The 72,089-nt window shown below is 40.9% G+C and overlaps 1 protein-coding gene across 1 annotated transcript; it reads left to right on the top strand.

Moving 5' to 3' along the window:
- Nucleotides 1-24,350: 24,350 nt before the first annotated feature.
- On the top strand, nt 24,351-44,445 carry OPRK1 (opioid receptor kappa 1). The gene is made up of 3 exons (XM_049818715.1): nt 24,351-24,610; nt 38,832-39,184; nt 43,913-44,445. Exons 1-3 carry the CDS (start codon nt 24,351-24,353, stop codon nt 44,443-44,445), a joined length of 1,146 nt encoding a protein of 381 aa, XP_049674672.1.
- The last annotated feature ends 27,644 nt before the right edge of the window (nt 44,446-72,089 follow it).

The following is a 72,089-nucleotide window of genomic DNA, read 5'->3' as shown; positions in this document are numbered from 1 at the left end:
TGGCATATAGACACCATTTAAGAACCAGTTGGGTGTAGGGGAGAAGAACAGATGAAAGCTTAGAAAATAAATCTAATTTCAGCCTGGTTCTGAACTGGGGGATTTCTGATCTAAGCAAGGTCAGAAGTGAGTGGACGTTGAATGGATGATGAATGTATATATGATTCATTCACCTTTGTAGTTGTGATAGTTGGTAAATTAGAGTCTGCAATGAGAGTCACCGGCTTTATACATTTATCTGTACCCCAAGCTCAGAATGGAAAGAGGTGTTGCCACACAGCCCATACGACTTATTTTCACCCAGCATTGAATTAAGACTTTATTTTCTTTTACAGCTTTTCAGTTGTAAGCAAATGCTTGCTTGTAGCAAGATGCTATTTAATTCAACCTGTCACTGTGAGGTTGAAGAATATTGTTGCCTTCCCCTTAACAAATGTGATACCCAGCAGGACTTGTTCAAGATGACAAAGAAATTTGGGTCTGAAATTAGATTGGAACCTGAACTCCCACAGGATCCCACAGCTGCAACGATGGCATTGAGGTGCTCTTGGTGCCAGCTCGCACTAATCACGACGAATAAAGCTGTACTGATCTTTTCACTACATCTCTCTGTTGAACGTGTTCTCTGCATGAAGCAGAAATCCTGAAGGTAACAAAATGGTTCATCTCCTTTAAAATCTCCATGGTAATGCATATGCACAGGAGGGAGAGTTGAGCAGATGAAACCAAGTCAAAATCAAGCATCCTTCCCTCTGCCTTTTCTGCCTTTTACACGCCCAACCTGGGGAGCTTCCCACATTGATAATGTTGCACTTAAGTAAATTTCAACCATAGCAAGTCAAGATATTATTTCCCCAGTAATCTGAAAAGTTCAACTGGACATACACACAGCACAAAATAGCTTTAAAAATTTAAATCAACTGTTATAGTCGTACATCTTCATATTTATGTTTATGTCTATGTTTATATATAAATATACACACAGAGACAAGTATATATATATAAATAGACAATAGTATGTATTTTCAGAAGTTATGTGAGACTGTCTCAGATCAAAAGTACTTTATCAAAAGTTTGTCCGTTAATAAATGTGTTCTAAAAATAGTGTCTGTTTATCAATAGTATTTAAAAGAACATTTTGATACCAGGATCAAGATTAAAAATGGTATTGAAAAAAACTTTTTAAAAGCTTAGATCAGGATTAAGGATCTTTGAGATGAAATGTATTTTTTTTGTGTTCATTACAAATATGTATGGACATTACAAGATACACTACATCCTTCATGTTCTACTACTTTGGTTTTTGGTGTTTGGATTGAATAAATGCTGTGGTAAGGTTCTTTGACAAATGTTTATTCAGGCATTTGTTCAAATTGAAATTATTTTGTATAAGATACAAACTGGAAATTTTTATAGCTTTTAAGGACAAGTTAGTCTTCAGTCTGGACTTGATTTTTGAGTGTCAGTGAGATTTCAGGAATAAACCAGATGGCAGAAAATGGGTTGGCTTGCTTTGAAAGCATTTGTATTATGATAATAGCACTGACATAAATACATATTGTCCTACTGGACTAATGTCTTACCTGTTTTATGCCAAGAAATTGTGGTTGATAGGAATTCTGTTTTTTAATGTAAACCAGAAGATGATAGCTGGCATTATTGGTGGTAAAGTTTAAAAGCATTGAAAAAAACCCACAAAACTCTTGTGTTCACTCTCTGAATTTTTTTTTATTTATTTTTTTTTTTTTAAAAAAATACCTGGCAAGCTTTGCAACATTGGTGGTTTGTGTAACTTGGTCTCTGTGGGATGCAAATGTCACACTTCTGTTCCCTGAAGTAACACAGGGCTGAGGCAGTGCATGGTCCTGGGCTGTGCTGGCGGGGGTCTTGCTGACCACAGCGAGGGAAAACATGCTCCAGACCATGAAAGCTTCAGCACACTAACAGCAGGGGAATGAATGCTCCTGCTGGCATTACAGACATGGTAAAGTGGCCAAGATTTTACAGCGCTTGTGTGGCTAAACCCATCCACCAATTTTTTTTTCAATGTAGGCAAAAAACATTTTCATTTCAAGTCCTGGTCTACAACTAGCTGGATGCTAAAGATCAGCGTGAGGTTTGTTGGTGCTACAGACATCTTGTTTACAAGGTTAAAAGCATATCTGGGCTATATCAAAGGAAAAACATTTATATAGTGTCACCAAAGAACATTCCCTCAAAGCTCTTGTAGCTGCTCGAAAAACTGCAGCCTGGTTTCCACACACCCTCTTGTTCTTAATAGGCTGAGACGTGGCATAAGTGACAGGCTGTGGCTGACAGTTTTGGATACAATCAGACCAGATCTAGCGAGGCCAGGATTTCACCCTCAGACCTTCTTACAAGGAAGAAAATGTCTGTTAATTACAACATTTTATTAAAGCATATTAAAAACTGCCTTGCCTTTGCCCTAGATAATGGCAGTTGTATGGAAACAAATTAGCTGTTTATAATTACCTGATTTGTCATCCTCAGAAATTCACTGTGTTAGAAAACCCAGGGACACCTAGGGTAAACCTCAATCAGATGAAATAACTTTTTGATCATGTTTGAAAGCATGACTGTTCTTATTCAAGCAAAGCCACAGTTAGTGTCATACCCAAGAAATATTAGCTGGAACGATACGCACCCTATGCTGAAGGTCGTGAGCTGATGAATCTCACTGTACAAGGTGTGATAGTATTATAGCTATCTCGAAAAGCAGGTCATAAAGGTACTGGAATTACTGAAATATAAGCAAGGGTAAGATTTGGTCTACAGAATGTTTATTCCTGGTCGTAAAGGGAAAAAAAAATAAAGAAAAGAACACAAAATCCCAATAGTCTTCTAGTTTGTGTTGTCTCTGAGGCGCAGATGGTTAGAAAGCTACCTTTTTACTTCTGAATTGATATATACTGTATTGAGACACAGTAACCATGAAAATCAATGATGCCACTCTTGCAGTACCCTATGAACTGGAGGAGTACTCCAAATACAATGAAAAGAAGTAACTGTGGAGATATTTTATTTTCTTTATCTCCTAGGGACAAAAATAATTTTAATTTAAAACTCTATTTGTTACCCTCAAGTATAGATACGTACTGGCGCAATGGAGAAGTAAAATGTTACAGGGATTGCAAAGTAAATTTTGTATCTAAAGATGAATTTTCAGGGCAAATAAACAGAAACAAGAAAGAAAAGATCCATGCAGTTAAATAAGTATAATAAGAGTGGAATTTAACACAGTAATCATAGTCAATTTTAGAAGGTAGGAGGCCTTCCTTCATTCTCTCCAGACAGAATATAAACCTGCCAGAGACAGGAAAAAAACCAGCTGTCTGTGAAACTCCAATAAATTTTTCATACCCCTGTAGGACTATAATCTTAGAGCAGCGAAGATGTCCTGAATTTTTTGTATGTAACACCGGAGTCTAACATGTACTGAATCAATGTGGATTTCTCAGGGGGGAGGATTTCAGTTCTCAAGAATTTTCCTTCTGTATTTAGGAATAACTTTAATGTCATGCTAGAGAATAACACTAGGAGAGTTTGTAGGCATGAAGTACTTGTCTAATGAAATGGCACAAACCATTTGAACTATGTGGTTGTTAAAACTGACTATTAACATTTTAAAGGAAGCAAGGAATAAAGCCTGCTTACAGTGGCTGTAGACTAATTTATTCATCAAGACCTAATAGCAATCCCCAAACTTATGAAGCATTTTATTGACGTCCTAGCTACAGAAGTGTGGTTAAGTCAAGGATTCTTTGGAGAACACTTTACTAGACATTTGGGTTTAGCAACAATACTTTCTTTTAGAAGAGTTAGTGTCAGTTATTCTGTTTATAGCCACGACTACGATTTGGGCTTTTCTTCAAACTGATTTAATGCTTGGACTGTATTCTCCTCTGAAGAGCACCCTCGAAGTGAACTACATGATATGATATACTCATAGTTGGTTGGTTTAGATTTAAGAGAAATAATCTGTGACGTCCTGATCCAGTGGTCATCCTCAGCACGAGGTCAGCCCAGCCTCGTTGGTGCCCACACCAGGTGTGGTGAGTGTCTCTCCTTGACTGTAGAGGAAACTTGGAGGACTAACTTTGAGCAGACAGCAAATGCTCGGTGCACTGAAGGGGAGCCCCAGCCCTGCAGGTGGGCTGCCTGGTCTTTGTGGTGCGTAAGCAGTTTGCAGCAGACATAGCCTACCCCTCTCTGTGTAGAAAGCTCGTTATAAAGGATCTTAATTTGGGGTTGTGCTAAGCATGCTGCTGACAAGCACCAGTGATACGATGGATATGGAATAGGAGCCTGGCAATGTTCAAAATGCTCCTGTGAATGCAACTGGTCAAGCTCTTTTCAGTGCAGTGGTTGTCTTGGCTGTGGGTACTGAAACCAGGTGTGACCATGAGGCACTACCTGCCCTGAGTCTCCTTTCTTATAGGACAGGCCTCAGCATTTGTATCTCATTTGGAACTAAAATTTGGGAATTATTTAATTCCTCTGTGTTGTGGAGATGGTGATGCAGTGGCTTTGTGCTGTACAGAACTAGCATATGCTAAGAGGAGCTACTGAGTTTCCTTGCTATCTGTGTAATGGCAGCAGTGTGGATTGTTAAATGTTTCTCATTGCATTTCTCTTAATTGAAAATTTACAATATGGAAGACAAGTCAGCACAAAGTAATTTTGGAAGTTCCTGATGCATAAATGTCAGAGGAGAGATCTAAAATATTAGAGAGACCTTGATTAAAAAAAAAAAAAAAAAAAAAAAAAAGGAAAAAAAAAGCAGTGGGATAAATTGATACTAGGTGGAAACAATACAGTGGATAACTGGGTTAGGCAGAAGGAATGATCCCATCATTTATCCTGTTGGCCCTAATGTGTCTCTTACCACTAAGAGCAGCAAAAGTAGTTTGTGGTTAGAGATGGGTATTCCTCATTTTCCCATTAGCTTCCATCCCAGTAATTATGGCCATGACGTAGCAGGTGCCAAACATGAAGGCATCTAAACATAAGGTCACTATAAGGTTTGTTCTACTCACTTTAGGGTGGCATTATTCCCCATGTCAGAACTATCTGCAGGCTGTTGTGCCTGGCTAAACCTTCGTCCTGCCAGGCTTATGGGCATCCCATGCAAATCCTGCTTCAGGGCCCCCTGAGTTATGCTCCTGCCCCACGCGTGGGCAAGCGGGCAGGACTCTGCCCAGTGCTGGTCACAGCAAAGGGATGTCTCCAGGGTCTCCAGTTCTCTGGGAGCCCCAGGTGACCACAACTAGTAGAGCTGTGAAAATGTTCCAGGCTCTTCCATCTGGCTACTGAAGAAGCAAATTGGTTGCTTCAGGATCAGATCTACCCGATTCAAGGATCAGAAGTGTCCTGAGTTAATTTTAGCCGTTTCCTTTTTGAAGGAATTTGCTTTACTTCACAGCTTATGTTAAGGACCAGAATCTCTCATTATAATTTACTTCCCAGAATATTTTATAGGATATATTTTCTCTGTTTTCTTTTGCATACATTACCCTTTACAAAGAAAAAATTCAGTGCAAGTCTGCCATCATTCTTGAGGATTACTCCCTTTCCCCTGTGATTTAAGAATGTCCTGAGATTTCTGTCTGGTTTTGAAATGTATTTTTGTAAAAAACCCTTCAGTCTATGTTCATTTCCATAACTAGAAAAGTTCTCTGACTAATCTATTCTGTTACTGATTACAGTTTTATCAGTGCTGGACAGTGAAAAAACAGTAATTTACTTCTGCCAAAATTATTTCTCTGTTTAAAATCCTTGTTTCTTGTTTGTTACTGATCTTGAAACTTAATTTTCCAGACAAAGTAAGTATTTATTATTTTTGTAAAGTATCTTTTTCAAGTCTCTCAGAGATTTAGTAAAATTAATGTATGAAAAATGTAACTAAAATAAAAAGTAGATTGTAAGCTTAGTCCAAGTACTACCAATCCTATCAACTGTAGAAATATAAAGGATGCAAAATGAATTCAGAAGGAAAGAAAAAACCCATCAATGTTAACTTACATTTTAAAAAAATAACATGATGTTGTTTACTTAGAGTTTAAATAAGGAGGCAAGTATAAAATAATTATTGAACTGAAAGCAATCAACATCATGCTGTTTTGTGAAGATATGACTAAGATAAGACCTTTCCTTAGAACAGGTAACACTTCTGAGTTTTTCGTTCCCCTTTTTCAATTTTAGTTTCAAATCAAAGTAAAGACAATGGTCTGATAATAGCTTAGTTTTTAACACTGTCAAAATTGCATTTTAAATGGCCATTGGCTGACAAACTAATAAAATGGGTGCAAATCCAAATGGTCATTTTATGCAAAGTGGGTGCCAAGGACACATCCAAGGACATGTCATACTTTTCTTTTGACATTTAGTTGCTTCCATGGCAGCGGAATGGCCACAGTTTTGGCACTCCCTTGTCAGCCTTTACTTAGGATGAAGCAGCTTTCCACTCTGTGGGGTTTCAGTGCAGCAGTACAGGCCTCCATAACTCCATACTTAAAATAAATGAAAAATCTGGCCTCAGAAATGTCTCTATGTCATAATCAGGGTCTTGTTCTTCTGATTTTAAAATGGAGGAAAGGCTCCTCATTCTGCTTTCTCATCTATTTCAAATCATTCAGCTATGTGTCATAGACCGTTGCTTATTTCCCAAAAGTATTCTTATGGACCTGTTGGAGTGAGTCCAGAGGAGGGCCATGAAGATGATCAGAGAGCTGGAGCACGTCTCCTGTGAAGACAGACACCTCTAAAGATCACCTAGTCCAACCCTCCGCCACAGGTGGCAGAGACATCTTCCACTAGACCGGGTTGCTCAAAGCCCCATCCAACTTGGCCTGGAACACTTCCAGGGATGGGGCATCCACAACCTCTCTGGGCAACCTGTTCCAGTGCCTCACCACCCTCAGGCTGAAGAACTTCTTCCTTATGCCCAGTCTAAACCCACTCTCAGTTTAAAACTGTTGCCCCTTGTCCTGTCACTACAGGCCCTGGTGAAAAGCCTTTCTCCATCTTTCTTATAAGCCCCTTTTAAGTATGGAAAGGCTGCAGTAAGGTGTCCCCAGAGCCTTCTCTTCTCCAGGCTGAACAACCCCAACTCTCTCAGCCATTCTTCATAGGAGAGATGTTGCATCCCTCTGATCATTTTTGTGGCCCTCCTTTGGACCTGCTCTAACAGGTCCATGTCTATGTTGTAAAAATATTCGTGTTATAGATTTGTTGTCACACATAGGTTTTTTTTGTTGACTTTTTTTCTTGTAACTGAGCTCATCTTTAAACCCTTTATTCATTTCATGTGTTTTTGTTTTCCTCAGTGACTCCTTTTACGTTTTCCTTGCTCAGACATTCTTCATTTTTTGTGGCAGCTAATGTCATCTTCCTCTTCTGGTAGGTGGAAGCAGTGGGTCAGGATTCATGTTGCAGTCTCTGTCACTACTTTATACCTATCAAGAAAATAGATTAGGTGGTCATTGCTGGAAGATAGTTCGTTCCTTCTACTGTTGCTACAATCCAGATCTCCAGTGCATTCCACTACAGGGACTCATTTTTCTGCATCACATTTATCTTGAAAGAGGAGAAATTTCTACGCATCTTTAACTTCTCTGAGACCAGTTCCTACTTATAAAATTTCAGCCCCATTGGAACTGGAGGGTAGGACAACACTGTTTTCAGAATGATATCTTCTTTTAATCTCCAGCCATAGGAAATCGGTTCATTTTGAAGGAATGCCATGCATGGCAGCACCGTAGTCTTATTGTGCTACATACAGAATGCCTACAGTTTAGAAGGTATCAAATTGCATTACTTGTTTTTAGGTAATAAGAACAAACCTAAGTGTCACATGTATCTTTCTGGCTGTCTCTCCTAATAGCTTTTAAAGCAATTGGCCAATTTTAACCCAGCTTGTCAAAAGAATCAAAAGGATTTAATATGTGTGAGATGAGTTTAGTGAAATTGAATGGTTGGATGGAGAAGAGAGCACACATTGGGACCCCATATGAGACAGAGGCTGAAGAAGGAGGTTTTAAACAGGACAGGAGTTGTTCCAGTACTGCTAGGACAACTTATTTTATTTTTAAAGCATTTATGAGTTCTTAAGGGTCTCCATGATGATCACTGACCTGGCTTGGCTTAGATTAGTTGTCTGGGGCACAGTGCCCTATTTTATTATTTGTGTCAGGAAAGTAGAAACAGACAGAAGTGATGTACACCTAATTCATTCCAAAGCAAGTACACTTAAAAATGTACTATATGATGAAGTGTTTAATAAATCTGTGTTTTCCAAATGTCAGTTTGAGCATCATTTATCCACTTGGGACAGTGTATTTTCGCCAATACATTACTGCCTCTAAGTCTGTGATTGAGTGGTTCTCTGGGTGTAGCATGTTGATTAACTTCACTAACAACACTTTTTCTCCGTTTTTCTTTAGACTGGAAGCATGTCATCTCTGTAGAACATATATAAACTAGATGATAGACTATTATGTTGGTTTATAGCTTTGCATTCTAGATTAGCCATGAAGATTACATTGGCCTCATTGCAAAAGAAATGTTTGTTATCTGTACATTGTTTCTAGTATTAAAAAATACCACTTTATATCCATCCTTGGTCCCCCTTTCAAATATTAATTACTTTATTTAATCATTTTCATAATCAAAACAGGCTTGAAAATTAAAAAAATATGCTTTCATACTAAATGATTGTTATTTTCCTTAGACACTTAAGAATGGTTGTAAAGTCATGTAGATTTAATTAGAAGCACTCAAATGCCAGTCTAACTGTCCTTCCAAATTCAGATTTTTTTATTAACAGCAAAGAAGCAATTCACCAAATTCTTCTTGTGGAAACTTACATGCAAGGTTTTTCACGTAAGAGCTAGGTGAAAAACTGTCAAAAGATTTTTAAAAAAGGCAGGATATGCAGTTAGGAAGAGCTCAGTATAGAAAATTTCCATCTTTCATGTACTAAAAATTTCCTTTTCTATGTTTTCTAAAACCCATAAATACTGGAAATTACAGCTACAGTCATGATGGTGAAGCAGTCAATGAGTGTTTTTTCTGTTGGCTGGAAAACGCTGACAATTTTCCCTCTATTTTTACTCTAGCTCTTATTACCTCAGTTTTATCAGTCCTATTGGCTACTGGAAATACCTAACTGGTTTGTGAAGTGTGTCTGTTTTTTTCTCCAAATACATTCCTGGACTAAAGACTACAGGGTTTTGAGGGGAGAAAACTGGAAGGGAAAGACAGAGAAAGGGGAAATAAGCCTTCAACACAGGGTACATTTTCTGCTGTTTTGAGCAAGTCTTTGTTTTGCTAATGTCAAAAAAAGCAGTTAATTTCACAGTGGTGGAACGGAAGGCTTTCAAGCAACAAATGTTTATCAAACTGATGGTCCTGCCTGAGACCGTGTACTCTCATGGCTGTAGAAGGTTCTCCATATTAGACTACAAAAAAGCAGGTAACAAATGGGGTAACAAAATGACCCTACCAGATAACAAGGATAGTGCCAGCTGCGTGGCTGAGTACCTGCAGACATCAGGACAGTGAAATAACTGAGAAGCATAGGACTTCAGAGGATCCTTTTGTTCAAATCTAATTTCAATTTATTTGGGCGATTTACTTCAAAGCATCTTTTTTTATAAACTTAGGATTGAAAAAGAGGTTAATTTTCTCATCCACCTTGCAATGAGGTGGAAAAATAAGTAATTTTATGGTATTTCCTATGGAATCCAGAAGTCAAAAGGCAACATGGAGGAAAGAGTGAACATTTATTGAAAGTTTTTGCTTGGGAGTTGTCCTGCTAGACATGGCTTGTAGAAGAAAAGGATGAGCAGTAAGATAGACTGTAAAATGGTAGTAGTGGTAATTCCCTGTAGTCTGACATGGAGAACCTTGAGACCTGACTGCCCTAGGCCAGGTGAACCAAATCTTCTGAAAGTTACTGCCCTGTGGCTGGATTTTGGAAAATCTTGGGGAGATATCATTCAAATCTTTGCATTTTCAGCTGGATTTATTCTATGTTATTCAATTATTTGTGTGCTGACTGGATATGCTACAAAAGAAATGGAAGTGGAAAGTGGCACAGGCAGAAAAAAGTTTTCAGGTGATCAAAACTATAATGTTTACTGTCTCTGTTCACAAGCTAAAAAATAATCACAGGCTGTTTTCCTAGACTGCACTGTCTCTACAGAGATTATAATTAAAAATCAGTTTTCCCATGTAGTTACTACAGTTATTACGTCTTATTGCAGCAGGCATACAGCCAGCTGCTTTTGTCCGCCTCTGCCTCTTTCTTTGTCCAGTCTCCCCAGGCTTATAATCCTCCTTTCCTTCTGTGTGTCTCTTTCTTTTCTTCTTCACTGCCACGGCACCAGGGCAGGACCTGATGAGCTGAGGTTGCTGTGTTCTGTTGGAGCCAACCTGCTCAGTGTGAGCAGACTCTATGGAGATATCACCTTCCTATGGTCTGAGAAGTAGTAAGTGAGATTTTTCAAAAGCTTGCAACAGTAGCACCATTCGGGGAAATTTCCAAATAAGCAGTGCTCTTGTTGTTCAAGGTGATTCCATCCTGAAAAATGTGAAGTCTTTCCACTAAGATGTGTTAGTACCAGAGGGCCTCAGCAAAAAGGCAAGGTAAGCCCAAACTGCTTAACTTTGTTCTCTGAAGTGGCTGAATGCTTTTCTTCTTTGCCAATTTCCCTCAAAATCATTCAGCTAAGGGCTGAAAGTTAGCATGAGGAAAAAAAAAAAAACCCAAACAGATCCAGTATTAAAAGTTTGTCTGAAAACTGAAAAATAGTGCCTCGGAGAGGACGATGGTTAGGCATCTCTACCTGCTGCAGCAGGAACTTCTTAACGGCTGATCCAAACCACTCTGGGAATAGCCCTCCACTAGGGGCTATGGGAAGGGGCAGGAGGAGACTTTTTGGCTTGTTGCAGCAGGAGTTCACTCATTTTTCTCCAGGGATTGCTGCTGATGCCTTTTTGTTGGCTGCTGTGGGGCAAGGCAGGGCGTGGGGGGAGGGGGCACAAACTTGTGCTTATTTTGCTGAAATTGGTGATTCAGTGAAGTGGCTTAATCTTGCCAACTAATTGTAGCCATCAAAGTCATTTGGAACATTTTTCGATGGAAGCATATTTTTTTCAATGTTTATTCTGTTTTTCCAGTTTTCAGTTGAAGCATATTTAGGCCAGGGTAGGTTAAATATGCTTTTAAATTATTCTGGAAATGTTCTCCTTGCTAGCCAGGCATTTCCTGTCTTTTGCGAGTTTGATGACTGTTAACTACTGACAATTTGTCTTTACAAGAAAAGGGGAATGATAGTGTTGGTAAAACTGTATAAAACTCAGAAGATGTTTAATGTCACCTAGCACTGGTTTTTATTATATATAACTATATTTATGCTGCATAAATGAAATATTTGATGGGTGTAGAACATAATTTATTTTTTTTTTTATTGAGGAAGAGTCGCTAGGCTCATCAGGTTAGGACAAGTTTGGTACTCCAGAAGGTAAAAAACCCAAATTTGAACCAGAGAAGCTATTATCCCGCCTTATCTCATATTGCATCTTCTATGCATGTCTATGTTTGTAACTCAAAAGGCAAATAGGTATACAGTGGATCTCATGGTGAAGAGATTAGTAGTTATATGTTCAAAATTTAGTTACAGCAGAATTGGTTGAAATGGAAGTATTTATTTTCTGCTAAGCGTAAAATGTGCGCATCTTCTATTGTAGAAGAAGGGCTATGGAGCCAACTGATGAATAAATTAGTGAATAAAAACAGTGAATAAATTACTTTGGAGCCATTTTTCAATTCTGTTTTAACATGTGATAGAATTTTACCCCCCCCCCCCCCATTTGAATCCTTCCCAAGAAGGGTAAATTACAATTTGGCAGTTGTATTTCATATCTATGGTGGTTGCACCTTATAGATACACCAGTGTCAGAATTAAATTTGTCATCCTTCCTTATTTTCTGGTTTTCTTATTTCTTGGTTACACTGAAAAGGTCATAAGGCTAAACCACTTGAAAGGTTTGCTCTCTGTCATGTATCAATTCATACTTCTTAAAAGATCTTTTTCATACCTCAAAGATGTACGAAGTCTTACCAAAGTGTAGGTTTGATAAGATCATGTGCAATTCCTTTACCTTCTGGAAGTAAAAGGAAAACTAGAAAGGTGAATGGCATATTTGGTGGGTTTTTTTATAGTTGTAATTAATTGTTGCTTATACCTTTCAAAGGAAAGTAGCAATGCAAGTGCCAATTACCAATTATAGATGTATTGAGTATATATATTCATTTGTGGAAACAGGTTTTTTTGTAAGACTGGTGGCTGAGGCCTTAGCCTCCAGTACTGCTGTTGCTCAGTTTCTGAAATTATTCTCGTGCACACTAATTTATAATTCCTTCTGTCATAAAGTTACAGTACCGATAGGATATGGATTTTATACCAGTAGAGTTCCTGTTGGTCTAGAGTGGAGTGGCTCACATCATAAGCCCTTTCTTTCTCCTGCATGGTAAAGAGCCGTATTCAGACTATGAAAGAGACTAACTTCCTGAACATGCAGGTGGTGTGAAATACTAATGATAGATGTTTCCACAGGGTACGGTGTTAGGCATGCTTTTATTTTCTGTCCTTCTTATTGATCTGGAATCATAGAAAAATAATCCACTATTTTCAAAGGTCTGTCCTGTAGGGCCTTACTAACAGGGCTAATTGGACCAAGTCCTAGCAGCCTTTGGTGGATAGCTTTTGATACAGATGAACCATTTGACTCACAGAGGGTTCACAGGTCTGATGCATAATTAGCCAGAGATACCAACACAGGGAAAAAGCTTAAGGAAGAGGAATGACAGGAAAGCTTGCAGAAAGGCCGGACACGTGATCTGGTAAAGGAGAGAATAAGAAGTAGAGGAAAAAAGAAGAGACTTCTGAGTCTGCTTCTGGCCCTCTTACCGATTCCTTCCGTATGCCTGGAAGCGGAGTACAACCTTTATGTGTTTCCTCTGTCTTACAGACCGTGAGCCTTTTTACTGTATTTGCCTCACGGCAGCATTGCGGTGCTTAAGCAGTTTGTAAAACACTGTGTTAGAATTAATGAGAATGCCCCAAAAGCAGAAAGTACCCATCCACAATGGCATTTCCCTGCTTCCTCCACGCAGGGCTGGTTCAGACAATTTTGCTGGCAGAATTTATTTAATTGTGTCCAGTTATGCACAAAACAAGGCCCACAGGGAAATAAAAGAAAAGTTGGGGCATTTAAAAAGCCTATGCCTACCTGGACACATAATTATGATGGAAATTGTTTTAGTGGAGTGTACCCTCAAAATCCATTTAGTGCATTGCTATATTGTGGGGCAATCACAGGCGGAAAGCAGTAGCTGTGCATTTATACGGTACATAGGTTCAAAAATGTTGAACCTGGATCCCTTCCCAGAAACACGTTCTCTCCAGGAGGAATTATTAATCTGGAAATGGTAAAGTCTTACTTATCCTTTCAAGTCACAAAATCTGCAAAAGAACAATATTCATGAGCACGGTCTGCAAAATGCTAAATAAAACTGGCCTTCAGTTTGTTGAAATAAGTTGCTGCAGAAATGGTGTCTGTAGAAAGCTCACATTATATAGATAGGATTACTTTTTCACCTGATCACGACTATCTTACTACCTTAGGTGTGCAGAAATGGTTGAGTTACAACAGTTTATTGTTAAATATTGATTGTATGTCTTTATGATTTTTTCCTTAATATGCAATTGTTTGGTGTAATGTACTAACCCATGGGGTAAACTAGCAGCTATGGAGTAGGAATTACAGGGAGGATGGGTACCCAGATAAACCAGCAGTTTGGATGGAGGGCTAGCATGTCAAGGAAAACTATGGGTGCATAATACTAGTGTCAGCTGAAACACTCCACGGGTCTTCAGATTAATCACAGTGCTGAGGGACTGCAGGCTTTTTAAGCCAAACCGCCAGCTGGTAATTGCACAGTAAGGGCTTACCAGGGCTGAGTCACTAAGAAGCTTCCATGGCAACATCCCCAAAAGAGGACCTTCACCTAAAAGCCGCCGTGCCTGCGTGAAGCGCTTCCAGGGGCGGTGGGACTGATCTTGCCCGCGGGGCTAGGCTGAACAGCAGGGATGGCCATGAACTCTGAAGATCCCTGGTTATTTTGTTGCCATAGACACACAAAAGAAGAGAAAATCTAATTATAAGAACAGCTTATATCTCCCCCCCCCCCCCCCCCCCCCCCCCGGACACTTGCAGAAACTCAGTAATGTAACTCAATGTAACTGCAGCAGCCTTGGGCTCATTTCATTTTTTTCTTTTTCAGAGGCAACAAAGGTACAAGAGCAGAGGCCTCTGATTCTGTCTACTTTCAAATGGTTCATTCTTGTATTGTCCAGACTATATACAAAATTTAGAGTGTCACCTCTTCTGTGGAAGAATAGCTCTTCTCTCTTCTTACATACTGTTCACTTCCTAAAAAGCTGGTCCTGTATTTTCGGTATTTCTAATAATGGAGGGAAAGTTAATGACAAGAGGTATTCTGCATTGTTCTGAGAAGCATAAAGAACACCTCATGATGATGCTTTGCACTCAGTAGACCTGTCTACAAAACCCAGACCCTCATTTCCTTGGAACCAGGATTCATCCCTGCAATCGTCTAGGATGATCTTTGAAACTCCTGTCCGAGATGACATGTGTATGTTGTGATTTCTGAAACAATACAGTGTGGCGGCTCTTCCCTGCAGCATGAGAAGGATACAGATTTTGCAATGCTGCAATAAATATTTTAATCTTGTTACACTCGCCTAACTATTCCAGAACAGTAGGACATAATTTATCTTGAAGTTTTTCTTTATAACTTTTAGCCTCTTCCATATCAATTTTAATATAAATAATAAACCTAACTTGCTAAAGGACCCATAATTGTGTCTGAATTCATTGCTGACTGCTAACACAATAAATTTAATCTGAATAGTTTTTGAGACTTTCCTAACTCTTCATCAATTGAAGAGGTGGATTAAGCATTCTACAAGCATCATGTGGCTTTAAACTATACAGCATCCCATAAACACTTGGTAAAATTCAAGGTAAATAGCATTCAAATTCTACAGTAAAAACTTGAGATTTGAATGAGTGAAGCAAGACACTGAGGTTCACATCTAAAACCACAGTGAGATGATTTTATAATTTATGTTGAAATATTTTAAGTTTTGTTACTAGAATTTACAGGTTAAATTGCTATTGGCAATTTAAGTCTGAATGTTTGGATGAAACCAAACACACTACTGGTGGAACCCAGTAAGGACAGGTTCACTTGGCCAGCGTGTGGGAGATCAAGACAGTTATTATATCTGGTTTGGAGCAAGGAGGTGGGCCTTGGCTTTCTCCACGTCTAGCAAGAGTTTTGGCTACTAGAATAGAGAGCAATCTGTCTTTCACTAAGTATTTGTTTACCTACAATGGACTGGCTCCAAGAGGAAAGGCTAAAGCCTCAAGGTGGGTTGTTTCCCAAACCCTAACCACCAACCCATTTGCCAGCCTCAGCTGCTAGAGCTCCCTATCGCTGCTGGAGCTCCCTATCTCTCTCAGTCTCCCTGTACGTGTATATATGCATCCGTCTTCCATCTTTGGCAGTAGCAAGGTGCCATTGAAACAGGTAGTTTCTACAAAAACTGTGTTCAGGAATGGGTTATTTGCAGATCTTGAGCTTTTCTGGCTTGAGGAAAACCTGCTATACAAGGCAGTGTCTTTGCCAACTGATCACAGGACAGTCTCGGGGAATTTGTCTGTTTGTTGTGCAAAATTACTTGGAGCCATTGGATGGCACACCTATGAAAAGCATTTACATTCTGGTTACCTGTAAGTAAATTTCAGGAATAACACCGGTTTTAGTTACAACGCAGATTTTCTTAGAAATTGCGTATCTGCATAAGAAGCTGGTTGCTGGGCTCAGTCCCTTGGAGGCGAATATTTTTTAGGAGAGATTCTGTCTGTAGGATGCAAATGAGCCAAAGGGTTACATGTTGTCAGGAACGTTACAGGCTGTATGCAGGTCTCGTGTTTTCTAAAGCTAACCAGTGATATGTTTGTATCGTACGAAATAAGCACTTTTATGCATGTTTAATGCCTTGTCCTTTAATAGCCTGTGTGGCTAAACCCCAGACTGTTCCATCTTTAACAGCCAGCTGTGTAAAATGTCTGACCGGCCAACTCTCCCTGCTGGTAGAAAACAGCAGTTTCTGCCACTTTGCATGACAGAGCAAGTGAGAAGTCACAGGCAGCAAAGACACGCTGGCGTCCTCACTTAAAGCACGCTATTGAAACAATGAACGTAAAACCATTGGGCACTGAAATACTTTCTATTCTTGAGGTTTCAAAGGATCTTGGCACTTACTAAAAAAATCCTTCAGTACATAGAGCAATTAGCAACTTAAAGCAATTAGTAATCTTCTTTCACCACAATGGAAAAGTACTTTGGAAAATTAGCTGGTATGGGATTCTAATTTATTCAGATAAAAAGGAACTGCCTTGGTGCCATTTACTTTATGAATATGCGGGTAACTTGTAATAATAGGCAGTTATACTAACAGTAAAAGAGGTGAAATCAGAAAAAAAGGTGAAGACAACCCAGTCACAGGGTACACTTCACTGTAATGTCTAATCCTGTGATGATTTTCTTTTTTCCCCTGCCAAAGTCTTTAATTTACACTCGATGTTTCTTTTTGGCGCCAGTTGCTCGCTCTAATGATACCTAGTCAACCCTTTCCCCTTCTGGAGGTTGTGTTCAGCTTGGGTTGCTCTTGCAGTTTTCTGCATTATACTTCTAGTGATTTTCTTCTCCTTCCCCTTCTCCTTGCCTTTCAGAAATGAAATTTTTTAGCCTGGTATTTTTGCTCCACGAGCAGTGTTGCTGATTTTAGGGGCACTACAGGCAGTAGGTATTGGGCTTGGGTATTTTATGTGACCCACTTAGTACCCCTCTTACTTGAAGCATGAGTTTTCCAGTTAGATACCCAACTCGGCTGTAAGCTACTGACAAAGTGATCCCAGGCTCGCGTTCTTCTGGCACCGCTTGTTTAAGCAGCTGTCTCGAAAGGCGCAAAACATTGGCACGAGTTTTCAGACTAATTTGCACACTTCGTAATCTACAAGTTAGCAGCAGCGGCAGACAACACCGCCGCAGGTGCCCGTTGGTCCTCTTTGCGACGCTTCATAAGCGAGCTTAAAACTCGTCTTGTCCGTATCTCCTAAGAGGGGTTGCCATTTCGAAACTACGCCGAGGCGCACGGCCGCAAAACGCTTAAAATACCTGCCCGTCCGCTCCTCGCAGCCGCGCAGAAATCACAGGTACAACCGGGGGGGAAATGGACGGGGGGACGTGAGAACGCCGGGCAGAGGGGAGCGGGCAGAAGGGCTGCCAAGGGCCTCACCCCCCCCCCCCCCCCCGGACCCCCTTCCCCCCCCCCCGCTGCCTGCGGGACCTCCCGCCCCCCGCCCCGGCAGCGCGGGGAGCCCGGCGGGGGCCGCCACGCCGCTCCCGGGGCCGCGGGGGGTCGGTTCCCGGCCGGCTGCAGCGGGGCCGGATCCCCGGCGGGCGGCTGCTTTGCCTGCTGGCTCCGTGTCGGGGCACCGACCCCCTCTGCTGTTTCTGCTGGAAACAGCGCTGGGCACGGGTGGGGTTGGGTTGGGTTTGGTTTTTTGTTTGTTTGTTTTTTTGTTTTTTTTTTGTTTTTTTTTTGTGTGTTGTTTTTTTTGTTGTTGTTGTTTTTTGTTTGGGCTTTGTTTGCTTGTTTGTGTTGTTTGGTTTTGTATTGCTTTGGTTTTGTTTTTGCTCTGACCAAATGGGCTCTCTGTGCAATCTGGCAAATTTTGACCCCCTCTCGCCACCCTTGCGTTTGAGTAATTAATTGCTTGCCAGTTCTTAACCCTGTGTTCGGTGGTGGTCAAATAAACCCAAGTAACCTCAAGTAATTCAGGGTTTGTTTTGTGAGTATCGCTGGGACACGTGTATTTAAGCAGTCCCTCTTCAGTCTTGGTCCTGCGCTGCGGGAAGCTTTGTCCTCCACGCCTGATTTTCCTTGGTACTCTTCGCTCTCAGCATCGCTCACTCCTGCGGCTCACGCAGGTTCCCTGTGGCACTGACTGGGCAACTAGTGGGACTCGATTAGTGGGGAAAAGGGAAGGGGGCAACGGCTAAGGGAGCTTTAGCCTTCCCCCCTCTATCCTGGAGTCAGCACAGACTGGCTTAGTCAGCTGGCGCAGGCACAACACCTTACAGAGAGCGCTAAATTCATCCCTCTCTTATCACAACGCTGCTGTGTTTAAGCCTTTAATTACGTATGAATGAAGGTGCCAAAAACAGGCGGCAGAGGAGGTGGGAGGGGCACGGTTTACGGGTTGTGTATGTAAAATTCACTTTTCTCTAGCTTCAGCTACATCATTTTTCAACCTGATTCTTCCTGCCACCAGGCATCAGAAAAAGCCAACAAACAATTCAAAGTCTGAAGCAAAGAAGATTAAGATTTAGGTATCATTGCCATATAATCAACACAGTTCTTACCTCCTGAAAATGAATCATCTTTCTTTTCATGTCAAAAAGGTAAAAAGAAGGCTCTGCAGGAGCCTGAGCTCTTTGGGGAGAAGTCAGTACTTATCCCACACAATCCTCTGGGATCATCCTAAAAAACTACCAGGCTAATCTTAAAGTGGCTTTTATTTATTCCCATAAAACTTATCAATGGCATCAACATCATCTCGTCTCTCAGAGCCGAAGCTGGGGGGAAGTTTGGGTTGTCTTAGCTGATCCCCCTTGCCTCCCTGGAGCAGCGTACCAGCTACCAGCAGAACTGTGCTTCCATGTGCTGGAAAGCCAACTTGCTGTGAAAGATGATTAACTGATAGTGCCCCACAGGAGAAGTAACTGTAAATAATAATTAGAGACACTTAATTGGTTTGGTTTGGTTCTGGTTTTTTTAGTAAAAAAAAAAAAAAAAAAGTCTGTGTCAGATGAGCTGATCTGTAGACGAGATATCTGTATCTGTTCTACAGATATCTGAAGAATACTACAATTTTGTCTTTAAAACAGAGAAGCGCTAGAAGTTGTTCTTCAGCTCACGTTCAGCCTCTCTCGGCATCCTGGTGCTTCCTCCAGGAGTCGCAGCTGTAGCCTGCTCCAGAAAAGCGGGAAGTTATAAAACTTCCAGCTGGGGACCTTGACGAAATGAAGTGCAGGGAAGATGGCAAAGTGGTGACCCGCTTGGACAAATCTGCCCCTGCTCCAAGGCGCTGGCCTGCGTGGCACAGCCGGCTGGGGAGCGGCAGGGTGACAGCAGGGCAGAGCAGATGGCCTCCTGCTATGACCTGCTGAACTCCTTAATCCCAGCCACTGACCTCCTCGCTGCCAGTTAGCTCTTGTCTGTAATAACACCCCTCCTCTTGAAAGTCCTACGGTCAGAAACGTTTCAACACCTGCCCGGTACCTCCCTGCAGCTGGCAGTTTGAGGGTGGCTCGTCTCCCCGTACCCTCCCAAGGCCTTTCCCGTGGAAGGTGGATCTGTCTTGGGACAGGCCACAGAGGCTGTCCCCGTGCTCAGGGTTTCATTGGGTTGGTTTCTGAAGGTGACCATGGAGATCTGTACTAGTAATTTATTTTAAAATGTAACGCGAACTTCTGCCATCTACAAGTAAAAAAACCCCAAAGCACAAGTCTTATGCCGAATATTTAGTCTGCTATGACCCAAATATGTGTACAAAAACCGTTTAGGAAGTATTACATATACTTTCCTGCCTCTCTTTTTCCCCTTCCTCTCCCTTGCCTGTCTTTGAAGAGGGTAAAACACATCATTTCCCGAGCGCTGCGTTCACGCAGAGCGCTAACATTTTTGCATGAAGAGAGACAGGAGAACTTTGTTTCCCTGGCAACTGGAGCCACCAGAAAGTGTTTCCAGCACCTCCTCCCTTTATTCACGTTCGCTGTTATTGTAGCCGTTGGTGGGTCAGGTAGTTAAAACAATTATGCACTAAAAAAAGCATCTTGATAGCGTGCTCCACTTAACTCATCTGGCCTTCCTCCCAAAGTCTAGAATAAAAAGTGACCTCTGCAAATGATCCTGTATCAAACGATCCAGTGTTACAATTCACGGCTGAACTTCAAGGTCTGCCCTATCCTGCACATTTAACTTAAACCTAGAAAGTGTCACAGTCTTCTGGGAAACAGTGTCGGCAACCAAGCAGCTTTCGGTCCACACCTGCGTGTGCTGGAGGGATGGAGCTGGGTCTCTGCTGCGGCGGGGTGAGCGGGTGCTGCACAGAGTCGTGCCGGTGATTCAGTGCAGTTCGTTCTTACCTCTGAGTCAGGGCTGAATTAATGTCCCAGCACATTGTTAAGGTTTTGAAGCAGTGTGCTGATGGGGGCAGCCCTTTGCTTTAGCTTCTGGTAATAGACAAGACAATGCTGAAGCCCTTCCCACCTGCTATTGCTAAATATCACGTATTTCCCTCCCCCCATGTTCCTTATTCATTCAAAGAATTTCACTAGGATTGTGAAAGAAAACACTTTACAGATACAAAATCCCCAGTTTATGGTTATCCTTTCCACTTAAATGTAGCAATGTTGTGTAGCTGATCTGTGAATGAGGCAGAGACCCTGGGGAAAACAAAAAAGGTGGTGTAAATGCACAGGTATTGTAGTGCCTAGGTATGGGAGTACTGAATGTGGTATTTTTTTACCTTTGAGGGCTGGAATTCACAACTTAAACAGTGTTTCTGAAATACAGAATTTGATATATAGTTTTGTATTTTTAATGAAAAAAGACCAGGCGGTTTCTGTTGTGTTTCCCAAAGTCCGGTGAGCTGAACGCTGGCTCTGCAGTGTGATACTGAAAAAATCAGGGAGCGTTTGAGCGACAGGTTTGTAATGACAGTGCTGGAGGCAAGTTGCAGCTGAGTGGTGAGACTGTGCTTTTACGCTGCCTTTCTTCCCTAAATCTTTCGTTGCTTTCCCTTGAAAGAACAGGGCCTTTTGTCTAATGCGAGCCCTGGGAGGGGACAGGGACTTCTGGCATCAGTGTGCGGACAGTCTGGGTTAGGTGCCCTGCAAACCCTTTCTTTCTCTTCCCTCGTGACTGCAGGAGACTCCTGTCCTTTTCCACAGGACTATTGGGAACGGCACAGAGGCACTGAGCAGTTACGTGTTGAAGGAGAGGAAGACAGTGATGGAGCGTGGCTCTCCCTCAGCCCTTGGTTTTTCTTTTGATATTATTGCAGGTGTTTCCAGTACCTGCGGTGAGACCAGCTACTGCTGATCATCTGAATATTAAAGTTTTCATCAAGAAAGCAAACATAAGGAAGAAAAATATTATTTTTAACAGTTTATATAAATTTGATTTGACTTTCAGAAGAAAAGGCGTTTCTGTAGCCCAGGTACTTGCTTTTTAATGAATTGCAAAGGCCTACATGGAGCACACACAGAGAGAAAGCACCAGACAACTGGCTCACCCTATAATTTGCAGTGTTGTGGTCAAACTCCACCTCATTCCAGTCCCATGTAACTGCAATGCACACTCCATTAAGGGTCAGTGACTGTAGCTGTGAGCACATCTTTTTTTGTACTAAGATCACTGGAGAGTTTCAGCACAGAATTTAGCTAGAGAAAGAGCAGTGTATTGTCCAACCACTGGTGCTTGAAAAAGCTTTGACTCCGCTATTAATCTTGCTGAGTTTTTTACATCATTTGTGCTTCAGATTTATGCAGAGCAATAATAGAATTTTCTTCCCCATATAGAAGTTTCTGATCCACCTGTAGCAATTGCAGAGTGACAAAATGTTGCTTCTTTCTCCCGCACTTCAGCCTAAGCCTTAGAATCCACTTTAATGATTATTTTGTGGCTGTATATGCTCATATTTAAGGTACTTATCCAAACAAAATGATTGCTCATAAGAGATAAATTATCAATGAATGCTAAAATATTGCTACTTTAAACTCTCCTGTGTATTTTAATTCCAGAATGTGCAGAAGTATGAGGAAGATATTAACAAGTTGAAAATTGCCGAGAAAAACTATTTGTGAAAAGATACAGCAGTAGTAATTCCCTTCAGTACATCTGCAAGAGCCCATGGATTGCAGAGGATAAAAACAGGATTGGGGTACATTTTATGTCAGAATCTCACTTTATCTTCCCCCAAATTATTACTGTCCCAGGTCTGTGTTCCATTCTTAAAATGTATTTGGCTTGGGGGCATTTTTGTCATGTTTGCTGTTTTGCATTTTTATCCATCTTCATTGAGAGTGAAACTTTTAGACAGCTCTGTACAGGTGATAGTGAGTGGGTGCTGATGTTCTGGAGAAAGCAGTGACCGCAGTCAAAGCCATCACCACATTTGCACAAGCCTCTGCTTCTAAGAGAGGGGATTCTGTACCTTTTAAACCTCCTACGTTTGACTCTACAGCTGACATCATTTCTTATCTTGATTATAGGAAAGAAATTCTTTTACAAACAGAAATGGCAGCCTGATCACAGGCACTCAACAAGAGGACCACAAAGTAAAGTTTCAACATAAGGAAAGAATGAAGGAAACCCACAGCCCCTTTCCAGACATCTGATCTTCCCCAAATGCCCAGAGAGGCACAGCTGTCTGCTATTCCCTGCAGAGACCCGCTTTCCTGCTGCAAACTTTGAGATGCAGCCAGCCTGGCTGTTCCCCACCTCTTCCAAGCGAATGGGAACAACTCAGGGTCTTGCCTTACCTCTCCCAATTTGTCATTTAGAGGGACTCCTCGTGGGGCTTTCAAGGTCTGTGTGCAAATTAAGGGGCATCCTGAGCACAGATTGGTGCGTTCCCGACCCCTGCTTGATGGAGCGTATTAGGGATAAGCTCTGAGCAATGCGATTTCTGCATACATCATCTCTCCTTACCTGGCTGTAGCTGGAGCCTAGGGAGCAGAGTTCCAGCAGCGCTACAGGGAATTCTTGGCTTCTCACATGACATGGGACAGCTTGAATAAACTAAGGGCAGTAATTGGGCTGCTTTGTCAGCCAGCTTCTGACTTTCCTCCAAGTCGCAGGTGTAAAGGAACAGGGGCACAGCCACCCAGCGAGAAGTGTTTTGGATGCATAATTGCGGAGCTGAGGCATTAAAGAGCTGATGGACCAGGCAAGGCATCTAAAATGAAAATCCCTGTTTTATTCAGCATCTGCCAGTCTGTAAAACCTGTGGGATTCAAAAAGGCAGAGAGGATCGTTGCTTGAGGCCTGGGAGTGCAGGGGAATGAGGAAAGGCAACTTGGAAAAGCGTATTAAAAATAAGCATTCATTCATTGCAAAACTTATTTCTTGCTTTTCTTTTAATTTATCTGCCTCTCGGTGTTCAGACAGAAGTCATGTGAGCTTCTGAGCTGCAGGGACCGAGACAGCGGAGAACGTGTGCATCAGTGCAGAGTGCTGCTGGAGCCCTGGCAGAGGCAGAGGGAGGCAGAGGGAGCCTGAGAGGGAAAAGGCGAAGTGGTGGGAGCTGGAACAGCAGCAGCGGCTGCTACCACGTTGCAGCTCATGCCCTGGAATCGGCTCAGCTGCCAGCACACCTCTCCGAAGGCGCAGGTGCCTCAGATTCAAAAGTCCTAGAAGGTCGGTGGTACTTCCAGGAGCCAAGCGGAGCTGCTTTATTTATTTTTTTTTTTTCTCTTTTCCTGGAAGAACATCTGTTTGACGACTCCGCTCCTTTTCCTGTACTGCAAGAGGTATTTTGTGTCATTAATGTGTCTCTTCTTTGAAAGCAGGTATGGGATTGGGAAAAAAATAACTCAGGGCAGGATGTCAAAGGAAATGTGCAGAGAGGTGGTGGGCTTCTCTTTCCCCCCTTTTATAGCAGAGCTTAGGCGGTAAGGAGCCCCTGTCATTAGGATACAGTTTGACTTAAAATATGGAGGATGGGAGAGACAGGGTTAAAACGTGGGGGTGGATCTGAGCTGTTTCCCATCTGATTTGTTTCTCTGTGCAATCTCTGAAAGTGGAGGAAAACTTTCCTTGTGCACCTGGAGGAGCAGCACTTACCCATCACATAGCGAGATGTAAAACCTGTGATTATTTAATATGAATGTGGTTTGCTTAAATCTCTGCTTAGCAAATTACAGTTCCCATCGCAGCAGAGCTCCCCTTAACACGTACAAATTTCAGGGGTCTTAATGTCTGGTGGCTGTGATAGCACTTCTGTTTCTTTCCCTCTCTTGCCTCTTTCCAGCGTACTCGCCTCCTGCTGTCTGCACCCTCCTCCCCGTCTCCCTCCTGCCCGTGGGGGCTGTTGCCCCTATGGATGCCCCCGTACAGATTTTCCGGGAGAAGCTGGACTCTACCTGCTCCCCGGGGCCCTGTCGTCCCCCCAGCACCAGCAGCAGCTGGCTCCTGGGCTGGGCGGACTACGACGGCAATGCCACCGGGGCCTTGGGGGACGCCCAGCACAACCACACCAGCATCTCCCCCGCCATCCCCATCATCATCACTGCTGTCTACTCGGTGGTCTTCGTCGTCGGCTTGGTGGGAAACTCTCTGGTCATGTTTGTCATCATAAGGTAAGGGGCTTTGGACTGCCTGTTGGAAGAGGTGCAAACAGCCGTCCCTAAATTTGGCGGGGGCGGGGAGGGGGTAGTTTATGGAAGCTCTCTGGGTGTGCATATATGAGGAGCTGGAAAAAGCAACTGGAATGACCCAAACCTTTTCAGTCACAGTGATTTGCCTGGATGTGCAGTTAGAGACAAAAGGCAGAAGCTGGTTAAAAGTGAGAAATCCTGCAGCCTGCGGGAAAGGCGCTTTGTGCCCCGGAGCTGCGTTCAGCGGGTGCCCTCTAGGGATGAGAGGCTGCTCGCGTCCTGGGGAAAGCTCAAGTGGAAGAAAGAAACTTTTGCAAGGCAGCTTTTTTCCCCCATGAGGAGTCCCGGAGGGATGGCTTATGCGTCTAGTCGTGTGGACACTGATAAATTGCTGCCTTGTCACCTAGTGGCTCGTTTAAGAAGGTGGAAAAAAAAAATAAATGATAAAAATATGTGGAAATGCTTAATGTAAAGCAAGGGATGTTGTTTCTCTGTCTAGTGGTGTTTAACTCCAGTTGTTGGTGTTGGCTTGGAAAAAGCAAAGCAGATGCTGAGAGAGGTCCACTTGTCCTAATGTTTTTCAGGAAACAGGAGAAAGTTGTGTATCTGTGTTAGTTTTTCACTATTGGTGAAATGCACCCATACTACACTTGTACTTACACTCGTGTATTGGTGTGCATTTTAGCTCGCACTATGATTTCTCTCTCTTTTTGTCCTTTCCTTTTGCAAGTTATAAAAATATCTGGACAGTACAGATCGGCAGGGCCATAATGAGCAACCAAGGGGACTGAAATCATGCAACTTTTTGGACTCCTGCTTCACAGTCCATTTGAATCTTGCAAAAAATTCTGGAAAAATACAGTTGTGGAGTATTCATTGCTCAAATTAAATCAGCTTCTACATAGAAAGAAAAAGGGAGGCATTGGAAGGGATCTTGTTAGTGAAATATGCATGGTAAGGGTCAAGCAATTGCAGAATGGTGAAATAACTGGCAGACTTGATACCGGGGGAAGTTAACTAGAGGCGGTGAAGTTGTTGATGAGGTACTTTATGAAAGATGAATTATAACCAGGACAATACTCTTGAAAAATGGAAATAAATCCCCTTTAATAGTCAGTGCAAGAAGTAAAGATGCCTGTGATCAATGTGGAGAAACTGGTTTGCTCCAGCTTTGTGATGCTGTAATTTTTATAGCCCTCCATGCCCATTCAGGGTAGAGATTTCATTTCTTTTTGTATTTATCTTGCAAGAAGAGAGACTCCATACTTGACACACACACAGCTGCAAAGGCAGAGATTTTCTAAGCCATCGGTCACCCACAGTGATAGTTGATTAACTGTCCTGGGCAGTGGAAATAAATTCAAACTTAGCCAGAGCCCTAAAAGTTAGCATATATGGATTATACCGGTGCATATGTATTTCCTTTTTTCTCTCCTTCTCTTGCCCTCCTAAGATTATTTTTGTGAGGGTCTAGCTAGCTATGGAATGCTCTCCTACCAGTTCCTACATTAGCCTTTTGCTTCAGTTTCCTCTTGGTCCATCTCTTGATTACATGATCAAAAAAATAAGTATGACAAAACACCTATTTTTTTTTTTTTTTCTTCCTTTTTTCAGTATCCCCCCCACCTATGTTTTCTCTGTGGCAAATGCTTTAAACACTGCTAGAATCATTAGCTAAAGTGCATGTATACACACACCTACAGTTTCAAACATTTCTTATGATTTTGAAACATTCCAAATGTTCATGCAAGAAGTGTATTTTTTTTCATTTTTGTCCTAACCTTTCATCTCCCTCTCTCTTTCCCTCACATCCATTCTCTGCATGACTGCATCTCAAGATGGGTTTTTCATGACCTGTTGAAAACTGTAGCCTGCAGTGTGTGGAAAGCCAAGGTCTGTGTGAAGTTTGGGAAAGAAGGTGGCAAGGGAGAGGGGGATCATGTCCTCCAGCCATCCCGTGTTGCCTCTCGTCCAGCTGCCACAACTGTAAAGCAAGATGGGGACAGACTGTAGTTCTTCTTTACCCTCCAGCTGAACACAGGGTTTGTGTGAGGCCCCTCATTGCTGTTTCTTATCTCCCTGAATCCCAGATCTGTTCTCCTCCTCCTAACCCCCTCTAGACTAGTGGGCAACGCAGGCCCGGCTCCTCCTCCCTTTGCTCTTTTAAACAACACCTGATATTGTTAGAATAGTTCACTTGGAAGGGACCTACAATGATCATCTAGTCCAACTGCCTGACCACTTCAGGGCCGACACTGGGTCGTCTTTTGGGTGACACACACAAGACCTCTTTTGTTCTGAGACTTCCAGTGAAGCTGCTGAAATGTCAATGCTGTGGTAGATTCAGGAGACTCCAAATAGTCTTGAGATGACTCAGAAACAGGCTCAAATTCAGCCATAAGCTGTAGCGTTAGGCAGGCTTCAGCCTATTCCTTGCTTTAATATGCCAACAGGGGCAGTTTTGCTACTTCTGTACATGGGCTGCTGAAGAAGCTCATGGAGACCAGCTTCTCAGCAGCCTACGTGCACAGTGCTGGGTGTCCAAAATCTCCTTCAGGTGTGGTGGGGTGTGTTTCTGCTGAGAGGCAAAACCCCCTCAGAATTCCCTCAGAGGGAAAAATAACAGGAGAATGGCACTTTGATCACATGTACAAGCTCCCGAGAGAAAAGTAGCTAAGTGTGATACAGCTCCTGTAGATAGATTTTGTGTTGAAGGCTGAGTGGGAATGGTACTTTAGTACGGTGGTGGCAGCATGGCCTGTTAAACCATGTCTCAGGAGACCTGGATTCTTCTCTTGATTTTACTACCAGGCTCAACACTTTGTCCTGGTCAGGCCAGCAGCTGGGCGGGTGGGCTGACAGTGCCCCGCTCACGCCGAGCCGTGGCACGCGGGACGTAACACTCTCCTGTGGCTGCTGCTTCTCCTGGGGAGGGAGTAAGAGAGAAAGAGGGCATCACGTTGCCTCTTGCACTGGTGGGAAATACAGATACTACGTGGGAAGTGCAGTCCACCCCTGACAGAGGAGGAGAGGAGGCGTGAAATGGTTTTGTAGAAACCAGGTGAAGTTGTCTGACCTCACCTGAGTAAAGTTATACAGCTATGTGTGTCTTGGCATGACCAGAATCTATCTCAAACCCAAACCTTTTCTTCTGAGATTAGTTTTACCTCTGAGGTCTTAGAAGACATTTCTGGAGGTGAAATAGTTGGCTGAATTTGACAAGTAAAATTACTTGTCCTTGGAAGCAAAAGGTCTTTTTCCTCTCTTCCTTCTCCCTCCTGACTTTATTTCTCTAAAATTTAATGCTGGCTTTAAAGAAAATGATGCTTTCTTGTGAAAGCTAGAGGGGAAGAAAAGTCTCCTGACTAAAATTACAATTTTAACTATGGATTTCCCCTTATCAGAACCATAAACATACTCTGGTAAAAACTCTGGGAGGTGCTGTCTCTTAGTCACTCCAGATTCACTTTTTTCTATGTATGTGCCTTACTTTCACTGTTCCTGAAGTCATTTACTGAAAGCAGCTGCTATCATCAGGATCCTAAACAGCCAATCCTGTATTTCTTTTAAAATTGTCTTTCAAGCTTCCAATGAACTGAGTAATTTTCTACATTCAAAACCAGTTTTAACAAGAGGCTGTGTCACAGATATGTAGATTGATTCCTAAGGGAAAAGAGAAAGCTTGTATTCCTTTGCTTAGTGTAATGTTGAAGAAAAATTATAACTAGTAATACAGTTTTTTCTTATTGTCATCAAACCGACTGGCATCTTATGTAACAGGAAGAGTTTGTTAAGAAATGCCCTATAAAATTGAGTCCTTTCCAGATTGTTTTTAAATCTCTTCCATCATTCATTCCAAACAAGAATGAAAATATATTAAAAAAAGTATACAAAAATGAAATTGATTCAATGTATTGGTTTAAATCAATAACAGATTTTGATAACATCAGAAGATTACTTGTTAATGTGCTTTAAATTATTGTTCTAATTGTATTAAATTGCATTTGGCAAGAATATTGTTCTGAAATGAAAAATGAAACTCTAGAAGAGTCAGCCTAACTGAATTACCTGTTCCCTACTATTTGCAGTTGGTATGCTTTCATTCTTTTTTATGAAATCAAGGGTTTGGCTGCTAAAAGTAAAGGCCGAGCTGCACTATACTTTGTGAAGTTTATGGCTTTTTACCTTTTTTTACCCGATCAGACATTTGATACCTTACTATTATCAGTACAGAGGTATCAAATGGATTGATAGTAATTCATCACAGGACCTCAAAGAGCATCTGGCCTTACCTCACCGATGGAGGTAATTTTTGTCATTTTTGGTCATTTTTGATCATTACCAACAGCTTTTACAGATGTCACAAAGACCAGGGTAACAGGAAACCCGGAAGAGGACAGGTCTATAAAACGGTATTGCTCGTTTGACAAGCACAGCACATTCAAACAAAATTTGAATGTTCCTAATACTTTTAATACCCTACTAGACAATGACTAGGTGATACCTGGGGTTTATAAGCTGACAAGAAACTCAACATGAGTTTCCAATACGATGCTGTGATAAGAAGAGCTGATACTGAGAAAGCCAAGAGAGCAGAGGAAAGGCTTGGAAGGAATATTTACTAGAGACAGTATTAGAGAGAAGCTATAGCTTATAGTGAGTAATCTGTTTGGCTTCTGACAAGTAGTTTGGTGTCTATCCAGACACTTCTGCTGGGCTAGCAGCCAGGTAGTCATTTACTTCAGAGAAAAGCATAACTGGAATCAGTATCTGGAAGCAAGACGAATTACAGGGAGCCCTTTTGAACTGGCAGAAAGTGAAAACTTACAAGAACTTTCCAGTTTGGCTGCTGGCAAGGCAGAAAGCTTGAGATAGCTTGCCTGTCCTCAGCCAGGAGAGTGGTGGGGAAGCTCATGCTCCTGGACAAAGCACGGGGAGGGAGCACAGCGGGGAGATGGTGTTGGGGAGGGCAGGCTGGCTAAGCCCTTCTGGTGAAGAGCGCAGAGTGAGGAAAGAGTGGGGACCCTCTATTTCATTTTATCTGAGAGAGGATTTTGAATTTGCTGAAAGGGTATTGTGGCAGGAAATTCTTAACTGGGTGATTTGGATGGCCCAAGATGCACTAAGAGCAAGGGAGGATAATCTTTCTGGCTTATCTACTCTCACTGTCTATTCAAACGGTGATTAGTTTGTGCCTTAAGTTAAATTCTCTGAAACAGTTGAGTTCCCAAGGAAAGCTTTGATTTCAGTTACATACATATTGCTTTCTAAAGGAAAAAAAATCCAGAAAAACTTTGATAAACTCTACTTCCAGGAAGTTTATTTCATGTCTCTGTTTTGGTCCTCCCATCTGTAAAAACCAGGTAATTCTTGCCAAGTGTGCACTCTGTGCTCTTCTCCTCAAAGAAGACTTTGTACTTTGTTTACTGTTATTCTCTTTTGTGGAGTCTGAGGCATAAGGAAATGGCAGCGTGAATGTCATTCTGTCTATAGACAGGCGTGAGTGCACAAACTGAATTAGCTGTGGGGAAGGGGTGTATACACATGGAATAAGTATATGGAAGGAAGAGTGTCTGACCGTACTGGTATTCTGCTAAATGTAAAAAGGATATAAATAAAGAATATGTAAAGGTGTGGAGCATTTCCATACTCCTATTGGGAAGTTTGCACGCTAGCGTGTGTATCATTTTTGAAATATTTATTTCTCCTGAAGCCAGAGGGCTCAGCTCTCATTAGATTCACCTTCTAATCCCTAGGAAAGTGAAAATTAATTCTAGGCAGTTTGCTATTTTCAGTTTTGGACATTAGTTACAATGAAAACTCTATCTTCTCTGCCCGAGTATGAGAGCCTAACACAATTTTCTTCAGTGCACGAGTTTCCACTAATACATGGCAAGAAAGTGTAAAGAACCTTTCTGTTTTCTCCATTCCTCATACCAATCCACTTATGCAACACACAGTGCTCTGCCTGACTGTTCCTCTGCTCCAGAATTCAGTACCATTCATCAGTGCATTATGAGTCAATATCGAGGCTTCCCAAACTTAGCTACACTGCACCTGGAAGACAGAGGATTTTATATTTGCTGACTGCAGATATAGCTAAATCAATTTCCCACTGCATTGTAGGTAGTCTAGCCACTGTGGCTACTGTGGGTGACCGGGAGAGGCCTCCTTGAGTAGTGACAGGTGAGAACCTGCATGGCAGGATTAGTTCAGACAAGCTATTCAATGTTCATTTAGTGTTCACGCTCAGAAAAGGTTTTTTTGCCATGATGCTGGCTGACAGACAGTGTTGGGAATTGGCTTGATGAAAAAGGACACGGGTCTATAGAAAAATTGTGCGAGCAGAGTTCTTTGTGAAAGAATGTCAGTTTGAGCAGCAAGACTAGGCCTTGGCCGAAGACTGCTGGCCTTGCTGATATCAGGAGAAAAACAACAGCTGGTCTCGCTGTTATCAGGAGAAAGACAGGGACGGTGTGACCTTGGCATAACTTCACAAGTAACTTTTGAAGAAGTTCTCATGAGAAAGTTACTGAACACGCATAGCTGCCAGCCACAAGTGGGTGTGTTTTAGTAATGAATAAACATTAGCAATGTACCAATCATATTAGGACTAGTAGGCATAATTATCGCAAACTGTATAAATATGAGCTATCCGTGCAAATAAAGTTGAATCACTTGTATCACTCATACTGGGTCGACTTATGTGCATTCCTCCGCCGCTCCAACAAGACAGTATCGGGACTTACTGTTAGACATGTCTTTCACAATGACTGGTTTGTTAAAGTGTGCAGAAGAATATTTTCACCACGGAAGCTACCAGCTGTGCTGTTCAGTGTACTGTGTCTTAAACTTTCCCGCATTTCACTTGAATCATCTCCTTTGGGAATGTGTGTGTTTAGTTGTCCTGTGCTGTGGGCTTCTCTGAGGCAGGTGAGGAAAACAGGAGAATGGGTAGAGTCCAAAGAAAGCCTCTCAGCTGCCTCCTAAGAGGGACTGATGACTTTTCCCTGAGCTGGCTCACTAGTGATATATGTGTTTGTTGCCTTACTTCATAATCCTATACTTGTTATAGAGTGAGGTCCCCTGTCTCCCATTCAACTTTATTACAGGAGTGCTGACCAGAGATTCAGGTCTCCACACATCCAAGTGTGTAGTTGTCCTATAAAACAATCCCAGCAGCGGCAGTTATTATTCATCCCTGTGGCAAAGTGGAGACCAGGTGCCTTGTTTTGAGAACAAGAGGGATACTCACCGCCCAAGACCCCTGCGTCAGATGAGAGATTCCTGAATTCTTTCCTTACTTCTCTCCTGCAGAAACATCTAGAGGAAGCAAACATTCAATAACATTTGGCTGCTTCCAACCGGCTTCTGCATACGTACCTATCTATGGGGATCAGAGCCTCTCCAAAGAATAAGAAGGAAAGTAAGACCCTGCAAAACCTTTTGCTGGAGCAGCTATCCCTGTCCTCTTGAGCAATGAAATTTGTTCTCTTTGCCAGGCAATCTCTGTCCTAATCACTCTCTCTCCCACAAACACATAGGAAACGCTTTGCTCTGCTGCGGGAGCTCATGTCCTTCATGAAAAAAAATCCTTCCAAGAGATAAGAACAATGGGAAAGGTGGATGTTACCAGAGACAGACACTCAGCACTCCCAGGGCAATGTACCTGTGGCAAGTAAGAAGGATTAAAATGGGCTGTGTAACACCCTGGGAACTCCCTGTAGCATGACTGGTCACTGGAAAACATCTGCAGCAGCATAAAGTCTCTCAAGAGACAGAGTCAGCTGCTTGGCAAGGTCTAGATTCATCTTACTTACCAATAGAGGTAAAAAAAATCAGGTACACAGCTAATTGTCTAGGCACTCTAATAATAATATTAGACATACTGGTATTTGGATACAGTACCAATTTTGTAAAATTCTGCATCCTCACTATTTCAGTTTAAGCCACAATAAATCACAGCACCTTGACATTTCTCTGAGCTGCCCTACCAAAATCATGGAAGCAAAAATTTTTCAATATTGTTGTTTCTAACATTAAGCGTGTTTCTTCAAAGAGAGGCTCTTAAACTCACACAAAAATATTAAAAGTCCTTATTATAGAAGGAGGAAAAATAGTTCATTTTTGTTAAGTAGGGTGAATTTTTCTTTATTTTGACCAGGATATATGTAGACTTGAACTTCCCTAATTCAGAAGCTGGTTCTTTAGTTCAGGAAGGAAAACTTCCACATCTAATCTAAATCTGCAAGGTCTTGTTCAGGGTCAGTTTATGGCTAGTTCAGAGAAGTAATGGTAGTGGTAAATTGTAAGGATTTTTTTAATGATACCTTCTGACATTCAGGTAGATTATGCTCCCTGAGGGGAGAATAAAAGACAAGATCATGCTTTTCTCCTTTAAGCTGCTTAAAAACAGGTACCTACAGGTGCTTATTAATAAAGAGAGTTCCACTTCAGGATACTATTTTGTAGGCAATGTACAATTTTTTGCAGGCTCCTAACAATTTTGATGTTAAAGACAGGCAACCTTTAACTGTGTGCAGTAACAATGTTTGCCTTTGTTTAAGGTCCTGTCTACTGCTAAATTCTGGCTGTCATTCAATACGTGATAATAACATATAACCCAATATGAACATGGAAACTGCATTACATTCTTTAAATTACCTTAATCTTAGTTTCATATTGGCATAAGCCTTTTATATTGAAAATCCAAAAGATAGCTGAGCCATCCTTTTGACGTGGTATGTGTTTGGAATAGATCCTCCTGGGTTGTTTTTTTATATATTTTTATTTCCACCCCCTGTTCTGATGCATTATGATATTGAGTGTGCCCTGAATATTATTGCCTTAAGATTTAGAGCTTTCCTGACTAAGCTTTTCAGCTGCTTGATCTCCATGTACTTCATTCAGAGGAACCTAGTGGAACAGAGCCTGCATCCTGCTGATAGGTGTTTTTGCAGTTTGCTTTTAGATGTGATTTAGCTTTCATTTTCATTCACTGACTCAGGTATCTGCCAAAAATAGGTTTGTTATACCTCATTGTATTTCATGCTTTTGTACTTTCACTCTGCTACTAGAGAATGTTGTAGTATATATGTTAGTCTTGCTCCCCTCCCCATCCCTCATTTCATACTGCAGGGAACATTTCAGCCTGTTACAGTTACATGAAAAAAAAATTGACCAGAGCCTCCTTCTCAGCTTTTATTAACTTTACTAATGTTATGGTGTACTTTAGAATCACACTCCTCTCCTCTGCTTGAGATAATAACTTTAAGGGGCTCTACTAGCAGATTTAGTAATGCATTTTGATTTTTTTCTGAAAGCATACCAACTCCTTAATAGCATGCTTCCTTCGTCTGTTACCACAATTTCATGGATAAGCTTAGGCTGGAGGTGTGACTTCTTCCTATTTACTGTCTTAAAAAAATGTGCAAATTAAATTCTACTCCAGAAGGAAAAGTACAGTAATGATGAGTCAACTGAGAAATGGGGGAAATTTTCTAAGGGTCAGTCTCAAAGAACTTTCCACTTTTGGAGTGGACTTAGCCTAAACTCTGATAATTTTGAGAATTTTACTTTTGACACATAAGTAGACAACATTTAAAACTTGCCCCTTAAAAGCTCTCATCATATATCTATCAAAAAAAAAAAATACATCCAAACCAAACCTTTATTGTTCATTTTGACTATTTTTCTGCAGAGTTTCCATATATCTTCCATTTATTTGAATTCTACAAAGGCTTGAGACCTGCTTATAGCTTGAGAAGCAGTCTTAAGTCATCAGAGGTTTTTCTGCCTCTTGAAATTAGATTCTAGCACCTGATTTAAGAGAGGCACCTTTCATTCTCATGTAGGATTAAAAAAGTTGTCACCTTCTTATGAAATCCCAGTATTTAACAAACCATTTTCTAGACACGGGGCTTCCCATGAGCAGTTTATAGAACAATGGTTTACAAATATTTTAATGGTCTTTGAAAGTTATATCTCAAAGACACTAAGAAAATGTTTGTCATTAATTACCAGTATGCCATCTGTGCTGTAGTTATGTCCAGGTTTCCCTTATCTGTTCTGCTAGACTAATTAAAGCAGACAGTAGTATATTTTCCTTAAATGAAATTCAGGTATTTGATCAATAGTTTTAATTTTGCAAAGGAAGACAAGATTCCCTTACTCGATCACTGTTTTGACCTTGTTCAAGTGCAGATTTGGGTGAATGGAGGGTACGGTGGGAAAACCTGAAACCATGTGAAATATTGCCTCCTGTATTTTGGTACAATAGAATGAGTTGTAGAAAAGCAGTTAAATCCCTCATCTTGTGTTTGAGTTAAGACTCTGTCAGGGTCCACTTCAAAGTGTCTGACAGCAACAGCAGTCGCTCCATTACTTTAACTGGCCTTTTGATTAAGCCTGCAAGCACATATCTGCAGAAGCATGTAGGCGTTTAATAATTTTTAGGTGTTTAATTAAAAACATTGAAAGGAGTTTGGATGATTGAGTCAAGATTCTCAAAGCCATTTCTGAATTTTATGAACTACTAAATGAATGTACGATTTAATCTATATTGCCTAACAACTTTCAAGGCCAACATCTCATTTACACAGAGGCCAGTGCTTTTAGGTGGAAGTAATCAAGCAAGCTCTTTACATTACTAGTGTGAGATCAATGAGTTTTAAGGTTGCGTCAGTAAAACATGCTTGGCCTTAGCATTGCTGAGGTGAACCAGTGCACCCTTCATCCCTGAGTTAGGTACGCAGGATCCCTCTGCAGTGCCTGGGAGAACTGGCTGCCTAAATGTAATAAAGTATTTACTGGACCAATATTTATTGGTCTCCCACCTTCTTGTTCAAAGTCTGGCAGAGGAGGGGTCAGGTGCCTATTCTAGCTCAGAGTGCGTCATTCAAGGAGGCATCTGTGGTCTGGGGTAGATTTGGGCGAGGCCAACTAGTCATGGGACTGACAGGCTGGTGAGCTGTAGGGAAGCACGAGATGCACACCAGGTAAGGTTATCAAAGCTGGGATTGTCACGTGTGCATGTGCGCCTGAAATGAGCCAAATCTTTCACAGAGCTTTATGGGACGAATGGCACACTGGGGATTTTTCTTTTTCCCATTACATTGTCACTCCCGATATTCAGCTTTGATTTGGTTACATTGAAAGTTGTCTAAATGCCGATGCTGGGATGACTCTGTATTTCTTACTACCTCTGAATGCCAAGACATCCTTCCTGTTGGACCAATAGTAGTGAGAAAAAAGCAATTTTCTTACATGTGCATGTGTTGCATAGTCCAAAAAATCAAAATTGCTCACTTTACATGTATAACATAAGCAGTACATACACAGAGAACATGCTTTATCTTGCAGCTTCAAAAATTTGAATTTTGAAGTGACCTAAAAAACTAGTTGTATTTTACAGAGGGTCTTTCCTATTCTGCCACTGGAAAGCTGTGGGACAAGGGAAAGGTGTACTGGGAAAATATGGTGTATATGGTCACAGTCTCACACACAGAAAGCTATTGAATTAAAGTTGCAAGGAACAGGAAATGCCAGAAGATATAAAAACTTTCAGATGTTTGAATTTTCAAGGCTAATAAAATTCTCTCAGTTATTTTTTACTACTTTTCTGATTTTCTTTAAGGAAAAAAATCAAACTAATTCTTTTATATGTGAAACAAACTTTCCCTGTCCAAACCCTTGGGGAAGTTTTTAATGATCTACAGAAGTAATGATTCAGAAGAACTATTAGTTACTTCACTTCTGCTTATCACAGGTCATTGCATTTCATTTAACTCTTCCTGTATTGAGTCTAGTAACTTGTATTTGAGTAAAGCACACCCTTTGCAAAGCAGCAGACATTGATTTGGAGACATCAAAAGATGGAAAAATTACTCCTTTCTTGCGTAATTTGTTCCCAATAATAATCACCTTAGCTATTAGGAAAGATCTGTCATTGTTTCTAAGCTGAGTTTGTCTGGCTTTGACTTTTATGTATTTGTCCTTGTTATGCTTTTCTTTCTAGTCTGAAAGAGCTCTTCAGTACCTGCTATTTTCTCCCTGTGGAGGTCTTCAGACACTGTAATCAAGTCACCTCTCAGTGTTCTTTTTGATAAACTAAATGTGTTGAGCTCTTTAAGTTACTCACAGTAAGAATTTTCTCCAGTCCTTTCACTCATTTTTGTGGCGTTTTTAATGCATACTTTCCAACTTTTCTTAGTCTTTTTTTTGCAATGTGAACAAGACAACAATTCCAAATATCATCGGTGATGTCTGTAGAAGTAAAATCACCTTTTGACTACTCTTTTTCAGACATTTAATGGAAATCAGCCCATTTTAGCTCAGATTTGCAATCTGAGTGTTTAGTGAGTTTTTGTTCAGTCTTACAGCTGAGATGCACTCGGAGCTGCTTGTTTTTTACCGGAAGGAAAGTTCCTAATCTGTTAATGTGTCTTATATTTGTTTCTTCTAGATTTATACTCTCATATTTGTGTTTGAACAGTGCCTTACGGGCTATAACGTGACCTGCTGGGAGGGCCTGTTAAGGAGATTGATCTGGGGGGGGGCGGGGGCAGAAGCCCAGTTTTGACTGGTAGATGCCTCCTTGCTCTTGGAGAAGCCCAAACCAGGGCAGAGGGAGTCTGGACTATGGGGGTCACACCAGCAGTGTGGAGCTTTTGTTGCTGCTTCCTTTTGGCTGTCTTTTCTCAGAGATTTCTAATGCTCCACTGGCTATGGCTTTGTTCAAGGTGCGAGCCTGGGTATGGTATCTGAGTGAGAGGGGTTTACTTTCTTTTCCCTTGCAGTTCTCTTTTCTATGCTTTGAACCAGCATTGGGTTTCATTTTCTCAGTAAGTCATAATTAGAGTGTTTTAGAAAAAACGATGCTATTTTTAACATTTCCTGTTGGTCATGAAATGACTTTTTTGCCCATATTTTAATTAATAGCTAATTTACACATTGGGCACATTTTGTCAACACTGCTTAAATTTTTGTAGTGTTATTTTTTATTTTACACATCAAAGCTTTAAAGGCAAAGAGACACGTTGCCCTACATGTTCATTAGCTGAACTGTTTGAATCTTATATTTCCACTGTAAATTATTAATGAAATATAGCAAAATCTAGCTAGGTGTGCTTCTATGTGTGTTATATGTGCACACTTTAGTTTGGGCACACGTTCAAAATAGGGCGCTGAAACAGTTTTGAGAAAGAAAATCTGTTATTGAATCTGATAATATGTTAACACCAATGACGAAAAGTAACTAGTTGGGGGGAAGCATTTCAGAAAGGACAGCTAGGTATATCCCTATGTTGACAGGCTCTCCTTTCTCCTTTGTGTCCACAGCAGGGCTGGAAGCAGTCCTCCACACCCCGGGGCACAGGCTGCTCCCCCAGATAGTCATCGGGGCAGAACAAAACAGGGTGCTGTCTCAAAAAAACAGATCCTATTCTGTGTAGGCTGAGGTTCTTATCAGCTGGAGAAAAACAAGTGCTTTATTTTGATGAAATTAAAGGATGCAGAAAAAATAATGCTATGATCATTTCTTCCCACTGTGGTTTCCTACTTAAACAATAGTCATCTTTTACATTAGCAGTCACAAAATAGAGGGCTGGGAAAAACTGATGATAAGAAAGGAGGAGAAATTGGAAATGAAGGAGCAAAGAAGGGAAATGACTAAAACTTGTGTAAGCTGGTGCCATTGTAGTGAATTCAAGGAAGAGCAACTATCCTATAAGAGGCAATCTGGCCTGGCAGACATAACAGTTATCATGGATTCTCACCTGAGAATGGGATAACTGTTCCTTCCACAAAACAAACCCAAAAATCTCGTAATCACTGACAGTTAGCTGTAAGAAAAGGAAACATAAACCATTTTGATCAGTTGCAAATGTAACAGTGATATTTTCTCGTAGAAGTATTTGAGAAGATAGAATTGAAACAGGCATGTTTCATTAGGTTAAATGTATTCATATACCTGTTTTTGCCTGTGGTGAAATAGTTCTAACTGCTAGTGCAAGTGCTGAGAGAGTGAGTCAAATGTGTTTACTTTTCTCTCAAGGGTCTTGCATTTGTGTGCACTTCTGTCATAAATCAGAAATGACTGAAAAACCCCCCAATTATGGCAAAGCCTGACTGATAAACTGTTTCATATCTGAATGTGCGTAATCATATTTTGAAATGCTAAAGCCTTACTGGTTTTGCTCTTCAGGTACACAAAGATGAAGACAGCAACAAACATCTACATTTTCAATCTGGCTATGGCAGATGCGCTAGTTACCACAACCATGCCTTTCCAAAGCACTGAGTACCTGATGAACTCTTGGCCCTTTGGTGATGTGCTGTGTAAAATAGTTATTTCCATTGACTATTATAACATGTTTACCAGCATATTCACACTGACCATGATGAGCGTTGATAGATACATTGCTGTGTGTCACCCTGTGAAGGCTCTGGACTTCCGTACGCCTCTCAAGGCAAAGATAATCAACATCTGTATCTGGCTACTGTCCTCATCTGTTGGTATATCTGCAATAGTTCTTGGAGGTACCAAAGTCAGGGAAGGTGAGTGTGAGCATTCAAAATTGAGTCTCTTTGTTTCTCAGATGACATAAAATGTAACTTGGAATATTGACTAAACCCTACTGATTCCTTTTTTAGTAATCCGTGCGTGCTCAGCATGTTCATCCATGTTCCTTGGTTCAAAAATTATGCCTAAATTTCTGACATTTTGAAATATATTGTGGAACATTACAGTATGACATATTAATCAGATAGCTTTGCCAACTAAAAGAACAAAATGCACTTTGAAGCATTGGCCATGTTAGAATGAGGCCATCAAAAACTAGTAGCAGACACCAGTGTAAAATAATCAGGAATTTGCTCACAATGGACAGACCAAAGATCAATTTAGGATGAAACTTGAAATGTGGGCTTAAGGTGGTTTTTTGTAGCTGTTGTGAGAGTAATTCTGCTGAATTTCCAAAAGCAGAAACTAGGTTGCTTGCCATTAGTATTAATATTAAAACTATCATTAGTATTAAGACTTGGGAGCTTATTATCAGCAGCCATTTCACAGAACTTGAAGGTGTGGTGAAGAAAAGAAAATAGTCAGTAGCTGGAGAAAGAAACTGAATCTAAATTCTATGAAAATGACAGTATCTCAGATTCCTGTTTAGAAGGGATAGGGATGTACATGCAGACTTGGAAAGGCTGAAAATAAGGATCAGCAGAGTAACTGGGAATGCAGACCATGGCAGGGAAGCAACTATAAGAACATGAAGTCGATGAGATCTATATGGAGACCACCTGTAGGCTCTGCTTGAAATTTATAATCTGTGAAGGACTGCAGATTTAGCCCTTATGACTAGTGATGCATTACCAAAACTGCCCTGCTATGGAGTTAATCTTATTTTGAAATCCTCCTTGAGAAGGAAAGGGGAGAAGCATTCTCACACACATATAGTTCAGACCCACAAGCATGACTGTGGTGCAAGAACACCTCAGTGTCTTCAAAAGGCTGGAGGCCTCTAATGATGCCCTTGTGTTGGGTGGGCCATCTGTTATGGATGGCTCGATAAAGTACAAGACATACATATTTATCTGGTGGTAGTCTTGTCTGAGATGTAAACAGTCTTTGGAAGAATGATAACTAAGTTCCTTGAATTAACAACCTTTTCTCTTAGAAAGGCTTCACTCCTCCCAAGAGAAATGGTAAACATTACATAAGGACCCTGTTTTATCTGGCAGAGACAATAAACACTGTGTATTAAACTGTTTGGCATAGATCAAAACAAACAAAACATTTCAGTAACAGGTGCTCAAGGGCTGATTGGTCTGGCTGAAGATGTATAGATTTTGTTCTTGCTGTTGGGGTTCTGGTGGGTAGGTGACGGAGAGTCCTCTGGAAACTCCTCTTTCAGCCCTTTGGGAGATCCAGTGACCTGGTCTGCAGTGCTGTAACTCTTCTCCCCAGTAAAGTTTTGACAGGCCCTGTAAAACAATGTCTAGCTCAGGAAACATACACTTCCAGGCATTCTTCTTCATTTGGGAAGAGTGATTGTTTCACTATGTATGAGATCTTGAAGGCCATGGGACATTGCCTCAGTCAGGTGTTTTGTTGGAGCATGCTTAACTAGCAGAATATTACTTTCATTCCCTGTAAGCATCACATTTAGATCAAGCGGCTGCTCTGAGGCCAGCAATGATTAAATGCCTTTTCCGCGCCACGTGGCAGACAGCCTTTTTTTTTTTTCTCCTGGAACAGAGGCTAGTAATACATGACTCAGCTGGGCCAAACGAAGTTGGAAATTATTGGCAAATGCCTGTCAGCCCCTACTGTTCAGCCCTGCTTGTCTGATCTAAGGTGTCTCTTGAGCATTTACTGCCAATTATCTTGTCTGGTGTGTTCATGAATTGTGCTGATAAATGCTGAAGGGGAAAAGCAAGGGTCCTCCCTTTTCCTGACAGCTGGAGCTCAGGACTGAAACTTTGTGTTACGTTGGTCAAAATAGTTGTTGTTTATATGCTACAGGGCCTCTGTTGGATTCAGATTTAAAGAACAACTGAACATCAAATGGGAAGTGATCATATTTAAAGTTCCCACCCCATGCCCAGTCAGTCCCTTTTGTTCTCACACTACAGAATTGCTCCCAGTCGTGTCCTTCTGGATACATGTTCCCTGCGGAATAAATTTTATGTCTGTGTAAATATTCCCTCTCTGGCCTTAGTGGAGTCTTTATTGCTGAAGAATTTTTCACTAAAAAAAAAAAAAAAAAATTAGAGGTACTATCAGTATTCCCAGTAATAGCATGAAGACTCCAGTTGAGTACACAGGAGTATGGATGCCTGAAGGTGACATAATTAATAATATATCTAACAGAAACATATTTCCTATGTCAAGATGAAGATTTATCCTAAGTGGTAGCTTATCAAACACATTTTAAAATTTATTTACACTAAAATACCATCTAGAATGCAATATTTTTCCTTAAATATATCAATGTATTTGGAATATTTGGCTTTCAGAGTGGAAAAGGTAAGTGTGAAATCTTAGGTACTCGGTTTGTGATGCTGTACTTAGTTCTGCATCTTTTCAAGCAACAAGAATAAAATATAAATTGGATTTTATTTTCTTCCAAAGTTTCTGAAATTTATTATGATATTGTGCATTATGACAAGGTTCTTTGTTGATTGTTTGCCAGTTGTAAACTGGGAAAATGTAAATGGGTTTGATACAATTCATAGCACTATCTATATATCAAGGGAAACACGTGAATATTAATGAATTTAAAATAAGATTTTCCATAGAAAGTAAACTGTAATGAGATGTAAGACAATCATTAAATTTGTTTTTGATAATTTGGAATTCTAAAATACCACTGCCAACTACAAATTATATTAAAATGTAGCAAGCATGACCTAATTATTTTGATAAATATATAAAATTACGTCAGCAGATCTGAAGAGGCAGTTTCCTTTGGGATGGAGTTTCAGTGAGTAGCTGGATGTGGTCCAGAGCAATCACCCCCGGTCACACTCCACTTCTATCCAGAACTGCACATCAGGATGCAGCTTTACTAGTCTAGGGATTATAGCTGCATCCTGATTTTATTGCTGCTGTTAGGCCATGATCTACTACAAATAACAGTAATAATCAATGTGAAAACTGCTTTGAAGGTGGTTGTTGACATTTCTAGAACAAAATTAAGTAAAAGCAACTACACTTATGGAAACCTAGATGACAAAGGATTTAGAAAAGTTGACTGACTGTCAAGACCCTAAGTCATACTTGTGCTGCTAGCTTAGCATCCTCCATCAGGCTTGAAAAATAGGTCTCTTCACTTTTCAGCTTTCAGAATCATCCATTAGCTGTTATGTTGTTTAAAATAAAACCTCAAAATATTTAGCTTTGGTTTCAACTTTTTTATTTGAATGTTTTAGTATTCAATATCACCCAGTAACAACTTTCTGATATTTAATCGTGGAAATGTCTGTTTGATGCCATAATGATAACTTCCCCCCTAGCTGTTTTTCAAAACAAATTCTCTGCAATATCATCTTGATTTGTGAAGCATTTCAATAGCAGGGAAATGTGGCTTGATGGAATTTTTCTGACTAGTTCTGCTAGAGACACATATGAAAAAGTGATGTGCAAGAGTATATTGAATCATTCCCCTCTTAGGTCTGATTCAATAAAAGTCAATACATAATAACTTGTAAAGGAATGACAAATTCAGTTGTGAAAATGAAAAAAGTCCAAGCATAATGCAGTGCTCAAGAGGATAAAATCTAAGCTACAATTCAGAGTGAAAAATCCCTGTGTTACCTTGACTTGTCTTCAGTAGAGTTTAACTGCTGATAGTAGTTGTAAATTTATCCTTTCTCTTGCCTTGCCATTTATCTTGCTTCTTGGTTTTCCATATGGTTTATATGCTGGAAGGCTCCAGCGAGGTCAGCAAATGAAACCTCAAATATTTCATTCTCTAGCAGCCACCTGTCACGTGGAGTATTTCTGGGACATAAAATCAAGTGACAGCCTGTGACTCTGAATCCTGACATGGGCAATCGGAAGGGGAGTGGGCTGGTGTCAGTGGGCCAGATCCTGCAGTCTCTGCACAGGCTGAATTTTCGATGACGTGTTCTGTAAAAAAAGCAGCTTCCATTTGACTCTGCGCACATAAATATTTTATTTGCTTCTATTAAACTGAAAAGAAGCTGTTGCCAGGAAATAAGTTTTTTTCTGAATGCAAGAACTTATGTGTATTCCGTTTGCACTGAAGAAGGCATGTGGGAAAAGATTATTACACAATTATCATCTATTGGCAAAATCTTCCTACGATCAAAACCTCATTCGGTTCCCACCATTCATGATACCAAAAATCTGTCTCTGCCCACAGACAAAAGCATATGTAGTTTGATAATAATGATGAGATTTTACTCTATTGAACAGGGTACTCATTCTGGCTTTAAATCTCAGTGAGATTCAAATGGATATGTCTTTAAAAATTTTTGGTTTTGTACTCTGCATTTTTTAGATCCTCCCATGGGAAACAAATTTTATACAATGTTATGCATTTTAAAAAGCCCCTATCTCTTTAAGTAGTTTCTAGAGACAGCTACATAAAACCAGTTTCAGTGGTAATTGAAAGCCTTCCTTGGAGTGATTTAATGATAACTCCATTTGTTAGTATCACATTACATGATAATCACTTTTCCTAGCTTATGCTATGATAATTACATTGTTTAGAATATCTAATAAAGCAATTTTCTTCTTGCTTCTTTCATTCCTAGATACTGCTAGCACTGAATGCTCCTTGCAGTTTCCAGACAGAGACTACGTGTGGTGGGACATCTTCATGAAAATCTGTGTCTTCGTCTTTGCATTTGTTATCCCAGTTCTCATTATAATTGTTTGCTATACTCTGATGATCCTGCGCCTTAAAAGCGTACGGCTTCTCTCAGGGTCTCGAGAAAAAGATCGAAACCTGCGCCGCATCACCAGGTTGGTTCTTGTGGTTGTGGCAGTTTTTGTTATCTGTTGGACTCCTATTCACATCTTTGTGCTGGTTGAAGCGTTAGGGGATGTGTCCCACAGTACTGCTGCTATATCCAGCTATTACTTCTGTATTGCTTTGGGTTACACCAACAGCAGCCTCAATCCAATCCTTTATGCTTTTTTGGATGAAAACTTCAAGAGATGTTTCAAGGACTTCTGCTTCCCCTTTAAGATGAGGGTGGACAGGCAGAGCACCAGCAGAGTCAGAAACACCGTGCAAGACCCGGCTTATATTGGGGAAGCAGATGGGACAAACAAACCCGTATGACTAGTCGTGGAAATGTCGTCTTACTGTCCTCAAGGGAGAGAAGAGTCCAACGACCTAGGACTGACGCAGATTACCACTGCGGTTTGAACTAGACTTACCTACACTAGATGTTTCTGGAATATTCCAGAAATTCTAGTAGTTCGAACTAAAGCAAGCTTATTATCAACAAGCAAGAACCTCCTGAAAATAAGCTCAAATTAAAAGTACCTGGCTGATGGTCAGGTTTTGGCACCATGTCTGCTGTACACCTGCAGCTACTAATACGCACTTTTGGGGAGCCAGGAGATAGTGTTGTACCAGCTGACTCTGGATAAGGAAAGTTCTGAGTTTTCCCTTTACAATATGTAAGGTTATATTAAGAAACATTTGGTCGTAACCCTGAGTTATGCCAGAAACTTCTGCCCCAGCAGTGACTGCTTCTGAACGATGTAGTTTGACAACTTGATTTGTCATACTTTTACAGTGAAGAATGTTGTTTAGGTTTCTGGAGAATAATGCCAGAGCTATAATCAATATTGTCCTCAACTAATATATCTGTAACATTTGTCTGTGCTGTGGAAAACCAATTTAAGCATGATCTGCCTACACACCAAAGTGATTTTATTGTGTCTATGTATGGTAAAGCATTTTGGCATTTAAAAATATTGGGATTTAAGGAGAATTGTTAGGATATTTTTAGCACGTGTTTAATCACCTATGTGTAATGTTTTCTATGTGTGATTTTCCAAGATGATTGTATATTTATTTATTGTGAATAATGTAATATACATTTCCAGAGTGTGTTTTGAACAAAAGGCTAGAAAACTTCAAACACTTCACTTGTTAGAAAACTGACGAAAAACAGTACCATATTCATTACATGGGGGGAGATAATTGCATTCCATTTTCAGTAAAGGGGACAAATGGACATACTTAAAAATAGTGCTGTATTTATTTTCCTGAACAATTTGTAAACAGACTAAAATAAATATTTGATGAATTAGAAACTAGTGCATTAGCACATGGACTAACTGGATTGATACAGAGGAAATTAAGATTAAATATACTGGATGCTTTAATGGCACTTGATTGGAAAATTTCCCATTTTATTGATGATGATACGTTTTCTTTAATACAGTCCTATGAATTCAGTAAATTTCTCTGTTTTCCTGTGAAGATGGAGATGCTGAGGCACAGCTACATAAGTTACCAGCTTGCTGAAGGTAAATTTATGGTAAAACTGAGCCTAACTTTCAGTCTGTAGTCTTTTGTCTTCCTAATTGTTATATATTACTGCTTCCACTTCTGCTATTGCTGAAGTTTGGAGGAATGCTCTCATTATCTTCACTGGGAACAGATCTGGTCACCAGACATCTTCCTGGTAACTTTGTTCTTTGTACAAAATCGCGACTAAGGTGGGTGCCTTCATTGCATGGCAAATTTTTTTCAGAAACACAGTCTGGTTTGGTCCTACTGGATCAAAAATCCTTTGTGCACACCAGTATAAATAATGAGATTTGCTCTTGTAGCTGGCAGTACAGTTCCTCTGGAAATGCTGTAGAGATTCAGCCCTCTGCATAAGTTCCACATCCTTTCTTGTTAATATGGTCATGTATGTCAAATATTTTTGATATCAGGTTGATAAATGCAGTGCTCCTACACTCATCTTGCAGCACCAAACCAATCCTGAACAGTCAGAGGTGTTCACAGCCTTTCAGTGGCTCTGCTATGTGCAGCAGAGCTGTGAGATTCAGGCCATGGAGTCTGGTACTTGAGAACTAGCTGCTCTAATGCAATTATCTTTGTTAATAAAAATATTCAAGATAATCACTTCTGCACAAGTCTAGCACTTTTTGATTGTTTCTACATGATGCGTGAATAGCTGACGCCAGGATACTTGATTTACCTGGGGAAATGAATGGTGCTCACACAACTGATTAAGTCTAACTTCCTACTCTGTCCCTCTTTCTTTTTTTCACATGCATACACCTTTCTAAATAAATTTCTGACCTTTAAATGGTCACAAAAAGAGAAAGTTTAAGGTAAAAATTGACAATCCACGGTATTTATCAAGTTAGGAGCAAGTGAACTGTGAAAGAACTAGGCTCTAATGAATTATTTTCATTCCAAATAACCTGTGTTCTTGTTAACTATTTACCATTTGCATATGTATATCTGTGTTTCAACAGAGTTATTACTCTATACATTACGTGCAGTGCTCCTCATTGTAATGAAAAATCAATGTTCTAATTTTGTACAAAGGAACTTTATAATCATCTTTTTTTTTTTTTTTTTTTTTTTGTGATTAAGCTTTTAGTAAGAAGACCACCTTCCCTACCATAGTGGGACAAAAATATGAGATAATAGCAATTTTTCTGTGGTATGGAAATACTAGGCTTGAAAAGTGATACAAGAATGTATTGTAAAGATTTATTTCTTTCATGGAACATTAACAGTCAAATTAGTCTGGATGCAGCAGAAAGAAGTCTTGGAGGTTTTCTTGTCAAATTAGGCAGCTTACCACACTTCATTGAACAACAAAGGAAAGTTGGCCAAGATTTTTTTTATAGCTGAGAAAGTATATTAAAAAATAATATGATGTTTTTGCTCGCAGAATCTGCTTCCAGATAATTAAATTCCCATTGTTTGTTCAGCAGTTCCCAGGCTGGAATGACTAACAGGCAAACCCAATTATTCTCATAGGAACACGCATGGTGACTTTGGAAACCTGTATGTAAACCTTGTAAAGCACCTCCAGACAGACGCCTTGCCTTCGCTCTCGTGTAGCCACCCGTCTCTGGGAGGCAGCGAGAGGTGGTGGAAGGGGTGAGAGCTGCCCGGCCCAGCCGTCGCAGTGCTGGGTAGGGGATGGGGCAGCAGGGACAGGCTGTGCTGTCCCTCGGGTCCTGGAGGAAGGCAACATGGGGCAGATACGTGCAGGCAGCCTGGGAATCGGCCGTACTTGCTGCAGCCGGTCTCACATCTTTTCTTTTCGGGAGGTTCCAAAAATTTGGTATTGCAAAACTATGGTACACCGTCATTTGACCTGCTTGTGGGGTTAATTGCCAGTCAACTAGTGTGGGTATTAGGGTGTCACCTTCAGTGTTCCCTGGTTCTTTTCCTTTAGAAATCTATGGAAAACATACGAGGGGTCTGGTTCAGTGCTTTTGTCTCTGCTTTGGAGAGCAGAGCCAAAGAGCAGTTCCAGAGAGCTACTGAAGTTTGCAGATCAAGTACCTTCTCTGCAATCTCGGTTTTTGCAACGTAGAGGCACCAGATTAACTAGAGAGCAGAGGGCTGTTTTAGTCTCACCACTCTCTCCCTTGTAAGTTTAACTATCCTTAACATTTAAATACTCCACAGCTGACCCTAGACAACACCTATAGTTAATTTTGTGTACTTTCTAATGCAGATTGAAAAAGAACAATTAGGTGTAAAAACCCCTAGAAACTTTATTCAAGTATCTCTGTTCCTGGGGATTTAACTCAGTCTACACATGTTTGTGTATTAGAATTGCACCACAAGGAATAACAGTGGTTTGATTTTTCTTTTTTTTTTTTTTTTAAGTTGGGGAAAAAATCCAGTGAAATCTGTGTGTCAAATGTCCTTTGCTTTCCTTAATGCTAAATATCTTCTACACTTTGAAAGTGTCTTTTTTCAAGTAAGAAAACTATTGCCTAGGTTTGACATTACCCTCTAAAACCCAAGGTGGCCCCAAGGTGTTCCTTTTGCCTTCACCTACAGTTCTGTAGTGTGTTGCTTCTTATTGTCCAAGACAGCATTATACCAGATATTTTTTTTTTTTATTTAATGACAGTCATGGTTTCCTCCTAACCTAATGAAAGCAAACAAGCACCGAAAGAGAGACAATCTACATAACTAATTTCCATGACAGAGACAGCCTAGAAATGGAAAGAAAATAAAATTAGTGTAATGCAAAAGCAGAACATCTCACCTATGGTGCTGAGAATGTGAGGTTGTTTGTGTGCATGAGAAATAACTTTTCTTCCTGTGCACGTGCACATGCACATGCATGTGGAGAACTGTTCGGTGCTTCACTGCTAGGACATTTAGAATGCATTAAATTGAAGAGGAAACAAATATTAAGCATTATGTTTTCTAGGTACATGGATAAATAAAATATTAAAGGAAGATTATGCATCATTACTCAAATGCAAAAAATAAGATATGTTCTGCTACTGTTTAAGAATAGGAAGAGCTAAGTTTTCAGGTAGTTTCACCTAATTAGAGGTAATTAATGCTGAGACACGCTATCTTGTTTTGGATTGGATTTAAGAATTTTTGATTTAGCATCTGGCAAAGTAGCTAACTTAAGCTGCCACTCATACTGTCTTACATTGAAAAACTGGCACAGAAGGAATCTTTAGGGTGGCATAAAATACATTCCTTTCTGTGATTTTCTGTGCTGATACCAGATGGGACCAGAGGAGAAAGTTTCACATGCTGTGAGAACAGTCAGATTTTGTATTGTTTCCAGCTAACTAAAAGAAGAAACTTGTGATCTGTGCTGCACGCCATCACAGAACTGAGACAAGTATGTGACAGTTAAAGTGTTTCAGGGAAAATATGTGACTTTTAAGTGTCCTAGGGGAAAAATGATGTCACGCAAACATCACAATTAGTTATCCTCCTTATACACAGTAATAATAATGATTTATTTCATAGGAACTTTAAAGATGGATAAGGAATTTTTTCAAACAGGTGTTGTCATTTAAATTCCATATTTTGCCTAGCTAAAGCAATGAGGCTCAGCTAATATTTTTTCAGGCCTGCATACCGGTCTCAACTTTTCAACTGTGACATTCAAGAGGAATTTACGTCCCAAGGGGCAAAGAAACTACTTTCAGAAATACGCATGCAAAAGTGTATACAGTTTCCAGTAGGCCTTGGATGTCTTATCTCACTTGTGCCTTTAAACATCTCCTCCACACATTCATATAGCACTTTATTTTAGAGATAGGCTCTGGTAATGAATTCCAGGAAAGACAAGGCTTGCTATTTTTTTTTAAAGAATCTTAGACTTAAAATTGCAGATGTCAATGAAGTGATGCTATTTTACCACAGATGAAGAAGCAGGCCCTGAGGTGTTGCCCAGAACTGCTTTCCAGGTTCAAAGAGCATATCCATTAAAAGCAGCCATCTCTCACTAAATAGAATCTTCCCTAAAAATTCAGACGTCCTTACTTCTGTCAAGTTATGCTCGATGTAAACAGACCAGTACCGAAACAATACACTTGCTTGTTAAAACATGTATGACAGTGAGACTTCATATTAAAATGTTGAAATACCATTTTTTCTGCTTGCAGCTGTTGTAGTCAGCTAGAAAACTTCTACACATGTTAGCTTTCAGCTCCATATGTTGGTAGAAATTGGCTTCCTCTTAAGCAGCCTTCACTGTATGGTAGGAATAGTAGCAACACTTTTTTGAGATATTATGAACTAGTGACAAAATGAAGGAAAAGAAAGAAGTGGAGTAAAGCCGATTTGCCTCACAGAATGCTGAGGACTGCTCAAAAAAAAAAAAAAGAAAAAAGAAAAAAGAAAAAGATACAGTTAATCTTTCCTTTCTATACTCTTTTTGTGAAAGATTGCAGATTTTTTTTCTCTTTTCTTTTTTCTCCTCTGCCCCCCCCAAATGATACATGTGGGACATTGTCAAGAAAGAACAAATCATTCTGGACTATTGCTTTCAAAGTGCTGATTTGAAGGCCGATTAGTGTTACTCTCTGATAAGGTTTGGTTACTCATTATGCACACTAATAAAAGGCTCAATGGACACAGAAATGACCATCAATGAGAATACCCTTGTTTCCCCTGTCCCACCTCCTCACAGAAGTGTGATATTTTTGAATTGCTAGGATTTGGTTCTAGCTTTAAATACTTGTGATGCTGCCTAAAAGACAGAACTTTAAGGTGAAGACTGTGTGGTAATGGGATGGCATAGCACAAGTGAAAATCTGTTTGAAGTGTATGAAATGTGAGACCAGCAGACAACAGAGAAATGATGCTCAGAAACTCCAAGCACGGTGAATGAGAAATATCTCAACATGCTGACAAATTTGGAGGAAAACTTAAAAGGAAAATTTTGTCCTGTGAAAGACAAAGGGGAAACTCTTACTGATCTGAGAAAGCATTCCTTTTGGTGCTGGTAGATGAATATAGTCCTTGCAAAGAAGACAGTCAGGGGTGATTGTGCTGGGATTTTTTTTTTTTAATTGCTTATCAATTCTTAATCAAATATAACCCTTGCAAATCCATTCATTTTTTTCACTGGGCTATTTTCTTGAGAAAAATGTGGATTCAGCAAAATTGATTGAGTTTCTGATAACTTACCTAAGCTGTCAAATAAAGAAATTCATTTTGCCTGGATAATATCAAAGTGCTTCATTTTTAACTGTATCTGGCAGGTGTTTAGTACAATATAGTGAGTATATCTATTAATTGCCAGAGTGATAGACTGAAAGATGTTTCAACTGGCTGAATCAAAGTATTTTGGCTTGTTTTGTTTCTTGAAAAATCCTGAAAGTTTGACTTCTTGTCTTGATTCAGAAACAAACATAAAGTTTGAGAATTTCTCACAGAATGAGGAATTTGCTTGTTAAATGTTTTTGTATTACCTCTGCCCCTCAGGAAAAGGACCCAGCTGCCATGTGTGTTATAGCAACCTCCAGCAGAAGAACATGGGGGAACGTGGGGAGGAGAAGACCTCCCTGCGTAGATAGTACCCTGCCTGTCTGTGTATAAAAACAGGGCAGCAGTGGCTGTATAATGCTTCCCAAAAAGCAGAGCCTACTGTGGCAGTGCCACAGCTCAGTCAACCCAATAAATGTGCAGGATGTGGCTTTGCACTATGTGTATTTTTCAGCTTGGCGTTCCACTAGCTAAGTTTAGGTTACTAAGGAAGGGAACCAGGTGGGCCACACTACACACAGATGGAAATGGACATTGACAGGGGATAAAGATGATCTGTCACCATAGCAGAAGAACAAAGATACAGCTTTTGAAATGGGAAAAAAAAGTTGAAAACTCATAAATAAAAGTACTTTTATACATATAGCATGTATTGCTAGCACATGAAATTAAAGGCCATGGTTGAGTCATAGTGCAAAAGAATTATTTATGTAGTTGAATCAGAAAGTTAGGAGGATGAAAACCTTCAAGTTTTCAACCACCATTTCAGGCATTAAATCAACACTAACCTTGCCAGGAGTATAACACAAATTCCAGGTTTTTAGGACACGTAACAGGCACTAACATGAAGGAAGTTGGTGTCCAGCTTGGTTCGAAGCCCCCGCTCAGCGCAGCAGGGCATTTTGGTAGGTGTTGCTCTGAGAAGGATACCCAGGAATTTTAGGCTGAACTACAGTGTCTGATGCGAAGGGAGACTAGTTATAAGAAGCAGCTTTTCCTTAGGACTGAGAAACTACAATTTTAAAATGGAACCTAAAATGAGAGCTATTGCTCAGGAAAGGAATAGCTGATGATGTACTTTGGTGTATGTGCCAAGACATACTGTACCTGCTGGATAGTAAGGAAGTGCTATTTTAAGAAGCTAAAAAAAAGAAAACATGTACACTTTCATAAAGTAGATTCTGGGGAATAAAGGAACAGAACAATGTTTGACCAACCTGCTAATTTTAACAGCTAATAATATTGTCCTTATATATTTATAGTCTGTGCTACATTTTGATCTATATACAACTTTTAAAAACCTTGTTACCATCATGCCAATGCTCTATTATGTGTGAAATGATCTAACTGTGAAAAATAAAAGAGCTGAAAACCAGGTTTTCCCCTTCAGTATCTGCAACAGTGCTTTGCATGTGTGACCTGGGGATAATTGACAAAATAATCCTGTCTTCAAAAGGCACGCATTTTGTCCACATCTTCAAAAATCAATACAAATATTTGGCACATATTACTCGTGACTGATTCTAATGTAACTGGCTAAATAAACAGTTTCCCCCTCCTGCTGCATTTGTAGCACGTGCAAACAGCAGGGTATGTTGCTCAGCATTACTTGATACCGTATTTGATGAAAGTACCTCAAGAGGTCGAACATTATTATTGTGATCGAAAGTAAAATGCTAAGGCTGAAACTTTCTCAGTAAGCATGTAGTTAGACATGACTAAATCAACCAGGTAAAAGATCAAGATTTTTTCGTCTGTATGATTTATCACTTTTTCAGCCCTCATTCGAGATTCTGGGGACCTTGTTCCCTGTGCCTTCTAAAAGGCAATTTGATGGCTTTGAGCATGTCCTTGTGGTAGATCAAGACTGTGAGGCAGCTGGTAGTTAGAAAGCTAAGATTTAGCACCCGTTTCAGAGTCTTCTGCTCAAGTTAACATTTGCTTTGCTAGCAAGGAAGCAATTATTCTCCTCTTCTGAAGGGAAGTGTACAATTCTGAGCCAATATGCAGCAGTTTTGGTAACTCAGCGGTGTACTGGTACCTTTCTTTGTAAATCATTAGCTGTGGTGGCAATGTTGTTTTGTAACTGTCCAGAAAACAGCAAGCTTTACCCTTACCCGCCTCTTCAGATTCCCGATGGACTGTGCGTCGCTCGGGAGCGGCTGTTGCGCAAAGCACTGACGTGCAAGGTATTGGTGATCTCTGACTGCGGATTTTGACCACTCACTTACCGAAATGCCTCTTGACATCCATAAATCATCCACCTGTTTGGCTACCGCAGGAAAGGTGGCGTGCGAGCACTGAGAGCTGCTTGCGGGAGGAAAGCGGCCGCAGGAGCTGCCGGCTGCCCTGAGCAGCACTGCTGTGCTGGGAGGCCACCGGCTTCGGCAGCTACTTCGGCCGCTGCCTTGGGTAAGTCCTGGCCTGTGTCCACTTACTGGTCACAAGCGGTGTGTGCAAGTACTGCTCAGATTTAGGTTACACCACTTACGGAAGGTAATCGTGGAAGTAACCAGCCTGTTCAGTGTGCTTTTCCTCCAGTGCTGATTTTAACTTGGCGGCAAATAGGAGCTCTCTCATCCAGCTCCCAAAGCTGTTTGTACCAATGGCAACACCTCAAATGGGTTTAGGGAGTTTCAGAAGAGGAATACCCATTTCCTACATAAGGAAGTCTGCCCCAAGTCCTGGGGGCAGACTGATGGCTGTAGGGATCTAGATTGTTACTTCCCTGTTAAAAGGAATATCGGAAATATCTGCTGCTTTGTACTCCACTGCAAAGTTGCACCAAAACCTGTGACATCCTGGAGGTGTTAGTATTTATTAGTGATTTTAACGGTGTGAAAACTTGGTAGTGGGATAGTGGGTACATGGTAGGAGAAAACTGTATTGACAGTGACAGCGGATGCTTAGGAAAGGAGAATAAAAGCTAGGAGACATGAGAAATAGGGTGTGTGAGCGTATGTGTACCTGTGTACCTATGTGCAGGTGCACAAGATCTTTTTTTTTTTTTTCCTGATGAAAAACTGTGTCTGTTTTACATGGGTTACATCAAAGAAACAGCTGACTTTTTATCATCTGTTTCTCATCAGAATGGCAATACTCCACAAGACTCCAGAATTAAACATGGATTTAATCTTGGTCTGGCTGAGAAATGAAGACTGCAGGTAAATTCATATTTCACAAAGCACAAATGTTAAAAGGTCTTATGTTTTTATGGATTCCTCTCTGTAACTTCAAATATCATTTTCTTCCTAATGCTTGTTATAAACATTTGGTTGTAGGTGTTTCTTCATTCATTGCAGCACAATTACCTGCTCATCTGTCTGTTGAAGTAAGACTCTCTGGGAATTTGGTAATGGGAAGGCACAGAACCCTGATCTCAGTTTTAGAAAGCTCCTATAAAGCATAAGTCAGTAGCTCTGGATAAAAAGAAAGTTATTGGTAGCATCACCACTGTGGAGCTGAAACCCCAGGGAAATATAAAAATGCCAGGTGAAAGTGGCATCCCTTCGACGTATGCAGGTTGGTAGTATGCGTGGAGATGGAGCTCCTGGATGACATCTGTGCACAAATCCTCTCCACAAACCAGCTGTTAGCACAGTTTGAGTGCTGGGTCTCTGTATCCATCCTAAGGCAAACTTAATTAATAGAATAATCTTGTCTTAAAATGGTCAAGTGCTATAAAATGCTGTTTTGCAGAAGACTGGTCCTGAAATATTAAGTTTTAAGGGAAATAGCTGCAAAGTAAGAAGGGAGTTTGGAAACCTGTGTGAAATACTGCAGAATTTCTTGGTAGAGGCCATCATGTCCTGGAAGAAGACATGTCTTGGAAGAAGACTACTTATTACTGCTGATGCATTTTATTCCAGACTGTCTCCTGTCAAAGCAAATACTTAGCTGTCTGACTTCAAAAAAGCCATGACCATTCTTAAAATATTTCGCTATACAAGGAGGTTTTCAAAAAGCAACACCAGGAAGCAGTCTTGAAGGCAGTCTGATAGACATGGGGCTAAAGGTTGCTCTTTAGTTATCGCTTAGTATGGGCAAGAAACCTGTTGGCTGTATTTGTTTTCTATTTCTAAAAGTCTGAAACACAGCATTGAAATTCTGCATCTGTTGGACAATTGTTTGATTGACCTGTGAAAATACTCTTGTACTGTGAAGTTGTAACGTACTTGGCAAAACCACTGTTAATTAGCCAAGGAAATGGCAGGATGCATTTTAGGGATACATTCCTCCCCTCTGCCTTCACTTTCCTCTAGAAGAAGAATTTTGTATGGCCAGAAATGCCCTTATTCAAAAATGCCTTCATTCAGCTCGAAAATAGCATTCACACACTGCCCTCTGTAGTAGGTAAGCTGGTATTTCGGGCTCTCAGAGCACCTTTGTCCTCAGTCTGGTGATGTTTCTTATCTCTGGTTTGTGTCATGGTGCAAGAAGTGTCCAGGGCGGGATGGGGAAAACCATGGGCCATTCTACGCTCAGCAGTGGGTCACGGCACCAGCTGAGGAAGGAGGTGCCGCTGGTGTGGCCACAGGCAGCACAACTCGCACACAGGGATTAGGTTTACCTAGCGTTTCATGCCCTCCTCTTATTGCCACTCCCGCTCCAACTCCTGTCTTCGTCTTGGCTGAAAAAAAGTACTTAGAAATTTTATTTGTAGGCATAAAGGTGTTATCTGTACATCCATATTTTCCTTTTTTTTTTCTTCTTTTTTTTTTTCATCGTAGCGAACCTTATGTATCCCCAAACCTCAGTGATTACCTCCAGTTATATGAATCACATAAAAAATATAGTGCTTTGGCTTTATGGGAACTATGGCTGATGTTACAGTTCTGGCCCCTGTGTAAGTAGGCACATACAGTTCTCCCTGGCAGCTGTTTCTTGGTATGGAGTTTCTCTTTTTATTTCTGTCAGGGCAAAGTGAACTTTAGCCACTCTACTGCACCCTGTAGGTATCAGCAACATAGGATGATGTAGATGGTTCTTAATTGTGTTTCTGTTTGTGCATTCTAAAAATGTTTTATTGTTGTTTGTGCCATAACCCAGAGGTACATACAAATTGATTCCTCAGTGTGGCTGCCGTAAGAGTGAGTTATACTACTACTACTACTAAATGGATCGTATAAAATATTAGGAAAGTAATTGAAATATTTTCCTTGAAAAAATAAGATGTTTGAGACATTCCATTCAATTAATGAAAAAATGCCTGTACTGTCTCTGGGATCAGAGGGAGAATAGAAGGCCTTCTCATCCCAGAACACTTCAGTTATGGCCAATGGGTTTTGTTTGTTTTTATACAGTGGAAAAGCTTTTGCTTTCCACTGTATAAAACTCTCTGCAACTTCCAACTTCAACAAACTGCCTGCAACACAAAAGAGTTTCCATGTGCACTGTCAGGGTGCTTTCAGCTGAGTGAGCGATACAAGTTTGAACATCACACAGTAGGTCTCGGAGCTGGATTTGAGCATCGTGTGGAGTGCTCTGTCCCCAAGTTAATGCTGTTACTACAGTGTTATTTTCACCTGTTTGAGCACTAAATGGTGGTGGCTGCAAGTGTGCTTTATATTGAAGCCCAAGAGGCATGCAAGGAGTTCCTTGGGTATGGCACAGGCTTGGCAAACACGAAGCAAAAATTTGGACATGTGGAAAACTTCAGGAAGAACACGTATATGCCAATAGGTTTCTGTAGTGTTAAATGGCAGCTGGGCAAGATATAAAAAGTATGCTGCTGGCATACAAAATTCTGTTAAATTCTACCTATTCTTTAAAGAGAAGCAGATCTTTCTCTTCACAGGCTTTGTACTGAAAGTAATTGTTCTGTGGGTGACAGAAACCACATTTCTGATTTTACTCTGATAATTGAATTTTAAACAGAAAATAAAATAGAGTTAAGTCACACAGACCTAATGATAACCCCAGGAACATCGCATCTGCAACTCAAACCCCATTAACAGCAGATGACTAATATAGAGCTCTTTTTATGAACTTACAAGCTTAACTCTTCATACCCATTCTGGCCAGGAGCACACAAATTTTGAATCCTACCTATTCAAGTAATATTAACTGGTGTCACATATGCAACACGTCAGATTAGATTCCCTCATACAACGACTGTACAACATTTTTATTCATTTCTTAATCAGTATAGGAAAAAGTAGAAAGGTTTTATAAAGGCATATTTTTCATTGATATGGCTTAAAAAAATCAGATGATAGTCAGGACAATCATCATGCTGTTCTTTAGGAAACATTTTTGTGTAGTCTCATCAAACAGCACAAAGCTTACAAATAAATTAAAATAATAGAACGGTACCTTTTTATAGCCCTTTTCAGTTGGAGGGATTACAAGGTACTTTACAAAATACATACAATGAATAGAAATTTCTTTCCTGACAAAGAACTGCAGCAAGCTATTTGGTTATTGAGAGAAGTGAAAATATCTTTTTGTTTAAATGTAAAGCCAGAGAATTTCAGGTAGGTGAATGGCCAGGCTTATAACTAGCCTGCCCCTTTGAAGGAAATGTTATGGTTTTGCAGAAAACGAGTAGGTGGGGTTTCCAGCCAGTCTGATGTTCTTTACAGCAGAGATGGTCCCAAAGGGCAAACAGTGGCTCATGACAAGGGAAAGGGATTGGTTTGACCGAATAAAAGGAACCGGGCAGGAGATGAGGCTGGAGGACAAGCTGGTTGGATAAAAGGGCATGAAAAGGACTCATGGAGAGGAATCCCTGGCAGCACCTGTGGCTCTGAAGCAGGACTTTTATTCACAGAGTACCTCCTGTCTAACCAGCAAAAGCTGTTTCCAGAAGATATTTAGTCCCTCAGATGGTACTTTGAGGAGCACCTGTTTTACAGTATAACTGTATCTTGTTAAGGCAATTCAAAGGCTGAAGCACCTACAGAGGTATTTCTGAACTGGCATCTTCTGGCCTTGTACCCCTCATAGGGCTGAAAGCCTCAGTTTGTACTTCTTCCTACTCAGAAAGCTTTGATCCCTATACTCTGTCCCAGTGAAGATGAGTTCCAGTGTTGGGTATCGTTGATTAAGAAGCTGATATAGGTAGGAGTACCTCGGGTACATGGATACTACCACTCTTGGGTAAAGAAGATGGAGTAATACCATTTGCATTCTAACAATCATCAAGTTTTTAGTGCAGGCTTTTGCTTTATTTATGATACATTAATCTACCTTACCTTGTCCTTCACCACCATAATGTTCATAGATGCTATAAAGCTGCTGTTAATCTTATTTAATTACTAGAATTAAGATTTTTTTTTTTGTTTGTTTGCCAGAGAAGAGTAGTGAAGTAATAGAGATCACTTTTTCATCTGGTCCAGTCTGTTCAGTATTGGGTCTAGTCATAAGCAGTTGAACATTACACACCCCAGGAACCTATACTTTATTTATTTTATTTAATTCTATTTTATTGCAGTCTAGCGAATTTTGTGGCACCTCATGGCAAAATACAAATGACATGTAAACATACACAGAAAAGACTATGTTGTCTCAACATGCACTGTGAGCAATTCAGTCAGCTAGACTGAAAAACATTCCTCACAAGCTAAAAATTGTTACACTATCCTTTATTTCAAAAATTCCGCTCTTTCAGCAAACACTTAGAAGACACTTCTTGCAAATTGCTTTACTCTTTTCACCTTTTATCTGGTTTCCTCCCAAACCAAGTGATAAATGGCAATACTTTTGCAAAAAGATATTGAAAGAAAATATTTTTTTTTCACAAATTTGTTCCCTAATTTCTCTCTTTTCTGCAAGGAGAAATTAAAAAGTGCTGCCTTTTAAGAGATTTTAGCTCGTTCCAGAGCCAGACAAAGCACTGACATTGATGGGGACATGTATTGGATCTGGGTGGCAAGGTTTTGGTAGCAGTGGGGGGGCTACAGGGGTGGCTTTTGTGAGAAGCTGCTGGAAGCTTCCCCCATTGTCCGACAGAGCCCATACCAGCCGGCTCCAAGTTGGACCCGCTGCTGGCCAAGGCCGAGCCCTTCAGCGACGGTGGTAGCGCCTCTGGGAGAACAGATTTAAGATGGGGGAAAAAAACCTGCACAATGGCAATTGCAGCCGGAGAGAGGAGTGAGAACATGTGAGAGAAACAACCCTGCAGAGCCCAAGGTCAGTGCAGAAGGAGGGGGAGGAGATGCTCCAGGACCAGGAGCAGAGATTCCCCTGCAGCCCGTGGTGAAGACCCTGGTGAGGCAGGCTGTCCCCCTGCAGCCCAGGGAGGTCCACGGTGGAGCAGATCTCCACCTGCAGCCCGGGGAGGACCCCACGCCGGAGCAGGTGGGTGCCCCAAGGAGGCTGTGACCCCGTGGGAACCCCGCGCTGGAGCAGGCTCCTGGCAGGACCTGCGGATCTGTGGAGAGAGGAGCCCACGCTGGAGCAGGTTTTCTGGCAGGACTTGTGACCCCGTGGGAGGGACCCCACGCTGGAGCAGGGGAAGAGTGTGAGGAGTCCTGCCCCTGGGGACTAGGGAGTGGCAGAAACAACGTGTGATGAACTGACCCCAACCCCATTCCCCATCCCCCTGCGCTGCTGCTGGGGAGGAGGTAGAGAAAACTGGGAGTGAAATTAAGCCTGGGAAGAAGGGAGGGGTGGGGAGCATGTGTTGTAAGATTTGATTTTCATTTCTTATTACCCTAATCTGATTTAATTGTAATAAATTAAATTAATTTTCCCCAAGTTGAGTCTGTTTTGCCCGTGACAATAGTTGCTGAGTGATCTCTCCCTGTCCTTATCTCGATCCACAAGCTTTTTGTTATATTTTCTCTCGCCTGTGCCGCTGAGGAAGACAGAGATAGAGCGGCTTTGGTGGGCACCTGGCATCCAGCCAGGGTCAACCCACCACAGGACACTTGGCTGTTTGCCGGCTATGGCACCGCATGGTTGGGAGAATATGCCATGCTAGAAGGTGATATGGGAAAGATTAGGACAGGCTACAGCATTCACATATCTGGTCTGTTGCTGCCTGTCCCCTATTTGCTAAAGATTTATTTTCAGAATGAAACACAAAGCATGCTTTACTATAGGTCCATCACCTAGTTTTATTACTTTTAAAAGCTTGGAAAAAACTCAGGCAGGGCCTAGAGTGTCATATTTTTAAAGTGATTGCTTGGGGAAGGAGGTCTTCATGAGATGAGCATTGTGGAATGAACTTTCTTCCCCCTGCAAACACAAACAGGGGTCAAAATCCGTCAGTGAGAAAAATATTTGTGGATTACTATGACATTAACAGCTTTTTATGAATTTGTAAACTGCCTTGTGGCTTGGTTTGATATGAACATTTCACACATCCTGGGTGCTTCAGTCTTGCAGGAACCCTCTGAGGTATAAAATGAATCATCGCTTTAATAAATGGAGGAAAGAAATGGAAATTTGCTGCTTAGCAGGGAAGGAGTTGGTAGATGGGGAAAGCTGCCTTGTTTATTAATACAGCTGATACGAATATAGAATTCCTTTCAGAAAAGCATTATGATCGATGGAGGGGAAAAAAAGAGGATGGGAAAATAGAGACTTTTTTTCCTCTTGTCTGGGGAAAAATAGTGTATTGCTGGTGGCCTGGTACTCTAATCTCCAGCCCCTGAGGAGGCTGGTCGTGGACAGATGTTCTTGGAGCAGGGAGGAAATGGCTCAGGAGCTAATAGTTGCTCAAGGAGCTAAACTGGCATCCTGAACACCTTTCTGCTGTGGCATGTGTCTGTGGCCTATGGGCACAAGCATGTTAGTTATCTCACCGGCAAACATAGGTAAGTAACTTTAATTTAAAATTTGTGGCTCTTGGAAAGAGCAAGGTAAGGGAAATGATAAAATACTAAGCTTTATTTGTATTCTGTGTTAGTTTTTACACTGCATTCACAGGACTTGCTCATAAAAGCTAGGACAATGATTTGAATGGAAAAGGTGGTGGGCTTGAATGACGAGGAAGAAATCACGATACTGCTGAGTAAGAGGAGTCTATTAACAAAATTCTAATGGCATCCTGGGCTGCGTTAGGAGAAGCACTGCCAGCAGGTCAAGGGAAGTGATCCTTCAACTCTTCTCAGCACTGGTGAGACACACCTGGATTGCTGCATTCAGTTCTGGACTCCCCAGTACAAGAGAGACATAGACAAATTGGAGGTAGTCTAATGAAGGGCCACCAAGGTGATTAAAGGGCTGGAACACCTTTCCTATGAGGAGAGGCTGAGAGTGCTGGGACTGCTTAGCCTAGAGATGAGAAGGCTTAGAGGCATCTTATCAATGTATATAAATACCTGAAAGGAGGGTGCAAAGAGGATGGAGCCAGGCTCTTTTTGGTGGCGCCCAGTGCCAGGACCAGGGGCAATGGGCACAAACTGAAACACAGGAGGTTCCCTCTGAACGTTGGCAAATATACATTTTTACTGTGAGACTGACCGAGCGCTGGCACAGATTGCCCAAAGAGGTTGTGGAGTCTTCACCCTTGGAGATATTCAACAGCCCTCTGGACACAGTCCTGGGCAACCTGCTCTGGGTGGCCTGGCTTGAGCAGAGGCGTTGGACCAGATGACCTACAGAGGTCCCTTCCAACCTCAACCATTCTGTGATGCCACCTTTTTCTGGAGACTTGAGTCTGTGGTTGTTGCAGGCAAAGCATTTTGCACCCTTAATACCAAAATAAAAATGTGATATATGGTAGAGATATATGGTATCATGGTGCTAGTATACGTAAATAAAAAAAATAAATTCAAATTCTTAAAAGGTACTGATTTAATTAATGGTGATCAAGACGTTTTTGTAGTATTATAAAATATATATAATTATAAGTAAAAAGTATACTTTTTTCTCTTGTGATGATAGCTTAGAGTCTTAAAAATTATTTTTCTGCTTCTAATTACAATAAGCATTATTACAAATTTTAATTTTGAAATCCCTTCTTTACTCACATATTCATAAATTTTTTTTCTTACTCTTGAAACATATTTAATCACCTATTAGCCTCCAATCACTATTTAAAATTGTTTTAACCTGACATTCATCCCTAACTCTGACTGTCTATAAACCTTTTCATATCTTCTTTTGGACTTTTATACCCTTGGTGACAGAGTGGGAGATTCATCAAATGACGCTTGCTAGCAGGCCATGGGTCCACTGGAAACAACAATGTCATAGTGATATCTACTTATTCTCATGCATTCAATTGTGAAAAGCTCTTTATATGATATTTGCATAGCAAACTGTCTCCAAAGTAAGATAATACTTTCAATAATGTCTCTCTGGGCTACATAGCTTCAAGATTTCTTATTAAAGGGAAATGATTCAGTTTAGTTGCAAGGTTGGGACTTTGCAAGACTAGATGCAATTTGGGGTCTGCCCTTTTTGTTGTGGAAAATGGGTTACATCAAAAATCTCTCCACTACCAGCCTTATACTTCTCTATGTATGTCCCCTAAAGAGTTAATCTGACAGCATTTTCTGTTTCACCTAAGAACATTTTTTGCCTCATTACTTTTCTCTAGCACCATGTTTCAAAGTTGGAGCTTGGCAGCTTCACTGTGCTCCTCCAGGATGAGCCTGGCTGCACAGTTTCTACACCCTTTTATTAGGCAGCTGAAGGAAGTAATACATTCAGTCCTGAACCTTCACTCTGCAAGGCTGAACAAACCCCGCTCTCCCAGCCCCTCCTCGTACGTCCTGTGCTCTCCCTTGTGCTGAACATGAAAAAGAACATATGCCCTTTGCAACTACCTTTCACCTACTTGAAATTTCTTTTGAAATCCTTTAAAAAATTGCCATCACCTTTGACTAAGCTCTGGAAATGCATTTTGCCAAGCCCAGGTGAAACACCTATGGAGAATGTTGTTCCTTTGCCTGTTCCGTGTTCTGATACCAGTACTTACCAAACTGCTAAGGTTTTAAGAGACCTTGAAAACCACTATTCATTTCCTAGACTCGTTACATTGCTCCTAAGCTGAGGGTACCTCAAAGGCAGTTTCAGTATTTGCGGGCTACATATGAACAGAAAAATTTTTGACAGTATAACACCATAAAAAGCTGAACGAGACAGTCCAGAAGAAAGTAGTCATAGCAAGCTTCTGCCTAGAAAGAGCTAACTAGAGCGGGTGAGATGACCTGAGGGTGTTATAGGCAAGGTGCCCGTTGCCCTTCTAAGCAATACTGGGTTTATAACCTCTGACTGGTAATATGTATTGGCACAGCTTCTAGGCAGATTTCCTCTTAAGATAAGAAAGTACTTTGGAAGCAGAAATTTAATCAGATGTGAACATTGTATTTGACACAGGTCCTGGAGTCTTAAGGGTGGTGATGGGGAATTTTTCAGAAACAGTCTTCTGTCATCGTGAGGAAGACAACTGACCAGTTGGTAGGCACTTTTGGTAGCTGCCCTTTTGAACCCCTTATCCCACCCCAAGATCCTTCCAGCTGCTGCCACTTCATTCTTGGGCAGTAGTAGCTGATGGGTAATGGAAATATTTTCCCTGTTAGTTTGTCCCTTGGAGGGGCATCCATCCCTGATGTGCCTTTGGGAACCATCAATATTGCCTGTATCTTTAAAGTTAAATCTGAAAAGCCATTCAAACTAGCCTTTGAGGAATCACAATATTATTTGGAGGGACAGAGAAGAGCACACATATTAGCAAGGTTAGATAGTCAGTCTTCTCCCTGTTGAATTTTTCTACGAATAACACCCACACTGCAAAATAAATGAACCGCTTAGGAAATTTCTGCTTTATGGTGTTAGTCTTGTATGAATTTGCCAGATGGTTGCCTCCTTGCTTTGGACACTGAAGAAGGATTCATACGGGTATATAGAGGGAATTTTTCTTTATGAGGGAAATTGTCTTACTGAAGCATGGTAAGCAGCTCATAAAAGCTATTGAGTAATCAGGACATGCTTTTAAAAATTATCTCGCTGACTTTCAATACATAATCTCCCAATACCTCATCTTGCATGTGTCTGAAATGGGAGACTGTCTCCATTTCTTCACCCTGCCCTTCTGTATTCATCTGGCACCCCTTCTCCTTCATCTCAGGGCAGGCATGTCTTGTCCTGTTCCTTGTTAGAGCCCCACCGGTAATAAAAGGAGAGTTGTATAGCCCTGAAGTGGTCTTAGCTTGCTTTCATCTGGACTGTTATTTGTAAGCCTTGCATATATTCCTAACATGTCCCATACTCTCAGTGTGCAGGTTCTTTATAGCTGTTTTCCTCAGTAACCTATTCTTGCTGTAGTAACATATGTTAGAAAAATAGTATCCGATATCATGCTTCAAAATATTTATCAGTGGTGTTAAAAGTCAATGAAAAATTAGGAGGTTAAATGCAAGTTTGATATGTAGTTGTTCCACTAAATCTGGGTTCAGATGTGTTGCATTTTCCCCTCTGCCAAGTCATTTGTCACTGCCTCCATGGTAGAAGTACACTGATCTTGCTAGAGCAACAGTCCAATTTGACATGGTGAATCCTACAAACTTCTATGGCTTTTTGATTAAGTCTTTTCCAGTTCAGCTTGCTTCATTGTCCTCAGTGGAGATAGAAACACTTGTGTAGCAAGTGTAAGGCAAATTCTCTTGGTAGATATGCAAAAATGGGCAGATAAGGAAGGGCTTCCACTATGAGCTACATCCAGAAATTTCCATCTTAGTAAATAAGATAAACTGGATGCTTTAGACCTTCCTGCAAATTCCCTAACACTTTTCCCCTTGTCAGGTAAACCTTCCCTTCCTTCTCTCTCAACAGATACCAGTTTCTGCCTGTTTCCACTCCACACGATCAGCTGTATGCAGTGAAATCAAGCCTTGCATTAAGCATTCTTAAATGCTACACTTGTTTTTTCAAGTCTGATAAATGTTTTGATTTTAAATTTTCTGGTTGACAACTTACCAGAAACGTTCTTCAGTGAACACTAGCTTATTGCTAATTATGACAGCTGACAGAAAGAGTTCCTGCCTATGCTTTCATTTTTGTAAACAGCGAACAAAGCTCACCACATCCCAGTAATTAGCATACATTGATGCACTAGGATGCAACCACGAGAGCTGTACTTATCACTAGGAAGTATCGTTTTGCCAAAATTGAAATTCTTTGTAAATGTATTTGCTCTGATAAAACTTTTCTAGAGGAGGTTTCTTAGGGAAGGGTGTAATTTTTAGTGAAAACAAACACATCAGCCTCCAGAAGGGCTGCAGTTCAGGTGCTGCAGGCTTACTGAGGATGCAGGAGACACAGTTTACTATGGCTGAAAAGGGGTGTTCAGGGACTGTGACACGGATCCCCCACGTCCTCAATAGTGGCTTCATCCTGGTCTAAAATAAATCTTTTGGCAGTCACTTTCCAGCTGCGCAGACCTCTCCTCTGGAGAGATGTGAGGCCCAGGAATGGCTCGTGCCATGGGAGAGATGACCTGCATGGGGGACTTCAGACAAGCTACGTTATCACAAGGGCCTGTGAAGGCCCTTCAGCCTTTTAGCTGGGCTCCTTGGAAAGTGGGACCTGCCCAGGCAGTGTCAGAGCTACTGTGTTAGACCCAGATACCTGAGGCCACGTCTGGCACGGAGCAGGAGAGAGGCTGTGGCCCTGCACTGCAAAGAACTGGGATACAGCTCTGCTCGAGCAGGAGCACAAGATGGGATCCAGCTGCGTGAGTGTCTTGCCAAGCATGGGAGGCTTGTCAGGTCTGTATTTGAGGATTTTTCTCTCTCTCCCTGAACATCTTCAAGTGGCCTCAGTTTTGTTGCTACAAATTGAATTCTTTTTTTTTTTTTTTTTTTTTTTTTTTTTTTCCAGACAGGCTGAGCAGCTGCTTTCAGTTGAAAAAAAAGAGTTATCCTCTTTTTACAGTTCTTTATTTCCTTAGTCTCTGCTTTGTTAGTAAGAGTTCAGGTAGGCAATGCTTTGACTGATCTGAGATTTGATCATTTAAGAATTCATGTTGCAGTGTATCATATGCCAAAGCACAGGGTGTTGGGCACAAGTCAATGCGCAGATGCTAGCTCTGTTCCACACCATATTGTTAATTTGCTTTCAACAAGTGAAGCTAAATAGTATCCATGGGAAACTTGCATTGGTGGAAACCGGCTGTGAATTCCAAATTTCCTTTTAACAAAAGTTATTGGTATATTCGTGGCACTTATCAATAAAAAACTGGTAATATTTTGTCCCTTACAAAGCTTATAATCTAGCTCTTCGATTAGCAGCTCCAGGAGTGGAAATATGGTCCTGTAATTATCCTGAACCAGCATTTGGCAAACTGGAACTTGCTCCCAGACAGTCACAGATACTTGTTGGGAGATCAAAGAAATCAGATGGGCAAAATTTGCAAGGTAGTTTCAAGCAAGATTAATCTGGAAATGCTAAGGCAGCTGACTTCCCAAAGGAGTTGAGAGACAGTATGTTTTAAAAATAACACTGGGGGCATATCTGCATTTTCAGATACCTTTACAAAGATGGTCTATGGGATTTAAGTAATTTCACAGCTGTAATGCTACCACCTCTTGTTGGCTGAAGAAACCATCTTGCTATAGGTCTGACTGTGAAGAGCAGATTGGACCAGGAGCCCTCCACCTGGGGTATGTGGCTGCGGACAGAACTGGTTGGCAGTGCGAACCAAGAGAGACTGAACCATGCAAAAGCCTGTTTCTACACATGGCAATCTTGCATAACTTAGGTACTGCAGTGGGGGTAAGTGGGTTCTGAGAAAATAGATCTGATGATTTAAAATCTGATGTTTTAAGTAGCCCAGTTAGAAGTGGAAGTGAGTGTGAGGGTATAGCTAGCATACGATGGGATAACAAATGGTGAATGGTGTTTCCATAACATTAATTCTGCCCAGAAAACTTATGGAACATGAATTCCCTGTGTAGGACAAATTGTGGTTCAACAGCATTTGAAATACAACAGAAATTCGCTTCTGTAATTCATACTTGGGTCTGAAATGGTGCTTGAAAATAATATAGCAACTTATGCAATTTCAGCAATTGTTTGAGATAAACAAATATCATTTTATTCCTTTTAAGAAATTACTGAAATCAAGCGACAGTGTATTTATCATGCAAGTTAACTACCTTGATATTTGTTTAAAATGCAGCAAGACACACATCTCCTTGAGGGCTCCTTCTGGTGTTTATTCTCCCAAATGCTGATGAGTTATTTAGTTTGCCATGCTTCTTTTTTTACAGAGCTTCAAAACGGCATAATTTTATCCATTTTTTTGGCTCCTTTGGAAGCTTTTCTGCCATATGTTGTAGGGGTATGCAGCAGTTCAGATGGGCCATATGTGTAACCTTTGACCTTTCCAAGCACTGAGTGGCCACAGATATAATTTGGGTAACCCTGAAGTCTTCTGTAGGCATGTTATGGACCTTCACTCTTTAGTTTTATATCATCTCTCACACTTGGCTTGCCCTTCATATGGTATATGAGAATTTTAAGATAAGGAACAGAAGGTAGCCATTAGAAATTGTTCACAGTTTTTTAGAGAAACCTTCCTTAAGACTGAGGGCATTAAAACATATCTTGTACCCTTTACCTCACCATCAAAATGGGTAGATGCAAGTGTGGAGATAAAGATATGGGCAAGCTGATGAAAATCATATGCTTTAGACATATTCTAGAGAATTGAACGCCATATAAACACCTATATTTGCAGCTGAACACCTTATTTTCATTAAAAAATAAATCTCTGCAGGATCTGTACACTCTACGGAACTTTGACATAGAAATATAGGGGCTAATGCTTTTTAAAAATGGGAAATGCACTCTTTTAAACCAGAATACAGATCTCACACTTATAATGGGTGGTTTCCAAGTATCTCATATGGACACTACTCTGCTTTGCCTTTTTTCTTATTGATTTTTTGCTTTTAAATAATATACCCGACTGGGAAACCAAAGGATTGTCAAACAATGATTGGCAAAGTCTCAGGACAGCTTGTCAACTAAGCAGAGCAAAGACAACAGCTGCTAAGAAACACCTTCAACAAAAACCTGTGGTTCAGTAGCAGAATTGAGATATTGAAAACTAGTCTCTTAGATTTTTTTTTCTGTGCCAACCTATACCATCATGAGTCTCCAGTCATGAAACTGAAGTAACATGTGACACGTTAATAAAAATAATTCAAAACCACTTCTATTAGGTTTGGTTGGCAAGGTTTGGTAGTGGGGGGGCTACAGGGGTGGCTTCTGTAAGAAGCTGCTAGAAGCTTCCCCCATGTCTGATGGAGCCAATGCCAGCAGGCTCCAAGGCGGACCCACCGCTGGCCAAGGCCGAGCCCATCAGTGACGGTGGTAGCGCCTCTGGGAGAACAGATTTAAGATGGGGGAATAATGCTGCAGCACAGAAACTGCATCTGGAGAGAGGAGTGAGAACATGTGAGAGAAACAACCCTGTAGACCCCAAGGTCAGTGAAGAAGGAGGGGGAGGAGGTGCTCCAGGTGCCGGAGCCGAGATTCCCCTGCAGCCCGTGGGGAAGACCCTGGTGAGGCAGGCTGTCCCCCTGCAGCCCAGGGAGGTCCACGGTGGAGCAGATCTCCACCTGCAGCCCGGGAAGAACCCCGTGCTGGAGCAGGTGGGTGCCCGAAGGAGGCTGTGACCCCGTGGGAAGCCCACACTGCAGCAGGCTTCTGGCAGGACCTGCGGACCCGTGGAGAGGGGAGCCCACACTGGAGCAGGTTTTCTGGCAGGACTTGTGACCCCGTGGGGGACCTACGCTGGAGCAGTGTGCTCCTGAAGGGCTGCACCCTGTGGAAGGGACCCAATGCTGGAGCAGTTCATGAAGAACTGCAGCCCGTAGGAAGCACCCACGTTGGAGAATTTCGTGGAGGACTGTCTCCTGTGGGTGGGACCCCACGCTGGAGCAGGGGAAGAGCGTGATGAGTCCTCCCCTGGGGAGGAAGGAGCAGCAGAGACAACGTGTGATGAACTGACCACAACACCCATTCCCCATCTCCCTGCGCTGCTGGAGGGGTAGGTAGAGAATTTGGGAGTGAAGTTGTGCCTGGAAAGAAGGGAGGGGTGGAGGGAAAGTGTTTTGAGATTTGATCTTATTTCTCATTACCCTACTCTGGTTGATTGGCAATAAATTAAGTTAATTTTCCCCAAGTTGAGTCTGTTTTGCCCGTGATGGTAATTGCTGAGTGGTCTCTCCTGTCCTTATCTTGACCACGAGCTTTTTGTTATATTTTCTCTCCCCTGTCCAGCTGAGGAGGGGGAGTGATAGAGCAGCTGCATGGTGCTTAGTTGCTGGTTGGGGTTAAACCATGAGACTCTAAACCCACTTGCCTACCTTTGTGCTGCTTTTTATGGATTTCCAAGATTTATCAAAGTTAGAGGCATGTCCAAAGTGACCTCCAAAAGCTGAGGTTTATTGAGAAAATAAATGGGTTTTTTTTTTCAGTTCTGCCACCCAGATTTTACATTTATCAATAACTTACCCAGAATACTAGAAAAAAAGTTATCCTGGTAATTTCTTTCCGTCTTCTGTCTTTCAAATGATATTTTATACTGAATTATATATATCGTGACTGTAATGACATTGACTCATTTCTTTATTCAGCTTCTATGCCAGAAAGTTTTTTCATTTTTATCCATTATGATAATTTGCATCTCCTGACAAACATTCCTTATGCAAACATTTATTTATACTTTGGCATAGGATTTTTTTTTACTAAAGCTTGGTACTGTTGCCTACAACCTTCCTTGTCTATTCCCTATTCCAAACTTGGGCACTGTTTCTTCCATGATCTGCACCATCAGTGTTCTTGGGATGCTGGTTCGGTGGAGGGAACAGGGAAGGAAATGTTTCTTTTAACTTTTTCATGCTTTTTAGTTATCAAATTCCTGTTTCACAAGGACAAATGTAAAACCTCACCAAAGCCAAAATGAGGCCTGCAAATAGGCAAAGGCAGTGGAATATAAGAAAACAATATGATTAATGTAAAAGAATATTACAGAAGACAAAATCACAGTCATATCCCCAGGGATTTTTTATTTCAGGGCAGTAGAGCTTATCACTGACTGTGCTTGTGATATTGTTTGTGTTTTTCTTCAGGATCAAAATGTCACTTTAATTTCTATGAATTATTAGTCTGTTGTTTAAAAGCCCTGGACTGAAAAAACAACCCTCAGACTTGTGAGAACATTGCCAACCTAATTCAAGCTCTAAACTCTTTGCCCAGGACTTGAGAATTTAGCTGGTTTTTTCCCCTATAAAACGTGGAATTTAATTGAATTTATTATTTCCTAAGAATAATTGAATTTTAATCTCTGTTCTATAGGGTAGTTCATCTTAGATTGCTGTAATTCAGTACTGTAACTTGTTAATTTCAATTTACATGGGATTTGTCTTGACTGTGGGTAATGAATGCTAATTGATAATGTATATTAAAAATGCAAATATAACCACTTATAGCTGGGGTTTATTTTGAGAGTAGAATACAGCCATAGTACTTTTTTGGGGTGGGGTGGGGGTGTTTTTCTACTTACTATGCATTCCAGGCTTATCTTCTTGCTTTTGTTAAAAAAGTAAATCTTTGCTCTTACTTTAGTTATTGAGCACCATAGAACTTGAAAAGTAAATTATTTGGATGCTACTTTTCCTTCTGCAAAAAAATCCTAAATACATAAATGTACTACATTCTTGCTGAAAATGTTTATACCTGTGCAAACACAGAGGTAAGAGACTGTGTAGGTCAATGCCGCATTGATGACCAAGATGCTTCCTGGTTAAAATTGGTATACATCAGGGTGTGGTAAATTAGCCAGTGCTCAAATCTGCACCCACCTGACCACAGCTGTGGCCCTTGACGTGACTCACCTTGCTTGGGTAGCTATTTGCTTTTGTCACTCTCATGATTATTGTGTGGATATACTTTTAGAGTAAAATTTAAAGTTTTATTAAAGATGAGATGGAAAGAAATCAGGTTGGTCTTCTTGTTGCTCATTACGCATAGGGCTAACAATCAGAGTAACATTACTTGTAAACTAAACACATCGATATGGAAAACATTGCATCAGTGAATATGGAGTGGCACAGAACAGACTGTGCTATCAGTTTCCAGAAAAAACCCAGTAATTTAAGGTTATACAAGCAAACTTCCCAGTTGGTTTTCTTACCAGCAGTTGCCTGGGAATGGATTTTTGGAAAGAGCTTAATCTGACAAGGAAAGCTTTAAAATCATTCTCCCATATTTTACAAGCTGCTGCAGTAAGAGATGTGGATGATGGGTTCATCACAACTTGCTTGAGTGGAGACTGGGACGTATTCCCAAAGGCTGATTTTAGTCTGTTTGGGCTCACCAGCTCAGGTTTCCTCAAGAGACAACAGAGGCAGAGCCACTCTCTGCCATCCATGGGAGGATGTATCTCCCTCCTTTGCCTGCAAAAGCAATACAAGGAGACCAAGTTCATAAAGCTGCCATGAGCCTTGGCCGGCTTGAGTACGCAGGCTGAAGGTGAGGGGCAGAGCTGCCATCTGTAGAGAGGGCGATGTACGGTACAGATGCAAGGCTATCTGCTGCTCATGCCTAAGGAAGAACGAGATTAAGTGCAAGCTGTCAGAGCCAGTATCACCGGAGGACTTCTCATGCCTTGAGCAGTTTTGCAGGTTGCCTAGGCAATTTTCAATTATTATATATGTAAGAACAGCTAGCACTTTGATGAAATAAAACATTTAGTTTTAAATTATGTGGTTCCCTTTATTAATACCAAGAAACCGTGGGTGAGAAAACATGCACTTATCAAGGTCGAAAGTAAAAATAAGTTATTAGAAAAAAAAATGAACGTGAGGGGAAAAACCCCTGAGCATACATTTCTCAGCCAAGTAATTTGGTAATACTTTTTGTGGTTTTTGTAATGACAGTCTCTCAGGAGGAGGGAATGGCAAGGCAAGGAAGTCTTCCTCTCTTAAGGATAAGGTAGAACTGAGTACCAGATAATTCTGAAAACTTCCAGCTGCCAGGTGGTTCAAATACTGTTGTTTAACTTCTAGGGCCACTACACGCTGCTGCGTGTGCCAAGTGAGGGACATGATTAAATGGCCTTTAATAGAAGTGCTAATGATTTCTTGATCCCTCCCAGACTAGCAGTGATGGCATTGATGTTACTGTGACTGGATTGCTGAAGTACCTCTTCACATATAATGAGTACAATGCAACCTAGAAAATTTGATTTTCACAAAAATTAGAAATTTGTCTACCAAAATCGAATATATCTGAATGCTATAAATTTTGCTGGGAAGTAATAT

This window comes from Accipiter gentilis, chromosome 2, assembly GCF_929443795.1.
Source record: "Accipiter gentilis chromosome 2, bAccGen1.1, whole genome shotgun sequence".
In the NCBI taxonomy this organism is placed as follows: domain Eukaryota; kingdom Metazoa; phylum Chordata; class Aves; order Accipitriformes; family Accipitridae; genus Astur; species Astur gentilis.
The sequence above is the reverse complement of the archived record's forward strand: the minus strand, read 5'-3'. Positions and strand labels throughout refer to the sequence as shown.

Bases quoted from the DNA above. Each gene is read 5' to 3' on its own strand.
- OPRK1 (XM_049818715.1), top strand. From the start codon at position 24,351: ATGGATGCCCCCGTACAGATTTTCCGGGAGAAGCTGGACTCTACCTGC. The intron at 24,611-38,831 runs GTAAGGGGCTTT...TTTGCTCTTCAG, and splicing joins GTCATGTTTGTCATCATAAG to GTACACAAAGATGAAGACAG. The intron at 39,185-43,912 runs GTGAGTGTGAGC...TTTCATTCCTAG, and splicing joins AGGTACCAAAGTCAGGGAAG to ATACTGCTAGCACTGAATGC.